The sequence below is a fragment of the Coffea arabica genome, chromosome 6e (assembly GCF_036785885.1).
Source record: "Coffea arabica cultivar ET-39 chromosome 6e, Coffea Arabica ET-39 HiFi, whole genome shotgun sequence".
In the NCBI taxonomy this organism is placed as follows: Eukaryota; Viridiplantae; Streptophyta; class Magnoliopsida; order Gentianales; family Rubiaceae; genus Coffea; species Coffea arabica.
Genome location: NC_092321.1, coordinates 54494347 through 54566435, shown reverse-complemented (window position 1 = coordinate 54566435; position 72089 = coordinate 54494347). Strand labels below are relative to the sequence as shown.

The 72089-nt window shown below is 35.0% G+C and overlaps 4 protein-coding genes and 2 pseudogenes across 5 annotated transcripts in view; 4 read left to right on the top strand and 2 right to left on the bottom strand.

Moving 5' to 3' along the window:
- Positions 1-13489: 13489 nt before the first annotated feature.
- LOC113694752 (S-adenosyl-L-methionine:benzoic acid/salicylic acid carboxyl methyltransferase 3-like) lies at positions 13490-20296 on the bottom strand (annotated as a pseudogene).
- Positions 20297-21786: 1490 nt separating this feature from the next.
- On the top strand, positions 21787-22296 carry LOC140009940 (uncharacterized). Its single transcript, XM_072056286.1, has 2 exons — positions 21787-21958; positions 22121-22296. Exons 1-2 carry the CDS (start codon positions 21787-21789, stop codon positions 22294-22296), a joined length of 348 nt encoding a protein of 115 aa, XP_071912387.1.
- Positions 22297-39118: 16822 nt separating this feature from the next.
- LOC140009939 (protein NRT1/ PTR FAMILY 7.3-like) lies at positions 39119-44669 on the top strand (annotated as a pseudogene).
- A 3710-nt stretch (positions 44670-48379) lies between these two features.
- Positions 48380-51953, top strand: LOC113694886 (protein BUD31 homolog 2). 2 transcript variants are annotated; one of them, XM_027213789.2, is made up of 5 exons: positions 48380-48549; positions 50559-50657; positions 50772-50959; positions 51197-51228; positions 51546-51693. In XM_027213789.2, exons 2-5 carry the CDS (start codon positions 50564-50566, stop codon positions 51655-51657), a joined length of 426 nt encoding a protein of 141 aa, XP_027069590.1. In that variant the 5' UTR covers positions 48380-48549; positions 50559-50563; the 3' UTR covers positions 51658-51693. The 2 variants fall into 2 exon arrangements, with proteins under 2 accessions (XP_027069590.1, XP_027069589.1); XM_027213788.2 differs by lacking the exon at positions 51197-51228 and having other exon boundaries at positions 48387-48549; positions 51546-51953.
- Positions 51954-62631: 10678 nt separating this feature from the next.
- LOC113697219 (pathogenesis-related homeodomain protein) lies at positions 62632-69924 on the top strand. The gene is made up of 11 exons (XM_027216736.2): positions 62632-62768; positions 63329-63856; positions 65409-65574; positions 65915-66038; positions 66189-66301; positions 66385-66738; positions 67118-67333; positions 67415-67504; positions 68006-68056; positions 68443-68670; positions 69437-69924. The coding sequence occupies exons 2-11, from the start codon at positions 63357-63359 to the stop codon at positions 69701-69703; spliced, it is 2109 nt and encodes a 702-aa protein (XP_027072537.1). The 5' UTR covers positions 62632-62768; positions 63329-63356; the 3' UTR covers positions 69704-69924.
- Positions 69925-71582: 1658 nt separating this feature from the next.
- Positions 71583-72089, bottom strand: part of LOC113697405 (dehydrin HIRD11) — a 625-nt gene continuing 118 nt past the window's right edge. The window contains exon 1 of the mRNA XM_027217008.1: positions 71583-72089. This exon is cut by the window's right edge and continues 118 nt beyond it. Coding sequence (XP_027072809.1) covers positions 71780-72073 — 294 coding nt within the window. The 5' untranslated portion in view covers positions 72074-72089 and the 3' untranslated portion in view covers positions 71583-71779.

Genomic DNA, 72089 nt, shown 5'->3' with positions numbered 1-72089 from the left:
AATAGACCCTTTGAGTGTCTTAAGCCCAGAATGTTTTTTAGACCTTATTCTTTATTAGAATCTTTCCCTTTATCAATCATAGAAATTATCAGCCAAAAAGTGCAAGCCCAGCACTTAGCAAAATTAGAAACAGTACAAAAATACTTCAAAGAAATAGCAACCAAACCCAATACCAACTACAGCCTTAACATCAGTCCATCTTATTGGATCAACCCACATAAAAAATACCCAAATAATCAAGAACCTTGTGACCATCAAAAATACAGAAACCATTGTGTACATACACTTAATTTTCTCATTCTCAGAGCATCTATCAAACTACATAGGTATACTCCAGTGACTCTTATGGTTAACCAAGACGTATAGTTCTTACACCACAGTTCTTAATGGATTGTGGATTCTTAAAAGAATTTTGGATTTCTGATCCTGATGACTCATATCAGCTAGGGACAAGCTTAGGATATTTTTGTAGAAGAATGTTAGATTATGGACAATGGGTTCAAGTAAAAATTAAATCAGCACCAGCAGAATGGATTGGACTCATTGATTTAGAATAAACAATTCATAGAATTAAGATTCAAGTTAGCAACATTTATCCAACTCCACCATCAGCAGCAAAAATAATATTAGCAGAATGTCCTCTAACACTAGAGGAACAACTCCGGAATTCAAAGGCTATGCATTTAGCCTAAGACATTTTAAATCCAGATGGTCATACTTCAGATTGGCAGCAGAAAACAAAATTCAGAAGATCTACACTCCCTACCGATATAATCTGGAAAAAGATTTCACAATCCAAACAACTTATCCAAAACTATTCCAGCAATACTTAAATGATTATATGAGAGAAAGAGGAGCTCAGCCTGAAGAAGTTGAAGAAGAATAAGAAGACAATGATCATTATTGGCAAAACATGGGACCAGAAGAACTCCACAACATCAAAAATATGATGAAAGATTAATGGGACCCAGACACATTATTTTGTCTTCCATTTCTGACTGTCAAATCAAACTTTCCGGACTTTAAAAACCCTCAAGTTTGAAAAGATAAAATTGTATGTACCTTACAGTTGTAAAGACAAGTACATGGATGAAAAGATGTCTGCCTTGTAGCTTTTATTTTTGAAAATTATGGCCATCTGTCGGCCTCATAGATTAGAAAAGACACCGGATTCCAACTAAGTTGAAGTCCGTAAAAATAATTAGGAAACACAAGTCCGGATTTCAAATCCGAACAATGAGCCTATAAAAGCATCAGTCTCAAACCATTGTGGAGTACGATGCTTTCATAACTTGTAAATTAAAAGGCATTCTATATAGTCAGTTTCAAACTTTTATTCTGCAAGCTCAATCTTTCAAGTCATCTTATCATTAAGAGGAAAGGGAAACATAGAGTAGAAATTAGTGCAACCGACCCTAAATTTAATTCAAATAACCGGAAACTTTGAGAGCAATACCGTATTTTGGAGTCTTAAAAGTCCAAAAGACGGTGTAGTACCCATCTTAGCCTATTCGGTCAAGAGTACTGCAAGGCGTAAGAGGAAGATCTGGTAAGGCAAACCTCCAAACACAGGATTCCAACTCTCATAGCATCAGAAGGAAACTTTGGAATAAAAGCAAGGAAGGTACAATTTCTGTAACCTCTATCAAATACCGAGTACTCATATAATTTTTGCATATTTGGGAATTGACATTTGCTTGCTACATATAAACTCTGAATGAACTGGTTTGATTTTAGAAGTACACCACAAGAATCATACAACCTAGCCTTAAGAGAACTAAAAACACCAGGTACATATTTTTATTTTGAACATATTCTAGAATCATTTAAAACAGTAGAACAGTGTGAAAATCTTTTAATAATCTTACAACATAGTCTTAACCAAGTTAGAAATAGTCATCCATTTTCTTATCTTAGAAATATTAGACAAGCCAAAATTGACTTAGTATATCATAGAATTCAGAATTTAAAGAAAGAACAAAAAATAAATCCTAACAATCCAGTAGGTTGTAAGTGATTCATCTAGACAGATATATAGGAAAAAGCAAGATCTTCGGGAAAGAAGTGTGTATCCTTCATTGCACCCCAGATCCTTTGCTCCACGTACCAGTCTCGGCAAAACAGTTTAATAGGTCTTTAACCGGGGCCTAATAGCCCGGCCATTCTGAGATCTCTCCTACTCTTTTCGGACTTAAGGGTTTTTAAAGTCCGGAAAGTTTGATTTGACAGTCAGAAATGGAAGACAAAATAATGTGTCTGAGTCCCATTAATCTTCCATCATATTTTCGATGTTATTGAGTTCTTCTGGTCCCATATTTTGGCAATAATGATCATTGTCTTCTTATTCTTCTTCAACTTCTTCAGGCTGAGCTCCTCTTTCTCTCATATAATCATTTAAGTATTGCTGGAATAGTTCTAGATAAGTTGTTTGGACTGTGAAGTCTTTTTCCAGATTATATTGGTAGGGAGTGTAGATCTTTTGAATTTTGTTTTCTGCTGCCAATCTGAAGTATGACCATCCGAATTTAAAATGTCTATAGGCTAAATGCATAGCCTTTGAATTCCAGAGTTGTTCCTCTAGTGTTAGAGGACATTCTGCTAATATTATTCTTGCTGCTGATGGTGGAGTTGGATAAATGTTGCTAACTTGAATCTTAATTCTATGAATTGTTTGTTCTAAATCAATGAGTCCAATCCATTCTGCTAGTGCTGATTTAATTTTTACTTGAACCCATTGTCCATAATCTAACATTCTTCTACAAAAATATCCTAAGCTTGTCCCTAGCTGAATTCTTGTTTGATAGGTATGGCTATTGGAGAATTTGCTTTCTCTATGGCACTATGTTTGTGCCAGCAGGATTTGCTCCAGTAGGAAAACATATGAGATCAGTGAATCAGTTCGTAAAGCTGTTAACTTTTACTTATCTACTCAAAATGAAGAGGGTGGTTGGGAGAATGCCTTGAATCTTGCCCTCACATGGCAACTATGGCCATCTTGTTATACTACCAATGTTTTTTTGGTGGACTTTTAAAGTTGTAGAATTAAATATCTTAATAATTCGAAAGAGGTTAATCGTGCTTTTTTTTTCTTCTTCCAAGTAGGGTATATACCTCATCCTATCCTATAAGTTAACTGATCAGTTAACTGTTGGAAAGGGTTAGGATATGGAATGCAATTTTGTTGAATTGGTACATGTGATTAGGGTCATAAAAAGAAAATTTGAGAATCCAAATATTTTCAAGTTTGAACATTCAGGTGGTGTTTGGTTCGCACCTTGGATCGGATTCGGATTTGGGATCATTCATCCTGGGTTTGGAATGGAGTCATCATTCCAATACATCTGTATGGTTTAGTAACAGGATTGTATATTATTACTATAATTGATGTTTGGTTCGTTGGCTCTTTATAAATGAGATATAAGAAATTTCACTAATTAAATGTATTAGTAAGTTTAACATAACTAATTAATAATTTTTATTAGTAAACATGTATAATTATTAGTATAATTGATAATATCAATTATATTATTTATACTAATATACATTATATAATACATAAAACTAATAATATCATTATTATAGTTCGTAACTAATTAAATTAAATATTATGTATAATTAAATATAATTATACTAATATTATAATATAAATATAAATATATATAATTATAATTATGTAATATATAAATATTAATTATACTAATATATTATAAAATTATAATGCATATTATATATTAAATATAATTATAAATATATGATAATTATAATTATAATATATTATTATATACACATATACTATAATTATAATAATAATTATAGTTTATTATACTTATAAATAAAATAAATATTATATTATATAATATTATATATTATAAATACATATAAATATAAACATATATGTTTATAATTATATAATATATTTATAAATATATATTATATAAATATATTATGATATATTTATAATATATTATTATATATTATAATTATATTTATAATTATGGACATCAGTTTTCATGTGGATAGCAAAGCTAGTATGGATAGCATGGGGTGTCAGTGCAAACTTGTATAGAAGCTCCTAGTAGCAGCAATAGTGGTAGAAGTTATTCTGATTCAGTAACATATGATAATACTCATAGCATTCAATTTTGTAGACATTGTAAGGTTATGGAAGAAGCAATTAGAAGCTTAAATCTTAAATCTAGAAATCTAGAGGAAGAAAATAAAAATTTAAAAGAAAAAGCTCATTCTCTGACAGGGCAGCTCAAAGAAATGTGTAAAATATCTGGATCACAAAGTGATTCAATAATTTCACAGAATTTCTGAAATAGGGGAGCTACAAGGAAGACTATCTCGTACAGTATCACAAATGGCCAGTTCTTCGTCCGGCCTAGTAAAAGAAATTTTTATAAATGAACAACCCTTCTCAAATAGACCCTTTGAGTTTCTTAAGTCCAGAATGTTTTTTAGACCTTATTCTTTGTTACAACCTTTCCCTTTATTAATCACAGAAATTATCAGCCAAAAAGTTCAAGCCCAGCACTTAGCAAAATTAGAAACAGTACAAAAATACTTCAAAGAAATAGCAACCAAACCCAATACCAACTACAGCCTTAACATCAGTCCATCTTACTGGATCAACCCACATAAAAAATGCCCAAATAATCCAGAACCTTGTGACCACCAAAAATACAGAAACCATTGTGTACATACACTTGATTTTCTCATTCTCAGAGCATCTATCAAACTACACAGGTATACTCCAGTGACCCTTATGGTTAACCAAGAACGTATAGTTCTTACACCACAGTTCTTAATGGATTGTGGATTCTTAAAAGAATTTTGGATTTCTAATCCTGATGACTCATATCAGCTAGGGACAAGCTTAGGATATTTTTGTAGAAGAATGTTAGATTATGGACAATGGGTTCAAGTAAAAATTAAATCAGCACCAGCAGAATGGATTGGACTCAATGATTTAGAACAAACAATTCAAAGAATTAAGATTCAAGTTAGCAACATTTATCCAACTCCACATTATCCTAAGCTTGTCCTAAGCTTGTCCCATGTTTTGCCAATAATGATCATTCAGGCCTTGTTTGGATCCAACAGTCACTGTTCATAATTTGTCTGTCAAATGAGGAACAAAATCTGTTAAACAAAATCAAATACGCTTTTGACCTGAGTTAATTCCTTTAATAGAAAATAGGGTAAATAAGTTGATTGAAACTGGATTCATACGAGAAGTGAAATACCCAATATGGATTTCGAGTATTGTCCTTGTGAAAAAGAAGAATGGACAAATTCGAGTGTGCATATATTTTCGAGACTTAAATGAAACTTGTCCGAAAGATGATTTTTTACTCCTCATCACAGAATTGACAGTAGATGCTACAATAGGACATGAAGCAATATCTTTTCTCTATGGATTCTCTGGTTACAATTAAATACGTATGGCGGCAAAAGATGAGGAGCTCACTGCCTTTCACACTCCCAAGAGAATTTATTGCTATAAAGTGATGCCGTTTGGATTGAAAAATACTGAAGCGACATATCAAAGGGTAATGTAAAGAATTTTTTATGATATGCTTCATAGAAATGTGGAATGCTACGTTGACGATCTTGTGGTGAAATCAAAGAAGCAAGAAGATCACATTCAAAACTTTCGAAAAGTTTTTCAACGCCTCCGAAGATATTAGTTGAAAATGTATCCTTTAAAGCGCACGTTTGGAGTCATTTCTGATAAGTTTATCGATTTTATCATTCATTAACGAGGAATATAGGTTAATCAATCTAAAATTGATACCATTGTAAATATGCCTGAACAGCAAAACATCCATAAGTTGAAAAGTCTTCAAAAAAAAATTGGCTTACATCCGAAGATTTATCTCTAATTTGATTGGACGGTGCCAACCCTTTAGTCAATAATGAAAAAAGAGGTACTCTTCGAATGGGATGAAGCGTGTAGAAATATTTTTCCAAATATTAAGACTTATCTCATGAATCCTCCAGAGTTAGCTACACCAGTTCCCGAAAAGTCATTGATCCTGTATATTTTCACTCAAGAATGGTCGTTTGGAGCCTTACTTGCTCAAGAAAATGGTGATGGCAAGGAGAATACGCTATATTACTTGACTTGGATGATGACATCAAACGAGTTGAATTATTCACCTATTGAGAAGTTATGTTTGATACTTATATTTGCCATTCAGAAGTTGAAGCTGTCTAACCGTCTTGCGAGATGGTATCTTCAATTTTAACAATTTGAAATTATCTATGTACCTGCAAAAGCTGTCAATGGACAAGTATTAACAGACTTTCTAGTTGATCATCTCATGCCTGCTGAATGGAAGTTGACTTGTGAATTTTTCAATGAAGAAGTGTTTATGTTCAAATCTCTATGGTGGATGTATTTCGATGGGGCCACTCACCGTGATGGAACTGGTGCGGGAGTCGTCTTTTATACTCCTTAGGCAGATATATTGTCGTAGTCTTTCACTTTAACGCGTCAATGCTCAAACAATGTGGTGGAATATCAAGCATTAATTTTTTATTTTGAAACGGCTGTAGAAATGAAACAATTACATCTTAGGATCTACGGTGATTCCAAATTGATGGTAAATCAATTTCTTGATATTTATAATGTTAAGAAACCTGAATTAATTTCATATTATAATTATGTAAAACACCACATGGGATATTTAGGTAATGTCACCATAGACCATATTTCTAAAAAATTCAACCAACAAGCTGACTCTTTGGCAAAGTTGGTGTCCATACTCACTCTACCTTCTTATCGAAATCAAATTTCAACATATCAAAATTGGGTTATACCTCCAATATTCAATGAAAAAGATAATAGTAGGGAAGAAAATGTTTATCATATTTTCGTCTATAAGATTGAAAAGGAGGATTAACATCATCTCATCATTGATTACCTTAAACATGAAAAGTTACCAAAAGATCCCAAAAAAGGGTTGACATACACCGTCGAGGCCCAGGTTTCATTTACTATAAAGGGATATTTTATTGAAGATCGTTTGATGAAATGTTTCTACGATATTTTGAAGAACATGAGGCCATGAAAGCAATGGAGGAATTTCACTCTAGGATATGTGGTGCTCATCAATCTGACCCTAAACTACACTTTCACATTAAAAGAATGGGATACTACTGACTAACGTGATGAAGGACTGCATTGATTTTGCTAGAAAATGTCAAACTTGTCAATTTCACGGTAATTTCATCCATCAACCTCCTGAACATTGCACCCAACTGTGGTTTCTTGGCTATTCGATGTTTGGGGATTGGATATAGTTGAACCACTTCCAAAATCTTTTGGTGGACACATTTTTATTTTGGCAGCGACATATTACTCTTCAAAGTGGGCCGAAATAGTTCCTCTAAGAGAGGTCAAAAAGAGAATGTAATAGATTTCATTCATTTGCACATCATTTACCAGTATGGAGTCCTACATTATATCATCACCGATAATGGTAAACTTTTGTGCAATACAGCAATGAATAGATTTTGCATAAAGTTTCACTTCAAATAATATAATTCTTCCATGTACTATGTTACTGCAAATGGATTCATTGAAACATTCAACAAAACCTTGTATAATCTGTTGACGAAAATTGTGGATAAATCAAAAAAAAATTGGCATCTTCGAATTGGAGAAACTCTTTTGACATATAGAACTATTTTTCAAACTCCCATGCACGTAACCCCATATGCGCTTGTTTACGATGTTGAAATTGTTCTTCCTTTTGAATGTCAAATACCTTCGCTAAAAATTGAGATTCAAGAAGAGTTCAGTGAAGAAGATAATGTTCGTTTTCGCCTTGAGGAGTTAGAAGCACTTGATAAAAAGAGATTGAAAACTCAACAACGGATTGAGTACTGTCAAACTCGCCTTTCAAAAACATTCAATAATCATGTCTGACTACGCTCTTTTCAAATTAGAGAGTTAGTACTTACCGTCTGGAGATCGATCATTTTCGCTCATGGTGGACAAAGAAAATTTCCCCTAAATGGTGGTTTATATGTTGTCCAAAAAATATATACAAATCCTCATACAAATTGGTTGTTGAAGATGGATTAAGAGTTGGCTCCATCAATGAAAAATATCTAAAAAGATACTATGCATAATTTGAAGGCTCCATGACATATGATTGAAACTGTTTGTCGCTCCTGACCCGCATGAGCTAAAATTGTAAATGGCGATCACTAATAGTGTAGTATGTGGTTAAACTGTTGAAACACTCTACCAAATCTAAGGTGATAAACAAACAAAAACTCCTGACCCGCATGAAATTAAAGTATGAACGGCAAGAATTACGTGTGATTTGATTCTCTTTTGGGATACATAGGCAGTTTAGAGGGTAACTTTTAAGTTCAGTTACACCTTTAAACCAAATCTTTTTTTTTCTGGCAAAAATCTTCTCTTTTTTTAAAATAAAATGCTAAATTTAAGTTTTTTTATCTTAGAAAAAAAAATGAGATAAGGAACGAAAAACATTTTATTATTCATAGAAAGTTTCATTGCATGAAAAAAAATGATAAAAAAATTTTTTTTTAAGGAAAAAGAAGAATATGATGGAAAGTCTAAATGTCAAACTTGTAATCCACTACAACTATTTTACATACTTTGAGTACGGATTTCATGTCTTTAAATTTTTTCGCTGCATCATCAATTAAAACGCTGGCATTTTCAATAGAGAAGAGCTCATCATGCGCTTGGATTATCTCAGTCTAGATCTCTTTGAAAGTTTTATACTTTTGATCGATAGTTGAACTGATTTTCATGCCTTACCTCTCTAAATCAATAAGTTTCTGTTGAAAAACTTTCTTCCTATTTTTGATAGATTACAACTTTTCTTCAAGATTCTATAGATGATAAGTTAATTCTTCTTCCTTTACCTTGACTCTCCCAAGCTGTGCAATCACTTTAAAAAGAAGTTCTGCATGTGTCTCTTTACTCATCTTTTCCTATGATAAAGATGTTAAAATATCATATGTCTCTGCCTTAATGAATAATTCTATCAATGAGTCTTTTAAAGGAAGACCATTGGTAGGAAATGTCCTTGTGATTTTGCAATAATTTTCTCTGCACACTCTTTTAAAAAAGAGATTTGCTCGATAGGAGTGTCAAGAATCTGTGCGCGAAAATCCATCCACAAACTTTGCAAGTATTTTCTTTGATGTGCTTGAATCAATTTTTGTCCATGAAATTCTGACATCAATGCTACCTTAGACCTCTTCGGATCTCGTGCGAACTAGTCGACTCCTTCTGATGCATTGATGAGATAAATTCACTGATGGTAAATTGTCTTGGAATGCTGATAACGACTTCATCACCTTTCTTGTTTGAAATTGTACCATCGGTTTAAAATTCAATCGGTGAATTGTTGTCAACATCTTTTTGGTAGAATTCAAGAAAAGATGGCTAAAAAAAGGTTATAAAAAAGTTGTAAAAAATAACGAAAGAAATTATAAGAGATGATATAAACTTAATTATCAAAAGTAGCGACACTCTAACCAACGATGATATAAAGGAAACCTCCTCCAAATCAGAAGACATTCTCTTCTTTGATCCATTCCAATGGCAGTCTTGGTTGCTACTGCCACTTACTAATGAATGGGTTCCTTTTGGATAGATCAGGTGCACTAGACTTGAGTTCCTTCCTTTTCAATAGTCTTGATAGAATCGTGATAATCTAACATTTTAATTTTGGTATCTTCTCCTATGAAAGTCATGGTTAAAGATTTTGAAATTGTTAATGGCATCTTCTTTATTGGATTCGCTAGTTTCGTCTTTTTGATAGCCTGTTGAGAATCTTTCAAAGATTTATTTTTCGTGACAATACTTTTCAAGGGAGTATTAGTAATTTTGCCTTTCTGCAAGATAGATGCAGTAGGATCTATTATAGTTTTTATAACTCTATTGTGATGCATTGATTCATTGACAGAGGTAATATTGCCCTTCTTTGATGATTGCTGAGGGATTTTAACTGTGAATTTAAAGGAAGTTGAAGAAATACTATTTGACTGTGTTGACCACCAGGCATCGTAGTCTTTTGTGGCCAATGGATGTTTCCTATGCATAGGTATAGTCATCTGATATCGCGTCTGCGTGCAAATTGAGAAATCTCATAATTAAATAGTCTCACCAAAAGTATAAGTGTGAATAATCTCTTTCAAGTTGTTTGGAATATTCTGACAGAAGCTGAATTGCCTACAAAATCTACAAGGATTATATCTTTCAATAATAAAGATATTATCTTTACATAGAGTTAAGTAGCAAAAGCGTTGACTGATAAAGTAGCTCGTAAGCCTTGATGATAAGGATCCATCATCGATCAATACCTTTTCTTCATTCTCAATCCAGCACAATTTGGAAAGCGTCAAGGGATTCACTTCTTTGAAGATTTCCTCAACTTCAAATTATCATAAAATATTGTCATTTTCTCATCACTAAATCTTGTCATACGCCCGTAGTGACTATTTACTTAGTTATTCTCATAATACACATCAAATTATTGACCAATCCAAGCATAGATGTAATGGATCGGAAAAGCAACCCCATATTCTCCAAGATTAGGGGCGTAAATGATTTTCCTCAACCCGTTGTATATGCTCGCAAGAACGGGAATTGCAAGGCAAAATTTCTTTCTTGTAGCCATCAAGCATGCAACCTTAAAGACACTTGGACAAATGCGAACAACTTTCTTACTTGGTAAAAGAAATTTGCAAATCCAACATGTTATGAATGCCGCAATGTAAGTTTCTTTTCTCAACGACTCTGGGATATTTAATGTGTCAAAAGAAACGTTAAAATTCTTTGTATCAGCAAGGTCTATGCTTCCAGAAGGGTTGTATGTCAATTTTGGTTTGGATGTGATCTTTCTTTTATTCGCTCTATCTGGAGGAGCCCTATATTTAGCCTCTCCTTTGAACCAAAAACGAATTCAGTCTTTCATCCACACTCGTTTGTCATTTGTCCAAATGTGGTAGTAAGTGGAAAAAAGATTCCTGCAACTCTCAGGGAGAAATGACTTTCTGTCCTTGTCAGAAGTAAGAAGTTCCTGAGCTGAAGGGATGACTTCATCGAAGAATGAGCCATCAATCGAAAGACCACCGAATCGATAAAGGTCCCAAAGTGTGATGGACAATTCTCCAATAGATATATGGAGTGTATTCGTTGAAGGGCACCAATATTTAAAGAAAACTTGTAAGATATTTTCACAATGGTTGTAGGAGAATCTTGATGTGTAAACAGCTTCGAATATGCTAGCACGTGTGAATGCTTCTTTATGCCTTCCAAGGATGTTCTCGACCCATTCCCAATAGTGAGAAATAAAGTACGCCTTACCAAATAAGGATCTCCATTATGAAACGACGAGTTTAATACGACCACTTCCTCTTTCCTTGATGTAGTAGAAAAAGTGGATGGCACTACAACTTCCTTAGTCCACTTACTGGTCCAATTTTCAAGATGAAAGCACCCTTTAAGGGGTATAAAAGACTCAACAAATGTGCCGATTGCTGATTTATTAACATATAACAACAAACTTTTCGACTGAGATCCTTCCCGTTCGTCCATCAATAAAATATGTGGCAACGGCGTGGCGTAGTCTTTAATTTGCATGGCTGCTAAAAAATACATATATAACTAAGTTCACGAAGAGAATATGTTTATGTGAAATTTTGGTAATCAAGTTACCTAGATGGCTGTCCTTTTTTTTTTCTTTTGACGAGCTTCGAAATTCACTTTTCAACCTCGTGGCTAGTTGCCTGCAAAGGAACAAGTCTACAATGTTGAAATCAAATTCTTGAATGTGCAATGTTTTAGTTGATGGGGAAACAACCAAGTAAATATGATGTTAAAGATTGGATTTGAAATAAATTGAATCTGTGCCACAAGATGATTAGAAGGCTATGTTATCCTGCAGGTTCAAAACGTAACATGCGTAACATGCAAATTTCAAGTATCAATCACATTCGAGACACCAAGGATGAATCAAAATAAACATGCAAAAGCCGTTGCCGAAGTTTCTTTCAACAATTAAGTACTGAAAGTAGAGTTTTGCGTACCTAAAAAATAGAAAACGGTGTCAGCTGAACGCAAATAATGGTTAGGTACCAATTTGGTAGTAGCAATAATGATTGATACTAAACAACAGTAGCAGCGTTTGACGAACGAACAAGCAGCAGTAGTAATAACAATAGCCACACCGGCGATAATTTGATGAAGCAAGGAATAAAACTCGTTCGAGTTCTCTGTTATTAAGGAATTTGTGGCCTGGACTTAGCTATTTATAATGAAAAATCAATCCTAAATCCTAGAAAAAAAAATGTGCGGGACCGTTGCTTTACTTCAGATAGGATTTGGTCTCTATATCAGTTGCAAGTCTTTTGATCGAAGAAAAAAAAAATTCCTTCCGAAGTCTTTTGGGAAGATGAGATCTGCGCTGATGGTAGTCTCCATTGCAATTGGGTTTCGGACTTCCAGATTGTTTGAAGTTTGAAACTAACAAGAAATGGAAGTTGTTAATTCAAGAGTCCAAGTCGTATTAGAGGAATTCTTGGTGATTTGTCACTTGAGTTCCCAAGGTCGATAAAGAGAAGTGGTTTCAAATTTTGGAGCGGTGGAGTTCTGTGTGTGATTGGTAAACAAGATGTATGGAAGATCAATTGGATTTCTATGTTATAGAGCATTTCATATTTGAAGTGGCATGCACGTGAATGGTCAGGCATGCAATATGCATTGTTTCATATATGAACACTAGGGGTGGCTTCCCACGCAAGGCGTGGGAACTTTAGACGTATTAGTAAGGTTACATTTGTTATTGTGATATTATATATATATATATATATATATATATATATATATATTTCAAAAAAGTAGGGATATATGATGCTGATTCAAAAGGATAAAGTTATTGGAGTATTGAACATGAATTAATACTACTGCCAAGCGATGGTGAGGTGCTTTTGGCTTTGAAATTTTCAATAGGCCCAACCAGCATTCTTCAGTGGGGTAAAGAATTCCTACCTAATGCATGCCACTGGTGAGGAGTCTCAGAATGCAAAAATGGAAGGGTCACAGAGCCGGTGCTGGAGAGGCTAAATTTAGCAGTTTTGACAGTTGCTGTTTTAGCCTCATCCTATACCAAAGTTTCAGAATGAAAGTTAAATTTAACCCCAAATATGGTTTTTACACAATTAAAAAGAGGTGGAGCATACCTGGCTGGTATCCTTTCCATGCCAAAAATGTATATCGTATAAATATGCTTCTACCTTGCCAAGTGATGTTTGAAAGTGTAAATGGACAATACAAGATTGATGTTAGTTTTTATCTGTTCACTGGATCGAAATTTAAAACAGGATAAAAAGTTTAAGCTATTCCTTGATTGAAAATTGAAGAGCCTGTTTGGGTTGAAGATTATTTGGAAAGGTTTTTCATGTTAGTATAGTAGCAATTTTCGCAATGTGATGCAACACGTGACTCGTTCCATATTTCATGAAATAAATGGAATAATAGATATTGAAACATCAGCATAATTATCCAATGCAGTCTTTCAATGAGGATACATTGTCTGACCAGCTCCTTGAAAAGTAGGTTCTAAAGTTTTCACAGAGCTATATACCTTGTCAAATGCTTCTTGCAGCCAACTCTTCCAAGAAAATAGAGAACAAGACTTTTAAAGATTAAAGGTCCAGTAGTCTTCAAACTCTGAACAGAGCCTACACAAAACAAACAGCAGCAGATAGGCTTAGCAAGAATAGAAAACAATATCAAGTCAAAGGTCAAGTTCTATATCATGATTTCAGTGAATGATGCAAAGTACATGAAAAAATACTTTAGACAGATAGCAAGCATTATAAAGAACATGAGAATGTTCTAAATTTGGTAACTTAAGAAACTTAACCCATTACAAAAATGGGAAAAGAAAACAAACTGGAACTTAATGTCAGAGTTGTTCTAATCTTCAACAAGAAGCTAGATGTTTTGTGAGTACCTTCAACAAGCAAATCATTCTTTGTAACGATATAATTCTAGATTACTGAGCCATTTTGTATAATAACAGGCTCACAAATCTGTAGTGCAACTTGCTATTTTCAAATGACCTTAGAAACTACATGGAACCAGTTATGCTCCTGCCCATATCGTATACTTCTAAATTGAAACTCGCTCGTTTTATGTCTTTCATTTAATAGCAGCAGATTCAAACTGGACACACAAGTGAGTGCCATCTCATTAATCCGCTCACAGCCAATGAAGAGCTGGGCTACAAATTCAGAAGACATGCAACTGAAATAGTCATGAATAGGTGTCTTTATTGTTCTTGATACTGTGCATTCTTTTTTGCAAGATGTGATAGATTAAATTCAAAAGGAAATACTGATATAGTTTCAGCATCAAATAAAATTATCTAATGCAGGCAAGGCAACAAACTCTAAAACCACAAATGTGGGAAAAAGTTGCTTTCCACTTTTCTCTCTGATGAGTAGAGCAAAACTGATTTCAGTTTTTAAATGCTAAACTCTCAATAAGAGATTAATGGATTGGCAAAGTACGTTATGTAAGTAGCTCGATATAATGGTCTAGAGGATAACAATAATGTAATTGATCATTGCTTTAAATTTTCATTGTTGTGAACCAAGATTTAAAGGCATAAAGTGCAAGTGCTGGTAATATAGAAGTCACTGCATAGGAACATATCTCACTATTCAGCTAAGTTCTCTGCAGTCCTTGATATAATTTACACAAGCTGCATAATTCTTCCTTAGCCACTCTTTTATGATTCTCGCCCATGCAATTTTTTCCACTTTAGACCTGTTCAATATTAAAGTGCAGTTTTTTACCTGCACTTATTCCTGTCAATTTTAAGATTTTGAAAAAATAGTTAAGTGCATGGATACTGTAGGATGGACATACAAATGGAAGAACATGCATCGGATGCATGAACAGTAATGCAAAGTTAAAAAGGACAGCAACATATGAAGAGGAATCATACAAGTGCAGTTATTTATTTGTTTGGAAAGAAATGCTGATGAAATAACTGAATAATAAAATATTAACTTGGTTATTTAATAAATAATTGTATTTTTACTTATAACTTGATAAGTGCCTTGCCAATGAAATTTTTGATGCTGTATTAACTAGGTTACTTAATAAAATAACTTTATGAAAAAAATCCCCTATAAAGAAGCAATAGAAAAAAGGGAAAGAAATAAAAGTTCAAGTTAGGGGAAGCTTGAGACTCCAATAAGCCAGACCAAATTGGAATTCACATCTTTTGAATGCTATGAATCATATCGAAAACAACTTCTCTTAGATGACATGCCATAGGATAGTTTCAAAATCTTTAGTGTTAATTAATAGGAAGCTTCAAAGTACACTTGCATATGTTGTGTCAGAAACAAAATTTTGAAGAAGACATAATCAAGAATTTAAGAGTACTATTGAACTCCTACTGGTTTTAGTTTATAACTTCAGAAGTCAAAAGCACACTGTTCTAGTTCTAGTTTTGACAACTCTGACGTCTAGCTCAGAGATTACAAGATGATAGACTTCTTTAGATAAAACTCAATTAACGCTAATTCCTATTTTGTTTAATAGCGTGAAGGTTTGAGAATATGTTATATGCTGAACTGTAGTGTACAATGGAAGCAAATTACACAATTTTCTAAGAATAAGATTATTCAAAATAGAAGGCAAATACCTCAGAAATGAGATCATTAAGGGCCAAAGCTAAAAGCTCCCACATGTAGCAGCCATCTTTGCTACAAGGATCTTTACTTTTTCTCCCCAAAATCGTCAAAACCATGCAGCCATGGGTTACCAATCCCTCTGCTCGGCAGCTCAGAAATGTCGAGAAATCCTTCTCAAATTGCTTGACATATGCCCTTATCATGCTTGAAGGGCTTGAACTTGCCATGTAAATGTTTCCTTTATTAATTTCTTCCAATTCAGGAACCTAAGAAGTAAAACCAACATTACTTAAGTTCGATTTAAAAGAAAAATTCAAAACTTGAAACCAACCAAAAGAAAAAAAAACGAAGGAGAAAACATGCTTGGGACAGCCATTGAAGACTATAAGATGAGTGAACAAAATGAAGATTTTTTGGTCGGGAAAAGCCTTTGGTAGAATCAACCAGGAACTCCTGCAAAAAAACATGGTCCAAACCCTGATTCCATCTGCATCTTCAATTTCTTGAAACCGTGGCACAGACTTGAAAATGGTGTTGAAATCATTGCTAGGAAGATCATTCAAGTATATTTGATATTCTGGAGATTTATGGCCTAAAATTTTGCGTTTCTTGTCGACAGTTTTGATGAGCTTAGAAAATGCCAGAAAAATGTCAGGTCCAGATGAACATCCCAAGTTCGCAATGCTGATGCTTTTGGGGATGAGGCTGCAGTAGAGATCAGTAATGGCCGCCTCTATTATTGGCCTGGTCATTAGTATCACCTTTTACTGCATGGTCCAAATTGAAGATAAATAAATACTAATCAAATTGTTGTCTTTTTCCTTATAAGCCACAAAAAAAAGGAAAAAAAATCTGCATGCAAAGATTGTATCAAGATTAAAGCTTGGTGCAAATTTTGAAGTTAGGAAGTAATCCCAAGAACAAAATATATTGTTCAATGATTATATTAAATATATAGAGAAGAAGAAAATTGAGTTAGATGTAAAAAGAGAGCAGAATTTATTTAGGATAAGTAGACAACCTGAAACAATGAGTTGTTTACATAACTTTTATCTCCATTCTCTCCATTCATGTGAAGAACTTCAATTACTTCCATCGCCCTTTCGCTAGCATCATCGACTTTCTTTTGATGAAACAAAGATAATTAAGCCGATTTTCCTTGCTTTGATTTGCTTCGATCTGTGAGTTTTGCTTAATGTGCTCATATCCTTCTTATCATGGTCATTTGGCACCCTGGATGGTGACAGAGATATTATTTTAATACTTAAAAAAAAGCGGCTAAAAATTATTTCAGACTTGCGAAGTTGAGATACACACAAGGAATGAACAGTTTTGAATTGCATTCGTTACATAAGCTACCTACGTTATTAAATGCATCGGCTGATGTCATAGAATTGGACAATATCAACAATTAATCTCAAATTGATAGAAAAAATGTTGTCAATTTCACATATACGAATGAACTTTAAGATTTTTACCTAAAGAGGGAGCTTCAACATTGTGTTTGCGTACTATACTCTTCAAATAAACATGCGGCACCTCTCTACAAGCAGACATCACATATTAGCTTGCATTTCAGAGTGAAACACAATGATGAAGATTTGTGTTTGCATAGCATGTAAACATGCATTAGAACATCTAATTACAGGTGCAAATGTATAAGACATTTGCCACAGAGTAATGAGTTAATGCTGCTATCTCAGAATAGAGTGCATAACTTCGTCAGGCACTAATGTTTCTCAACAATAGAAGAATTCAGAACAAAACTTTAGAAAGGGAAAAAGTCAAACATCATTTTTTGTCAACCATTTTTACTTAGAAACATAGCTATGAAGTCATTAAGGTGATCATATCAGAGATGCATGGTATTAGGGTAAAGCTTAGGAACATATGGAAACAATTGTAAGTCACAGGGAAATCAGACGCATACTTTTAGACAGAAACTAAGAAACAATAAGAAGCGCGAAGAAAAATAAATTGCAAGAATATAGTCCAATCTTAATTATTTTGCTAAGATATATGGGTGAAAAAACTAATCACATGTGGATTCTAGAACGATATCAATCTGTACGCTTCTAATATAAATCTCGTCAGTGACTGAGTAAACAATGTAGATGTCATACAAAAATATCCAAAATGAAATTTTTAAAAAGAAAATCAATATAAAACAACCATTCTCACAGGAAAACATGCACAAATAAGTGTTGTCAGTCAGATGCTATCAAGCACCCGCAGCTAATAGCTATAAGCTACTACTGAATTATGAGATTGATAAATTTATTCCTATCAAGCTATCAAAGTCTAAAAAGTAGGCTGCATCTTTGCAAGAATCAAAGAACTGTACACTTACAAAGTTTTTAGGAACAAGACAGAAATGACTTGCAGAAGCTGTTCATTTGGAATGCCAACTTGAGCAGTCAACAAGTTTTCAAAGACTTGCAAAGTTTCTTTTACAAATGATTAGGATTTTACTATATTTGATCTTATTTATTTTACTCTGGAACCTTTAACATGATCCTCAAATTTGATCAAATTGCTTTTCCCCAGTTGCAGGTAACAGATAAACAAGGATTTTTCCTTCATCAAAATCTCATTATTAGTATCAATTGAGGAATATATTAAATCTAAATAGGCTATAAAAAGATGGCTTGCTTGTTTGGGCTCTAGAAAGGAGGAATTTTTTCAAGCTTCCATGAGTTAGACAACATGCACCTTCAAAAGCTACAAAATGCAGAATAAGACTTGTTTTTTGTGTAGGAAACTCTTCAGAAGGCTAATGCTCATCGAATTTATTCAAAAAAAATTACTCTATCATATGTAATTTAGAAACATCTTATTCTATGATTGCCAATTCCATGTGGTTTTGGAGTTAATTCATGAGATCATGGATACAGATATCAATTACAATGGAAACAGTGATAGATTGTAGGAGAAGAAACACAATAGAGTAATGCAATTGACAAGTTCAACACATAAATCAGAAATATCAGAAACATATCATTTAACTTCTATTCAGCAGCTAGACTTCAGCCAAAGAGAACCAAAGACACATTTTTTATTGAGAACATAGAAGGAAAAAAAAAGTTGTCATGCATATGCATGTAAAAGGTAATAAAGAAAAGTACGTGTCTTTAATACAACAAATCACACCTTCCTTTGCTCTGCATCTTGTGGTGGAGGCCAAAACAATGAGGAGAACTAAAGTCCATCTATCCACCTCTCGCATGAAGCAGCCATATAAGTATCTAGACAGTATCTTCTACACTTAGAAGATGTCATGAAGAAGAACAGCCATAAGCCCCATTACAAGAACTACCAATCAAGTATCAAAAGACAGTAATTCAGCATTCTCTGCAGACGAAACAAGGGATACTCCAGACCTTTTGTTCAGTTAACTTATAGCACTCACTCAGCTTAAGCACCAAGACATCCAAAGCAAGATATTATTTTGTGATAAATTTCTCCAGATGAAATTAAAGATTGCCAGCTACAACCCTTATCTCTGCACCAATAATTTCCATAGTTAAGCACCATCAAACAGAGTCTTTTACAAGATTAATCAAAATGTCAACAATTAAGAACGAATAAAATCACAAGACAACAGTAGAAGTCCTCTACATATAGAAGAAGCAAGAGAAGTTCTGAAGTAAAAAAATATGATAAAAATAAAAATAAATAGAAAAGTAGCAGCAGCATCTAGGCCAAGCTAGGAAAGATTTTAAATTAAAACTTATCATAAAAAAACAGCAATAAAACTTGAGTTATCTTGCTCCAGCTAAACAAGGATATGATAACAACATTCAGTTTGCAAGTTAAATCATGAAACTGAGCACTCCTGAAATTCCAGAAACAAATAGCAATCCATGAGTATCATAATCCTTACCTTGCATATAAAATAAATCCACCAAAAAAAAAGGTAATCTCAAAGAAAAACCAATCCAGGTATCCAATCCATCAAATACATAAACACACAGCCAACTTATTATCCAAATTACAACTTTTATTTCATAGTTTCCATGAAGAACAGAATAACAAAAGCATATAAAACAAAAAAATATGATTTTCTCAATAGAAAAACTATGAGATTTATGGGGGAAAAAACTTAAACAGGGGTTCATTACAGCAAAAACACCCTGTAAAGTACATAATACTCATCGATGCAAACCAAAGATCAAAACTTTAACATCCCTTTCACTTTTCTAACTTTTAACTAAAATCCCATTTCAATTTAGCCCATAAATTCACCAGCCACCAATCATTCAAATGAAAAAATTCAATCTTTAACATTACATAAACACAAAAAACAAAAGAGTAAAAATATCCAACAGCAAAACTACACATCAAGTACCTCTTCACGGCTTCTTGGAGTGAAGAATATTCAGCTGGAATTTCACAACAATTATGTAAATTGAAGGTGAGAGAAGAAGCAATTCTAAATAATCTTGTGAAGCTAGAGTAAAACAATAAGATTTATTGCCTAAGCAGATCAGAGAGAGCTCCTTTATTGTTAGGGCCTCTAGAGAAGATGAAAGAAGATGAAGGGTCGGCAAATATGGACCAGGGGCCTAGACGGTTTATCAATAAAGTTTTGCATATTTTCGATTCTTCTTGAGAGAGAGATTCGACCCCTTTACTTGCTTTGGCAAGGGTTTTGAGCAGTCTTGCGTCCTGTCCTAGATTGTTCTACCGACCTATTCCCCTGGAGTATTCACCTTCATCGGAGTGTCGTCTACCGTCTTGAATCAAATCGTGTCGTCCGTTTGGTTCTAGATTCCGCAATTCCAAGCGTTGGACGTCCTCGCTAGATCCTTGGGCAAACGTGCTACGTGTCTCGAAACGTGTTGATCGAGGAACGTATCAGTTGGTATCATGGCAAAGATTAGATATCAACGGCCAAAAATATGGGGAACAAAATGGAGATGAGTGTAGAGGATTGTAGCTTTAATAGAAACTTGACTTTTAACTCCGTTTGGTCTGGCCGTTAAGGGTATGAAAAATTCAAAATCAAAATTTGAAATCAACTTTTGGTACGATCGGCGAGCTTTAAAACTCTTTCAACTTAAAAGAGGTGGGAAGAAAATGACAGTAGTGGATTTTCTCTGAACACAATACATTGACGCTGCAGCTCCTTCTGTTCTTCTCCTCTCAACAAACTATTTCGCATAACATAAACATAAATCTTTGTTTTCTTCTCTTCCAACTCTTAAATAAACCCTATCAAAACGGACATCTTGTCTAAGGTGTGCACAAGATAATTGTGAAGATCCGTTGCAGCAATAATACACGCCGATTTAACTTGTGGATGCCTGATATAGATATTCATCGAGTAACAAATGCATAGCCGAGACTTGTGAGCGGCCCATCTGAAATCCACTGCATGATGAACTCTGTCCAAGGTAAATGCTAATATTATATGTAATTTGATTGTAATAAATGTGTTATCTAGTGAAGCATGATTTGAAAATTATAAGAAGTATGTCATTATCCTTTTACAGAGAATGGTTAACTTGTACAATAAAGATCCCGTATAGAGTTTCAAAAAATGAATGAGGATGTGTACAAATAAAATAACATAAGCGTAAAAACAATTTAACAATGTAGCCAACTTAAATAACTACACAAACGGTACAAAAGACAATGTATAGATTTTGAGAACTCTGTCGAACCTTACGCTACGTAAAAGTGTATTTTACATACATGCATTTGTTATGTTACAAGTTAATATAAAGGGTGTACACATTGTTACAAAGTGTGTACATATAATTGTAAAGTACGTAAATACTAATATTATACACAAATTGGTTATAATATTTGTTTGAAATGTATATATTATATAGTGAAATATGCTTTGCAAATTATTAGAGTTATGTAATTACCTATTACAGAGAATATACATATCCATAAAAATTATTTTACAAAATGTTGTAAAGTGTGTACACCTTGTTATAAAGTATGTACATATGTGAATACAAATAATTAAGTGCTTATGATGTGAATAAGGAAATAAAAAATAAATATAATAGTTTGTCCTGAAAAATAATAGCAAAAAATACTTTTGTCGAATACAGCACCATGGAGGAAGCATTGTGTCCTAAGATCAGCATGGAGTTTCAGTCAGAAGATGAGGTATACAACTTCTATAATAGGTACGGATTAGTTCTTGAATTCAGTGTTCGGAGAGACTACTTGAACAAGGATAAAGATGGTGTAGTTACATCGAGAAGGTACGCATATTGCAAAGAAGGTTTCAAACGACGGTAAGAAGGAGATGTAAAACCAAAGAGAACTCGGGCTGAAACAAAAACCGGATGTGAAGCTAAAATGGGGATAATTTTGAACAAAGAAACAATGAAGTATCAGGTTCGAGATCTGGTAATCGAGCATAATCACACATTACACATTTCAGAATGTGCTCATATGATGCGTTCGCAAAGAAAGGTAAGTATTTCTCACGGAGCCCAAGCTGAGATTGCAAATGATGCAGGAATATCCTTGAAACAAACCCATGAACTCATGGGAAAAGAGACAGGTAGATTAGACAATATTGGCTACACTCGTGATGACTTAAAACGCTATCTATGAACAAAAAGAGAGAGGGGATTAAAGTATGGTGAAACTGGTGCAATGCTACGATACTTTGAAAAATAAAAAATGAAAAATCCGTCATTCTTCCACGCAGAGCAGCTTGATTGTGAAGAACAAATTACAAATATATTTTGGGCTGATGCATCAATGCTGATGGATTATATCTATTTTGGGGATGTGGTTACATTTGACACCACATATAAAACTAACAAGCAGTACAGACCATTGGGCGTATTTGTGGAATTCAATCAATTTAGACAATTGGTTATTTTTGGAGCAACTCTATTGTATGATGAGACCATTGAATCATTCAAGTGGGTGTTCGGTACATTTGTAGAGGCAGTTTGTGGAAAGTACCCAAAAATCATCTTCATAGATCAGGATGCAACCATGACCGCTGCAATTTCAGCTGTTATGCCTTCAACATTCCATGGTCTGTGCACTTTTCATATTGTAGTCAATTTCTTGAAACACATTAGGAACTATTACAAGGATGGTAGTAATCTCCCATATAGATTTGCTGAATGTATGTATGAGATAGAAGATGAAAATGAGTTTATCATGGCCTGGGATGTAATGTTAAAAGAACACAAGCTCGAAACAAATGAATGGTTGCGTGGCATTTATGCATATCGAAAGAAATGGGCAAAATGCTTCATGAAAGGCGCTTGGACTGCAGGTATGCGTAACACCCAACTAAGTGAGAGTCTAAATGCTTCCATAAAAAAAATCTGAAACTTAATCATGATTTGGTTCAATTCTTCAAACATTTTAACCAAGTTGTTGATGAAAAAAGATATAGTGAACTAAGAGCTGAGTATCACAGTCGACAGAAGCTGCCAATGTTGGGATAGCAACAGACTCCCGTACTGATCCAGGCAGCTTCTATATACTCTCCATGCATGTTTGTTGCATTCCAAAATGAATATGATGAATCCACTACAATGGTGATCTTGGATCAAAAGCATATTACAATGCATGTGGAATATAGTGTCAATAAGTATGATGGAGGAAGGGAGAGAAGAGTGACATTGAATCCAATAACTAAAGACATTACTTGTAGTTGTAATCTTTTTGAGCAGGAAGGAATCCTATGCTCACATGTGATAAGAGTATATTTTACGTATTTTTAGTGTACTTTATTGGTTAGTTTTGGTGTGTTTTATTTAATTTTATAAATAATTAACTAAGATTCTAGTGAAAATATGCATTTTGTGGTTTAAAGTGTGAAAATTGCATTTTTATGGATTTTTATGATAAAAATTTTATATTTTATTGGTTTATTGATTCAATCATCAAATGGAGTGTATTGAGAATATAATTTGATGATTGATGATGGATTAAAGTGATAAAAATAGAATATGAAGTGTGAAAGAAGAAATGCAATTAAAGTCAAAAGGAAGCAAGATGTTCAGTTTTGACACGTTTTTGTTTTTTGGCTATATCTTGAGTTACATACATTGGATTGAGATGATTCTTGAACCATTTTTGAAGCTAAGAAACAGATCTACATTTGGTATGAAGACATAAAAGTCCAATTCGACTGTTTTCCTGGTCAAAATGTTGAAATACAGAAGTAAAAGTCTGCTGCTGAGAGCTGAAAACGTGGAATTAACCAGTTAGTGGTATTTTTATCATATCTTGGTCCTCAGAACTCCAAATTGGATGATTCTTGAAGCATTGGACAGCTATTTCAATGGACTACAACTTCTATGTTTTGAACAAGAGCCAATTCAGCCGCCATCATAGCGAAAATAGTAGTTGAAGTAACCAGATTCTGGTCAGAAATAGCTGCTCTCCATTGGTACAACCTGTTTTCTCCTTCAATAATTCACAGCTATGGATGAACGTATGACAACCAATTAGCAGTTGTAAAAGGGATGTTTCAAGCCTCATTTCCTGACTGCATTCATCTATATATAGCCATGGACTTGCAAGATCCAAAATAACTTTGGAAGGCTAGAGAAACTCCACAAAAATGTAGTCTTCACTAGTTTTTCTTAGTTCATTAGCATAGAGTAGTTAGTGTAATTTATTCATCTTGTATTTGTAATTAGATTTGGATGAAGATTGAGGAGCAAAGATGAAGAGGTTGATCTCATGTGACAAGGGTGATATCTCTTCTACTACTTTCTCTCTTGTATTGGATTTCATGTTTAATTATAATACAAGTTGGCTTGTGTTTTTATTATGTTTAGTTAAAGTTTATACCTAGAGTTATGGTTGAACTTGCTATATTTTGTTTGTGATGTTTACTTGGCTACTTGGTGATACTATTTTGAGTAAATTATTTATCACTTTTGATTATCTAATCATGATTAACTGGCCATTAATTATGATAATCTTAAGGTGTTAAGTTTGTGAGGACTCGTAAAATTATTATTTTTAAACCCCTATTTTTGGCTTAATTATTTATTTATTTGGATATTTGTCACGAATATTATTTTCTATCCCTATTAGACCTAATTACATGAAATTATAGTTTCATTTTATTTTTAAAGTGACTTGTTTCAAAAATTAATTTTTTGGAGGCTCGTTTAGTGAAAAAGTGAAAACGCGTTTGGAAATTTTAACCGTTTGAGAGCACAATAAGTTTGAAAAATTGGAGACTTGTATAATGGTTCTAAAATAGGTAATTTTATGTTTAAGTACTCAAATGATAGTTATTAGTAATATCATTATAAGAAATTCTTGGAGGTTTCGCTTTATCGCGCTTGAATTGGAAATACGCGTTTTCACGCGCACGATTAATTGAGGGACTTTACACCATTATTTTGGAACAATTAAGAGTGAATAATATTCATATGAAAATAAGTGTATTGGAGGTTTAGTGCACTAGTGAAATAAACTCGAGAGAAATCGAGCTCAAAATGCGCCCGTACACGCGCGAGAGAGAGTTGACTTTCGGGTGAATTGTGGCCACACATTTAAGCTTACTTTAGAAGCTTTATTTCAGCACTACACTCTCTCTCTTTCCCTCTCACTTTGGCCGAACCATCAGCTGCAAAAACAACTGAAAGTTTCTCAAATTTTCATCTCCAAATCTTGCACAAACCTTCACCAAATTCAACCAAAATTGAACTACACTTATCTTAATACTTGGAGATCACATTAAACTACAAAGGAGAGCTGCAAACCATGGTTTTCTTGGCCAAGGGAAGGACCGAAATTTCTGCTTAGCTCATCAACAAACGTAAGTGACGATCAACCCTTGAAATCTTGGTTTATGGAAGTTGATTTACACTTATGAGCTTAAATATTCATGTAGGTGGCTTGTTATTGTTGAAAAATTTTGAATGTGGGTTCTATGAACTCCCACTCTTGGGTTGATGGCTGATATCATGTTTGATGATGGATTTAATGTTGATTTAGTGCTCAAATTGGTAGATTAATGGTGCATAGCTAGTATAAACTTCAAGGAGTGCATGGATGTAAAGTTTCCAATTCTGCCCCTGTTATGATCGTGCCTCTTTTTGCGGAATTTTGAGGTTTTAATGGCTTGTATATGATGTTTATATATTGTATAGATGATGTATAAAGTTTCATCGAAAAAATATTGAGGTTTGGTTGGTCAAATGGATTAACCTCACAAAGTTAGCAAACCTGGAAAAATTTTCCCGTAATGCTCAGACAGCCTTTTTGTTTCGTCCATAACTCTGTGCTCCAACGTTGAAAACAAGTACCGTTAGTGGCATTTGAAAATAGACATTCCCAGCTTTCCAACGGTATAAAATTCACCCCCTAATTCCACCCGAGTATCCCGTACCAATCGTTTAAAGATGACTGTCCTGTTTCTCTGTTTTCCTGGAACGAAGTTCAGAAGTTACAACTTGAGGCTCGAATTTGAGCTAGTTGTGTGCTGAGTTTCAAAATGATTTCTTCTGTGAAATTATAGTTTTATGCATTTATGTTCCAATGCCACCAACCATGCTCAATTCTGAGTTGAATTGAGTGATTTGTGATCAAAATACGAAACCTGCTCTGTTCTTGAAAACCCTAAATTTTGGGCAGAATTGATACTAGACTTGGTGTGGACTTGCCAATTGAGTTTCTTGGAGTTAAAACACTTACCAAATGTATCATGAATGTTCCTTAGGCTTTTCCTATACAAATGAACCATGTTTGAAGGATTTTCCTTGATCAAATGTTTGGAATGGAAAACAAAAAAAAAAAACTCAAGGCAGTTTTGCCTTAGGATTTTTTGAAACTTTGGTTGTTTGGTTGACTACCTTTCCGAAATTATTTCTCCATGAAATTTGGTAGAGGGACAACCCTTATATGGTAGTATTATATTGTTAATTATGGTGTTATTCCGAGGCCGTTTCATGGTTCAAATAAATTACCAAAGTTCATGACTCGAGTTTGGAAAACCCATGTTTCACAAGGAAATTTTGGTAACTTTGAGTTGCTATATCTTAGTACTCAAAACTCCGTTTCTCGTTCCACTTGTTTTATTGTAAACTTGGATTGCGACTCTAAAAAATTTCAAATTTCAAAAGCTAGTTCCAATCGAGTGAATTTTGTCGAATTTTCAAAGTTGGCCAAAAACCAACTTAAATCTGTCTTATGAACCAAAACAGCAACTTCAAGCTTATTTTTGAATGTTTTTCATTTGGAATCTTAGAAAAGTGTATTCTAGGAACTTTTAGTACCTTGAAAGAAGTTTCCAACGGTACCTAGTTTTCCAATTTTTGATATGTGGAATGTAAGATACGATTTTTCAAAATATCGTATCAAAACTGAAATTTTTCGAATTTCAAGGAAATGGAGTTTTTCAAGTACTCCTTATTCCTTCGATATTGCTTGAACGTTTTATACCTGATTTCCAAGATGAAAACTAAATTTCTCTTGCATTTTGAAACACCACTTGAGAGCCTTGATTTAGGATAATTTAGGCTCGTTTTACGAGACTTTCTAAGATTGTACTATAGTACGATCTTCTTTAATAGTAGGGGTTTGTGAATGATAGTTTATTATTATTTGCTCAGGCGCACACGAGAACCTTCAAGAGGATCCCACAGTGAACGTCTAAAGATCCGAGGGACATTTCTTTCTCATTATTTATATTGGTGAGTGTCAAGTGTATGAATACTTGATACAAATTTAATTGTTATGATTGTTTGGAGATTTTGAAAATAGAGGCGAGTGTGTACTTTACCGCACTCGTTCTTATTTGAAATAAATGACTCATGATTCAAATGTACTAAATGAATTATGAATGACTTAATTGAATGAAATGAAATGATTGAATGAAATAAAATGGTATGCTATGGCTGCATACGTCGATGGAGTGAATCTCCTCGACTCTCAAATGAAAATGGGGGACGCCCAAACTCATAGGCCGACCTTGGACTCGAGCCCGCATGAACTTGGTCGGGAACCTTGGCGAGCCATGAGATAATGAAGTTCGACCTAATGAGAGGTCTTGCTTAGCATACTCGTGGAGTATCGCCTTATAAATGTCTTGCGGGCCTGCGAGGTGTACGGTGGACGGAGGGAAGTAAGTGGTGATCTACGAAATGAAAATACCGACCTAGTTGACGGAGTGTCATCGCGGAAAGGTATACGAATGACATTGGCAAAGCAAGTGAAAATTAGCTCCTGAGAACTCCGATATCCTTGAATTGTTTCTACTTACTTTTTCGCTCGAATTGTTATTTATTGCCATATTGATGCTTTACTTGTTAAATTGGGGTTGTTATTTGAACAATGTGCTTGCATGTGTGTTCTTGGCCTCACGAGCATTTTGCTCACCCTGTAGATTTGTTTTCCTTAACAGGATTTGTGCTTGGAGTGAGATTCGGAGGAATTTCTCTTTTGTGTACTCTTGTAATAGGGTTCCAACTCTTTAGTCTAGACTTTTGGGATAGTGTATATTTTGGATTGTATTATGGAAAATCGATGTAAGGATTGGATGATTGTTATATTTCGTTAAATTTGAACGCTTCCGCATTAATAGCATTTATATTATTTGGTTGTTGGCTTCTAGCATCGTTATAAGCTTGAATGATGATTGCTTGAGTTCTGGCGAGAGTTGGGCAGGCGTCTCGCGGATACCCTTTGGTTCGCCTTAGGGAGAAGTGGGGGTGTCACAGTTGGAATCAGAGCACTAGGTTAGAGATCTATATGGGAGACATATTAGATACTCTACTCTTAAGACCTGAAACCGGATAGTTAAGTTATACCTTAAGGGGTATTTGGGGCATACTAATGATTGGAGTAGGCATGCATAAACGACATCCGAACTGGATAGTGATTTAATTTCTAACCCGAAAAGTTCTATTAATTTTGCAGGGATGGAAAACGGAAATGGAGCTCCGGCAGCTAATGGGAATGGCCATGCGAATGGTCATGTAGTGCCTCCTAGGCCAATCTACTACCGAGCGCTAGATGGGGGAGCTCGAGTACGCTATTCCCCATCTGACAGATATCTCCGATGTTCGTGTAGGGTGACCTTTGCCTACCCGAACCACCTCGTGCTTGCTTTGGACGACGAACATCGTCAGTTAGTGGATCTTAATCGGGATTTACAAGCTGAGGTGGATAAGTTTAGACAGATGGTTAGCGATCAAGGTGAGAGAATTGCTGAGATAGAGGAGGTACTCGAAGGCGAGGTGGCCACATCTGCAATGGTTCATGAGGAGCTCCAGAGTACTAGGGCTCGACTTACTAGGTTGAGAGAGGAGGTCCGTAGTCGGGCTTCCGACATCTTGACTGATGCTACTAGGCTAGTGGATGAGGCGATGGAGGTAGTCCAGAGCCCTGAGGAGGAGGAGGATCCTGAGGAAGAGATTCCTCCTGATAGTCCTACTGTGGACTAGGTCTAAATTGATTGACCTTTCTTTTGACCCTTTTGACTAGTACAGCTAGAATTAGTAGGGGTGATGCTAAGTGCTGAGACCATTGTATTTTGCATGACTGTGTGGCTTACTTTTGAAGCACTTGCTTTTACTTTAGTTTTCTGTGACTAAAAGTACTCTTGTGGCACCTGTGTGCTATATTTTTGTAACTACCCCATGACTTGCTAATTGTATGAACTTGATATGCTAATGAATGTAAATTATTGTTATTTTCAATGTTTTCTTGATTGACTCCTGCTTTCTACTCTGCATCGCATAATTAATTTATTTCTTGCACTAGGCACGCCTAAGTTAGAGAAGGACTAAGAGGTGGTCGAAACCGTGGTCGAGGTTGTGGGCGAGGAACTAGACAGGCCCAACTTCAAAGGGATGACCAGGGATCGGCAACTGGACCGACCCAAGGCCAGAGAAATATTGAGGGTAATCAAGTGGCTACTGCCATTAATAGAATGACTGATATCCTAGAACGCTTAGTTGATAGACAAGGTTCTGGACCGCTTAACCAACCTGGGGGTCAGAAAAGAGGAGAGAATAGAGCCTTAGAGAGGTTCTTAAAATTCAACCCACCTAAGTTTCTTAGAGAACCTGATCCTGAAATAGTGAAAAATTGGTTAGAGAGGATGACCAACATATTCGCCGCCCTAGACTACACTGAAGATAGGCGAGTGAATTTCGTTGTTTTCCAATTTGATGGAGTAACTCGTGCTTGGTGGGATATGATAAAAGGAAAATGGGAGAGAGCTCAAACCCCTTGGACTTGGAAGAACTTCACGAGGGAATTTAATGAAAAGTTTCTTCCGCCCTTAATCCAAGAAAAGAGAGAGAATGAATTCATCAAGCTGAAACAGGGGACCCTTAGTGTAGCGGAGTATGAAGAGAAATTTACTAAACTTTCTAAATACGCTCCTGAGTTAGTAGTCAATGAACGGAAAAGAATTAGACGGTTTGTACAGGGGATTAATGTGAAAATTCAGAAGGGCTTGGCCGCAACCCAAATTTCTACTTTTACTGAGACTTTAGAGAAGACACAAAGGGTTGAAAGTGCAAGACTGCAAGTGAGGGACTTTCACAATAGAAAGAGGAATTTTTCTAGCTCTGCGTCTGGACAGGCTAGTAAAAGTGCACAACCTTCCAAGATGGGAAGAGCAGTGGGAGGAATAAGGACCACTGGAGCTTTTATGGGAGCTTTATCCAGAGGAGGTCGCAGTGGACCGGCTCAGGCTAGAGGAGCGCCTTCTACTGGTTCGGCTGTGACTCCTCAAGTTACTTGTGGATACTGTGGTAAATCAAACCACTCTGAAAATGACTGCTGGAGGAAATTGGAAAAATGTTTATTTTGTGATAATGCTAAACATCAAGTCGCCAACTGTCCGAAATTACCAAAAACAGGAGGTAATCCTCAGAGACCAGAAAAGTCAAATTCTAAGCAGACCAGTGCCGGAGGAAGTCGACCGAAAGTACCGACTAGGGTTTATGCACTGAATTATCAACAAATCCCTGAAGCGACTGAAGTAGTTGAAGGTACAATTCCGATCTTTCATCGTTTAGTTAGAGTTTTAATTGATCCGGCGCAACACATTTTTTTGTAAACCCTAATTTCATGAGTGGTATAGATTTGAAGCCAATTAAGTTACCGTATGACTTGGAGGTTAAAACACCTACTGGGGATCAAAGTTTAATTGCTAACCTGGTATATAGAGAATGTGAAGTCTGTGTTGGGGAGCGGAAACTATGGGCCGACCTGATAAGTTTAGCAATTAAGGGATATGATGTGATTTTAGGAATGGATTGGCTAGCCCGTCATAATGCCCAGTTAAACTGTCGAACAAAGATTGTAGAATTGTGCATTCCAGGGGAGGCAACCCTGAAGTTGGATGTAAAGGGTAAATTGGCTTCGTCTGCACTTATCTCAGGGATTCGGGTTAGAAAATTGTTAAGCAAAGGAGTTCAAGGGTATTTGACTTTTCTTATTAACACCCCTAGTGATAAGGTGAGTTTGAAAAAACGTTTAACCAAAACCCCAGTGTTAGCTCTACCCAATGGGAAGGATAGTTTTGTGGTATACACAGATGTATCTAGGGAAGGACTGGGATGTGTTTTAATGTAAAATGACAAAATGATAGCATATGCCTTTAGAAAATTGAAACCGCATGAAGGAAATTACCCGACTCATGACATGGAGTTAGCGGTTGTGGTCTTTGCTTTGAATAAATGAAGACATTATCTGTACGGAGTGACATTTGAGGTTTTTACAGACCACAAAAGCCTTAAGTACTTATTTTCTCAAAAAGAACTGAATTTGAGGCAACGTAGATGGATGGAATTTCTAGAAGACTATGACTGCACGATCAAGTACCATCCAGGAAAAGCCAATGTAGTGCCCGATACTTTGAGTCGTCAAGTGCAAATGGCTGGATTGATGATCAAGAAATTGCAATTGTTGGAAAAAGTTAGTTATTGGAATTCTCGACTGGAACCAAGAAAAGTAATTTTGGGAAATATAGTAGTGAATTCCACTTTATTGGAACACATCAAGGAATCTCAAGGGAAGGACACTGAAGTGCAAAAATGGTCGAACAAAGTTGAAAAAGGAGAAAAGTCGGATTTTAACTTGGGATCGAATGGTATTTTGAAGTTTCGGAATCAGATAGTGGTGTCAAACGATGAGAAACTTAAGAAGGAGATTTTAGAAGAAGGAGTATCCCGTACCAACCGTTTAAAGATGACTGTCCTGTTTCTCTGTTTTCCTGGAACGAAGTTCAGAAGCTACAACATGAGACTCGAATTTGAGCTAGTTGTGTGCTGAGTTTCAAAATGATTTCTTCTGTGAAATTATAGTTTTATGAATGTACATTCCAACGCCATCAACCATGCTCAATTCTGAGTTGAATTGAGTGATTTGTGATCAAAATACGAAACCTACCCTGTTCTTGAAACCCTAAATTTTGGGCAGAATTGATGCTAGATTTGGTGTGGACTTGCCAATTGAGTTTCTTGGAGTTAAAACACTTACCAAATGTACCATGAATGTTCCTTAGGCTTTTCCTACACAAATGAACCATATTTCAAGGATTTTCCTTGACCAAATGTTTGGAATGGAAAAAAAAAAAAACTCAAGGCAGTTTTACCTTAGGATTTTTCGAAACTTTGGTTGTTTGGTTGACTACATTTCCGAAGTTATTTCTCCATGAAATTTGGTAGAGGCACAACCTTTATATGGTAGTATTATATTGCTAATTATGGTGTTATTTCGAGGCCGTTTCATGGCTCAAATAAATTACCAAAGTTCATGACTCGAATTTGGAAAACCCATGTTTCACAAGGGAATTTTGGTAACTTTGAGTTGCTATATCTTAGTACTCAAAACTCCGTTTCTCGTTCCGCTTGTTTCGTTGTAAACTTGGATTGCGACTCTAATAGAGTTCCAAATTTCAAAAGCTAGTTCCAATCGAGTGAATTTTGCCAAATTTTCAAAATTGGCTAAAAACCAACTTAAATCTGCCTTATGAACCAAAACAGCGGCTTCGAGCTTATTTTTTTAATATTTTTCATTTGGAATCTTAGAAAAGTGTATTCTAGGCACTTTTAGTACCTTGGAAGAAGTTTCCAACGGTACCAAATTTTCCAATTTTTGACATGTGAAATATGAGATACGATTTTTCAAAATATCATATCAAAACTAAAATTTTCCGAATTTCAAGAAAATGGAGTTTTTCAAGTACTCCTTATTCATTCGATATTGTTTGAACGTTTTATACCTGATTTTCAAGATGAAAACTAAATTTCTCTTATATTTTGAAACACCATTTGAGAGTCTCGATTTAGGATAATTTAGACTCGTTTCACGAGACTTTTTAAGATTGTACTATAGTACGATCTTCTTTAATAGTAGGGGTTTGTGAATGATAGTTTATTATTATTTGCTCAGGCGCACACGAGAACCTTCAAGAGGATCCCACAGTGAACGTCTAAAGATCCGAGGGACATTTCTTTCTCATTATTTATATTGGTGAGTGTCAAGTGTATGAATACTTGATACAAATTTAATTGTTATGATTGTTTGGAGATTTTGAAAATAGAGGCGAGTGTGTACTTTACCGCACTCGTTCTTATTTGAAATAAATGACTCATGATTCAAATGTACTAAATGAATTATGAATGACTTAATTGAATGAAATGAAATGATTGAATGAAATAAAATGGTATGCTATAGCTGCATACGTCGATGGAGTGAATCTCCTCGACTCTCAAATGAAAATGGGGGACGCCCAAACTCATAGGCCGACCTTGGACTCGAGCCGACATGGGTTTGGTCAGGAACCTTGGCGAGCCATGAGATAATGAAGTTCGACCTAATGAAAGGTCTTGTTTGGCATACTCGTGGAGTATCGCCTTATAAATGTCTTGCGGGCCTGGGAGGTGCACGGTGGACGGAGGGAAATAAGTGGTGATCTACGGAATGGAAATACCGACTCGGTTGACGAAGTGTCATCGCGGGAAGGTATACGAATGACATTGGCAAAGCAAGTGGAAATTAGCTCCTGAGAGCTCCAATATCCTTGAATTGTTTCTGCTTACTTTTCCGTTCGAATTGTTATTTATTGCCATATTGATGCTTTACTTGTTAAATTGGGGTTGTTACTTGAACAATGTGTTTGCATGTTTGTTCTTGGCCTCACGAGCGTTTTGCTCATTTTGTAGATTTGTTTTCCTTAATAGGATTTGTACTTGGAGTGAGATTCGGAGGAATTTCTCTTTTGTGTACTCTTGTAATAGGGTTCCAACTCTTTTGTCTAGACTTTTGGGATATTGTATATTTTGGGCTGTATTATTGACAGGTGCCGAACCTGTGCAATAATAATAAATAAATCCTAACTACCACTTGAAACAGTTAGTAATCAATTCGAGTACTGGAGCAGGGACTCTAGGTGTGCAATGGGTTACTTGATTCACCCTGTTCCCGAAGAGTTTGCTTAATCCGATATACCTGAATTAATTGTTTAACTGAACTCCCTAACTAGTAGACAGTGGTAAGCAGGGTCGTCTCCTCAGGGACTGGAGAGATATTTGTTTCTTTTCAAATCAAGATTAATGGGGGGGGTTCTGATATCAAAAGCCAACTGAACAAATTAAATGCAGAAAGTAATTAATTAAAAGAAATAACTGAGAGAAAACTCTAGCCAAGGGTATACTTCAGAAATGGTTCATGCACTGATCATTGATGCAAAAATAACTCCAACACTTATTAATAGATTGGTTATAGTTGTCTCGCACGCGCTAAACAACCAACCCTTCCTTAATTTATCGATAGCTAAGGTACGACCGTTAGCTATTTCTCTAACCCAAAAACAACCCTAGGTACGACCGTAGGATTTAATTTCTAGATTGCATTAGCAATTAGAAAGGCCCAATCCTGACTAACAAACACGCTACGAGGGTTCATTCAAGCCATATCAAATATTCCCCTGACACAAATCCAATTGTGCCAGTTGCTACTGGAATAGAAGTAACGAACAATTACGGATTCAATCACCCCTATATAGCAAAATAGCCTATATGAACAATTAATTATTGCGCACTAATCAATCACACATAAGGCTATAACACTTAGAAACAGGAAATATATAAATATTAATAAATGGAGGAAATAGTTAAAATAAATTCGATCTCACAGTAATTTCTGAACCAAATCGTCAGTGATCCCCTTGACTAGAATTGGAGAATTAGCTCCTCATAATTAGAGTACAGGCCATGCGGCAAAGCTGGAGGAAGCCGTCAATTCTTTAATCTAGGCAAACGGAAGACTTGACCTTCGTTCACTTCGGTCAACCGAAGAGAGAAAAGAACGACAATGGATTACGATTGCTTCAATTTCCTTCGGTCAAAGCCAGAATGAAAAGCAATGACCAAAGTCCACGATTGCGGCTCTCTTTAACTTCTCTCTTCTCTCACGCAAGAAAACACACGAGAGATTGGAAGATTGTAATTGTTTTTCACTTCTCAATTTGGTCAAAGAACAATGAATAGTTCATAGAATCCCCAAAGTCAACAAAAGGTGCTAATGTCTCCTGCTCCCTCTACAAAGCTGCGGCTGTCTAGTCTCCTTCCAGAGCCCAGGAAAAAACCAAAACAAAGAGAAAAAGAACTCTCCCTCTAACCTAAGCCGCGCGAGAGATAAATAGTATCCCCAATAGCCGGGAATTGTTACTTGTCCAAAATTGCAGCCAGACTCCCTAGAAATATATTAAAATAAAATCTATTACAATTAGGTTTCTTCAGCTTCTCAAGCGGACCCCACAGCGACAAATCTTCTAAGTTTTTATTTTAAGTACTTTTCAGCGTCCTTTCCTGCAATTAGCATCAAAACAAAATATCAGTAGAATCCACCCAATTAATGAAAGTATTTAGTCAATTAGTTGTGCAATAATGCCCAAAATACCCACTAAAATGCACCCTATCAATTATGAAAAATCGATGTAAGGATTGGATGATTGTTATATTTCGTTAAGTTTGAACGCTTCCGCACTAATAGCATTTATATTATTTGGTTGTTGGCTTCTAGCATCGCTATAAGCTTGAATGGTGATTGTTTGAATTCTGGTGAAAGTTGGGCAGGCGTCCCGCGGATACCCTTTGGTTCGCCTTAGGGAGAAGTGGGGGCGTCACAAAGTTTGCAATGAAAATTGGAATTTAACACTAGTTCAAAGAAGTGATAAGTCTAGGGAGTACACTCACGAAAGTAGAGGTGCACCTATGTGGCTTAAGTGACTTGTTTCATGTAATTTCATAGAAGAAATGAACTTGTAGTTAATTTCATAACCACGAGAGTAGGTATGGTTTAATTACAAGTATAGTTGATTCACTACGAGAGTAGGTTTCACATATATTAGGAAATTACGCCATAACTAGTCAAGATAATAGCATTCACTTAATCGGTAATCTCATTTGCAAGAGTAGTGAGGAATTCCATATCTCTAGAAGCTTTCTAGTGTTAATTTTATTACTTTTACTTTATGCTTATAGTCTAGATAATAAAAGAGTTCGAAAATCACCGGTAATTGCAATCTTCTCTGTGGGATTGACTCTTAATACCCTATACTCGCTCACGATTCATATACTTGCGATAAATCGCGTATGGGGTATTTAGAAATTTATAAATGTAAAACTTAATTGTGAATGAGTTAATTGTATATATATACCCCGCGCACGTCAAGTTTTTGGCGCCGTTGCCGGGGAACGATTTGTCAATGTCGTGCTAAAAGCAACTTTATTAATTTAGACATTTTTACTTGTTTTTCTTGTGTTTGTTGTGTCTATTGTCTCAATTTTTGTTTTTAGTGTCTTTGTGAGTTTTTGTATTTTTGTATTGTTTTATGTTAGAGTTATCTATTCTTCTTGACTAAACTTATTTTTCAGTTATTTTAAAGACATGTTTAGGGGATCAAGGAGAGTAAAAAATATGAGGAGACAATGCATGAGAAATGGAAGATCAGCAATGGATGGTTACCAAGTGTAAAACTCCTTCAATAGAGGTAAACAAGAAATTACCGAAGGTATGTCTTTCGAAAATGGTTTAAAGTGTTTAAAGGTTAAATTTGATGTTATAATGTTAAAAGTGCAAATGGAAACCATGATGCATGAGATTGAGGAAAAGAGGAGTGTTAGTGCTTTTAATTCTAATCAAATGATTTGTGACTTGTTTGGAGGTTATCATGCTATTCTTACATGTAGACAAGCACAAAATATGGATTATTATGATGAATTTGGGCATTGCAATCCTTATCTTGATCAATATGGTCCTAATTGGGATAATTCTTGTGCTTATGGTTGGGATAATCAATGTGCTAATAGTGTTTCTTTTTGTTTATATGATTACCAATCCGAATGTGTCCACTATGAATCAAAACCATCTTGGGAATTGGCAATAGAGAAGTTAGCTAATGCACCTCTACCTTGGGAATTAGAAAGTGAACCATTAGTTAATGATTCTAATGCATCTTGGGAGCTAGCTGTAGAAAATTCTTCTAATCAATTTGATTTAGCCATAGAAAAGCTAGCTAATGTGACTTCCGATCGTCTTGATAGGATTGAGGAAAGATTAGATGAATTAACCTCTCACTTTTGTAGAATACAAGAACAATTACATGTATTGTGTGAAGTTATTTCTTTTAATAATATGCAAAATGACCCTATTATGAATGGTGGGAATGTTATAAGTGAAAATGGATTATAGTTTGATCAAAATGATGAATCCAATTTGTGTTTCAATGAGGAAATGTCCATTTCACAAGATAGTACCTTTGGAGCTAACATTGAACCTCAAGAGGTAAACCTTAACGACTCATTTTTCACCCCTCTTGAGGAATGTGTTGATTGTATAGGTTCTAAAGGTATTATAGCCCAAGAAAGCTATGTAGATGTTTCTTTGGTGCGTACTGAAGTGGTGCATGTTCAAGATAATATCTATGATTCACTTGAGATAGGTAAGTTTCTTCCACCTCTCATATCATTTGAACATGTGGCTTTTGTTATTAAGCCACCTTTTAATGATCTACCACGACCAAAATTGGTGGATTATTCATTAACAAAACCTCCTTGAGAAATGAGGTGCAAAAGTCGAGCCAACGACTATAAACAAAAGTGCTTATTGGGAGACAACCCAATGTTTTGACTATTTTATTTTGTGTGATGTCATGTTTAAATTATGTGTTGAGTTATTTTGTTGTTTTTCATTTGTTTCTCATTTTCTATCTTTAGGTTAATATTACTAATGGTTATCAAATGGAATGCATGAAGCATTGGAGATAAGTAACAATGGTTCGTGAACTTCATGCTTTGACATTTCGATCGCAACAATAGGGGAGTATTACTTTTCTTTATCTTGATTTTCCTTTTTACACATTGAGGACAATGTACATGTTAAGTGTGGGGGGAAGAATTGAAATTATATACATTGTATGTGATTGACTTGTTGGTTGCAAATATTGGACTTGTGTTTAAATTCAAAATTTTTTCAAAATCTTGTCCAAATTTGAGAATTTGCTCCAAAAAGTTCCAATTTTTTTTAATTTTATCCAAAGGGGTAACAAGTTTCATACCATTAGTAGTTCAAATTTCTTCTACATTTGAGATAAATATATGTGATTTGGAAACTTCTTTTCTCATTTAATTTGGAAATGACTATTATGTGATTATAATTTGTGTACTTATAGGAAAATATATCTTGTAAAGTGGAGAAAATTATGCCTATTTTTTTGCATATTTATTGAAATTTATTCTCTTTATTGGATTTTATAAGTTAAGTGATAAATATGGTTAATAAGTGCAATACTCTTCTCATGATTATTCTTTTGAGAAAATTATTATTATCTTTGCTGTTAAAAAAAAGAAGAAAAAATGAAAAAAAAGAGAAAAAATGAAAAAAAAGAAGAAAAAAGAAAATAAGATGTGTTCTACTCCAATGATTCTTGTACTTAGTAACCGGAAGTCTTCATCAACAAATGTCGATTTTCATATAAAACGATATTCGAATTAAGAGTATTTAAAGCAATTTGAATATGTGAAATATTGAGTAACCAGTGATTTTCATCTAAAAATGTCGATCCCCTCGTCAAAAGACACTTTCACAACTTAAGTAATATTTAGCTACACTATATGAATAAATCCCTCTTTAAATTGGAATAAAAAGATGATCATGAGTTTAGAAAGCATTTTATTGACCATATGAGTTACTTACTTGTAAGATTGGGTAAGGATGAAAAATTGATTTGAATTTGTTATAATGACGGTATAATTGGCTCTCCTTTACTTGATATTATGAGTACTTGAGTTTAATTGAATAATTGCATAATGGTTATTTACCTTATTTTTGAGAAAATGAAGTGAAATAGTACACATATATATGTTTTCAAAAATTGAATCATTGTTGGTTTGTATTTTTTATTGCTTGAGGACAAGCAATGGTTCAACATGCTTTAAAGGTGTATGATATGGTTGGAACAAAGTTTATTCTTGCTCAATATGTGACAAAGAGATGGACAAAGAAGGCAAGATCTAGAGGCAGCGTCGATTGCAAGGGTAGAGAAATATTATCAGATCCGTCTCTCTCTATTTTCCATCGATATAGGCTATTAGCACCCGAAATGGTAAGACTTGCTACCAGGGCTACCATGTTAGAAGCTGCTACAAAGTTAGTCAGTAGCGTAATGTTTGAATTGTCAAAGAGAGTCGAAATGCTATTTTGTGGAGAAATAGATGAAATAACACAGAATAGTGCATCAATGGATCTATGTAAGGAAATACAGGTGCAGAATGCAGCTGGCCACTTTGTGACTCCAACAGGTTTGAAGAAACGAAGTGGCAGAAAAACTAAAAAAGTATTGCGTAGTTGGGTGGACAGGTTTCATAGGCAAAAGAAGAACTCTAGATTGTCTAAGGCAAGTACTCCTGAGATGGTTAGTACTAAATCTTATTTTTGGACTTACATAACTATATCATTTTAATTGACTCTACTATCATAAGCTGACTCAGTTGTTATATATTCTTCTTTTGTCAGTCATCAGAATCCTATCAACCTATCCAAAGCCAAACATCAAGCAAATGTTTGTCATCGAATAATTCTGTGGTAGTAAGTAGTTATTTTTATACTTTACATAATGTGCATTATAGTTCACTGTTAGTTATTTAGTTGTTACAAATTAATGTTTTACTTGTTCACATTGGTTATTAAGGTATACATATTAGTGATAGGATGTTCATCACATATTATTTATTTTTGACATAGTAATATCACATTTTGTACATATTAGTTGGTACACATTACGGCGATCTCTTGATTTAATAGCATTTACATGTTGTTATTTTATGTGTACAAACTTCTATATATGTTGTACGCATTGATTGATACCATGTACCATTGGTTATTTTGTTTTGAAATATCGTTATTGCATTTGGACACATGATTACACCTTTGGATAAAATTTTTTACAGATTATTAATTTATTTGCTCACATTTATTTTTTAAATCGTACAAGTTACAATTATTTATCACCCGTTGTTTAGTTTTCACGGTGTATTTTAGTTGATACACATTACGACGATCTCTTGTTTTAATAGCATTTACATGTTGTTTTATGTGTACAAACTGATATTTATGTCGTACGCATTGATTGATACCATGTACCACTGGTTACTTTGTTTTGAAATATCGTTATTGCATTTGGACACATGATTACACCTTTGGATAAAATTTTTTACAGATTATTAATTTATTTGCTCACATTTATTTTTTAAATCGTACAAGTTACAATTATTTATCACCCGTTGTTTAGTTTTGACATCATGTTATTATTCTGGTACACGACGTATTTTATCTTGTACACACTACAAAAAGACCTTTACAAATCTGTTGCATAATTACTTCAATTTAATGCATTGGTTATGTGTATATTCATAGTAGTTCATAAGTTTGTAGTATAACTTTATTCATTTACGGTCACGTATGTACTGAATTTTGATTTTTGTTTAGACTAATTTCGATTGATTTTTGTTTACATATTGTTAATCCAGTTGAACACGTTGTTATACATTATGTACACATTTGCATCATAATTTTCGTATATCATAGCATCTTAAATTTTGGACGCAATATGTATTTAGTTTTTACTTGTAGTTATTTTGCTGTTATACACAGTGATAGTATGACTTTGCAACTAATGTAATGTGCTACTCGTGATAACAGTCATTCAGTGAATCAAATTTTGGATCATCCCCAGTTATTCACTCAGATATGCAGTCTTGTAGGATGGAAAGTGAGATATTGCACTTGTGTGGATAATCAAGATTTTGGACAAATTTACATTATCTTATTCAGTACAATACTGAAATCTAGTCCGGTGAACCCGGAATCACTCCTCAAATACTGGCTGCTCATAATATCTGCATTCAAGATCGTAACAATCTCCCACTTTTGATTCCTAACGATCCTGTGAGCAAGACAAAGTACAACTCATTCACTAAATTCTTAATGGTCAGTAATTCTTTAAAAAAATTTATTTAAAGTTATTATTTAGAATTATTCTAACCTTGCTACAAGACTATTGTAGGGCATGCTTTTATGAACACTGAATATTTGATTTAAATAATTTATTACTTGTTTCAATGATTGCCAGACCCCCATTGTGGCTTCTGTGGAAAGGTCAAAGAGCAGTACTCCCATACATATAAGCGACGAAGAAGTGCAACTACCTACGATATAAATGGATATAAGCTAATTGCCTTCCATGAATATGTATGCTAAGATGATGTATGTTGTGCCCCTTTTGGAACTGGATTGGAACAATGTAATACTAAAATGATTGTTTTCTTTTTATATTAGATAGTAGTTTGACAATTGCCATCAATGCAAAATAGTTTTAGACCATTTACATCTCTTTAATTTATTACAAGAAGTTATATATTAATCGTGATGTGCCAACCCTGTCTACCACAAACAAAAAATTTTACATGTATTAACAGTAATGAACTTTGCTCCCAACAAAAAATTCTACATGTCCCCCTAGTAGTAAAAACTTCATAACTAATGAACTTTGCTCCCAACAGTAATCCCAAAATGAGATAATTCTACACAACACAAGTACAAAATTCTACGCAACACAACTACAAATTACTAGATATTTGTCATCATTTATTACAACTGATTTTTTTGTTAGGGAGGGATATTTAACAACTCAAGGATGGATTCGGCCCATTTGTTATGCTCAGTTGCAACCATTATAGACACATATTGCACTCGATACTTCCACATGTTATCCTATCCAAGCATTGAAATAATCAGCACCATACATAAGTCATCATAAAAATACTTTCTACCAAAAAAATTCTATAAATCAAAATAATATATATATCTCCGTAATGCGTATGCTTAATCTTCTATTCTAGTGCTCCAGAAATTTCATTATGAACACACCACAATCATAGCTGAAACACGAGGTATACATTGTCGTGAGAACCAGATAATTGGACATACAAGTTTTACCTTACCATCCTAATAATATAACTTAGTATTTAGTTATATTCCAAGATAGAATATAAATAAACTCTTATTTACAGTACATATATCTATTGTGTAGAGACTGTTGAGGTACATCTGCGACTTGCAAGGTAAATTCCTTGAAATCCATCGACTTATCAAATTGTTTTGCCATTATTAATCCCAAGGTTCGCTTCTGCAACATACAAATATAATTTTACTGATTACACTTTCACACTAGTTATATATTTTAAAGCCATAGAACAGATGCATTAAAAATGCAAGTTATAAATAGTATTTAGATTTCACCAGCCGTCGTAAGATGTTAGTCTCTCGAACCCGTGACGAACCAACTCATGAGTCAAGGAGATGAACAATGCCTTGTGCAATATCAAATGAGTATACAAACCAGTGACTTTTGTTCACCACTGGAACCAGTGTCTGAAAATGTAATGTGTTAGACTTTACAAATGCAACGTATTTGATATAAAATAAAAGATATTTGTTTGAGCAGTTATAAGAGATTGCTCACGATATCGGCATTTGCTAGACTTGCATTATCTGCTCTTATTTTGAACCACTTGTTCAATTGCGAATATAGGTCATCATCAGACATTTTCTCAAATCGGTCTACACGTTGAATGGCAGCTTGCCCAACAAATTAATGAAATTTGATCGAAAGTCATAGGATAGTTAGAAATTGCACGAGTAATTCATACTATTTATTAAATATTGGAATCAAATTTTCTAACTAAACTAGCAATGAGTGAAACTGTATATGCATGGTGTTAGTTGGTGGAAAAAAAAAGTTGACCATTATACTTACAACAACACATGTCTCGACAATGTACCACTTAACCTTCATCAGCCTTTTACTCATATCCATATTCAATAACCTTGCATACATATCAATGACCTAAAAGAGGGGTGAGTATAAGTGCAAAATTTTTTAGCATTCCTAAAGGTGAAACTATCTCCACAACTACAGTAAGTAAATTAGTCAAATAAAAAAATTTTGATTTTTCTCATGGCTTACCCTATCTGATACCCAATGCTTCTCCCGTAAGGATTGCATATCTTTCCGGTTAAGGCATCCAAATCGTAGCTTACCATTGATTAGGTCAGAAAGGACATTAAACAAATAGGCATGCAGGTTTCAACATCATGCAGGTCTCAACATCATTTTGGGCTACTATGAGAATTCGGGAATGTGGGCAATAGGGTTTTGGGCATCTACTGCATCTGCCTTGGCAGCATTGGTACTCTTCCTCGTAGGCACCACAAGATACAGGCATTTCAGCCCCTATGGAAATCCTATTTCCAGGTTTACCCAAGTAATAGTAGCAGCAATAAGGAACTAGAGAGTGGAGGGGCCACAAAGTGATGATGAATTATTTGAAGTTGAAGGAAAGGAAAGTTCTGTAACTGGTTCGAGAAAGATGCTCCACACCCATGGTTTCAAGTAAGTTCTAAAAGCTTTTGATGCCCAATAGAAGCCAATCTAACTACAAGTCTGCTCCTAACTTTATAGAATTTGTTTGATCAAATCATAAGTCAGGATTGCCTAGTGTACCACAGGTTCTTGGATATAGCTGCATTCATTGCTTCAAGAGATTTCAACGAGAAACAAGGATATTATAACTAGTGGTGTCTATGCCCTATTTCTCAAGTTGAAGAAGTTAAGTGCATAATAAGACTACTGCCAATTTGGCTATGCACTATAATTTATTCAGTGGTATTTACTCATATGGCATCCATATTTGTTGAGCAAGGTGCAGCCATGAAGACAAAGATGTGGAACTTCGAGATCCCTCCTGCGAGCATGTCTAGCTTTGACATATTGAGCATGGCAGTTGTCATATTTTTCTACAGGAGAGTCCTGGATCCAATAGTAATCAAGATTAAGAAGAGTGGTGCTAAAGACCTCACTGAGACTAAAGATTCCAAAGGGCTCACAGAGCTTCAAAGAATAGGGATTGGATTCGTAATAGCAGTAATGGCAATGTTCTTTGGCAGAGACTGTGGAGAATTATAGGCGAAAATATGCTAGAATAGATTGCACAAACTGTGAAGGCTCAAGCTCATTGAGCATCATCTGGCAGGTCCCTCAATATGCTTTAATAGGTGCTTCAGAAGTTTTCATGTACATAGGCCAACTGGAGTTCTTTAACGATCGAGCTCCTGATAGACTTAAAAGCTTTGGCAGTGCACTTTGCATGACCTCGATTTCCCTGGGAAACTATGTTAGCAGTCTTTTCTATTGAGCATGGTCATGAGAATATCTGCCAGAGATGACATGCCTGGTTGGATCCCAATAAACGTTAACAATGGTCATTTGGACAGGTTTTACTTCCTCTTGGCTGGTCTAACCATAATAGATTTGGCAGTCTACATGGCCTGTGCTAAGTGGTACAAGAGTGTCAAGATTGAAGGGAAGTATGTGGAAGACACCGAGAAAGAGGACTGTGGAGTTTGATACTAGTGACAAATATAATGCCTTACAGGCATTCAATGGTAAAATTAACTAAATAAGACTGGGAAATTGTGGTTGCAACAGAAGTTTTGTACAGATTTAAAATAAAACTACCTGAATTTTATTCCTCTACTAGATTATGAGTTAAGAACTTTTAACAATCACACACTTTTCATGACTCATGTACTAGCCTTAAGTTATGCAAGACCGCATGGTCCAATTGATTTTTTCATGATGCAAATTGAGAATAAAAACAAACTCTACATAGGCAAGGAGAGATGAGAAGTAGATGAACTGCAACTAACTCCAATTTGATGGCAAATACTATTCAGTCAAGACAAATGAAGATGAGATACAAACTTTGCTCTTGCAAAGATTGTAGAAGCACTTCACCAGAGTAAGAAATTCAACCTTAACAAAAAAATCACAAGCATAAGAGACCTACCTGTAAAACAGTCAGCGAGAAGCCAATGCTATAACCGCCAGTATCATGTGATGCCTCAGGATTAGGGTTCCAATTGGAATCTCCAACTATGGATTTGGGTGTATTCAAGTCAACCTGCTGGGCAGCTTTTGTCTCAAGAAGCTTTCCAACAATAACATGGTTTTCTGCAATCATAATGATTTGTTCAGAAAGTAGTGAAGTAATTACAGGTATTAAATTAAAGAAAAGAAAGGTACTCATATCTAACCGAAAATCCTAACAACAGTTTCCAGAATGGAATCAATAAGTTCTTTTGCAGAAGCCTGTGCTATTCCACTAGGAGATATTACAGGAGACATTACAGAGAAATTACTAGTTCTTTTCTCTTGAAACAACGAACCTCCTCAAAAGGGTTATTTGCTCACATTTATTTTTTAAATCGTACAAGTTACAATTATTTATCACCTGTTGTTTAGTTTTGACATCATTTATTATTCTGGTACACGGTGTATTTTAGTTGGTATACATTACGGCGATCTCTTGATTTAATAACATTTACATGTTATTGTTTTATGTGTACAAACTGATATATATGTTGTACGTAAACTAACTAAGCTTGCAACCTAAAGAAGAAAAATAAAAAAGATAACTTTTTTACAAGCATAATTTCAACACTTTTACCTGCTCAGCTGAGCTACCCAGCTCGAAATAAACAAAGCTCCAAAATTTCTTAAATCCATCCCACGAAAACTAATGTGAAACTTCAAGACTCGCTAAAATAAGAAATTAACTCGAAAATCCCATAAAATTAAAAAAATGTAAAGAAATAAAGAGTATAAATGTTATGGATAAACATTACAAGGGCAACAGAGGAGACAAGGGCATAAGCAGCGCAGAGAGTGTAAAAGATCCCATCTTGCCATTCAACGGATTCGTTGATCTTGTGCCACTAGTTGGCCTCGATTAAATCTGAAATCTCCAACTATTGCAACACCCAGGGCCTTGGATTATGCAGTTTCTCCTCCTCCAAAAAACACCCTGGGTCTTCTTTGGGAGGAATTCAGGCAGTTGTTTTAGAAGACAACGGGGAGTGAAATGGGAGTGATTTTGTAGAGTGAAATGACAGTTCTTTTGTGGAGTGATTTTTTGCATTTGCAGACAACGGGGAAAGGGTTTGGGAAATGGGGAAAGTGAAATGGGGATTTCTGATAAAAATGAACTTTTCATTAATAATTTGGAAGGGATAAATTTGTTGTATGCAAACGCCGTTTGACGATGATGCTCCATCCATTTCCAAAATTTTTTTTTTAAAAATTGCCACTCAATAAAACGGCGCCGTCTTCTTCAGCTGATATAACTTTGCGACGTGGCTTCGTTTTGGTTGTTGATGATGGGCCATCACATCGTGGCCATGAAAAGTTTCTGGACGGTTGTCAGACAACCGTCCAGGCCCCTGGTCCGGCAAATATCTGGTAATAGATAGAAATGGCTGATAGAATTCGGAGGGAAAACGGTCCCCAAGAATGGGTAAAAAGTTAAAAAAGCTAAATTACATAAAAAGGCAAAATTAGATGGAAACACATCCATATATTCAGAATCTGGAGGGCTAGAAAAGTAATAAGGAGCTGTTCTGTCAAACTCTCCCGTCACATCTTTCAAATGTTCAAAACACTCCCCAACCAAATATTACGACCTTCTGCACATTCTACTAACCTCCGGGTAAGGCTTGTAATAAGGGCAGAAAAGACATATTTTCTAAACAAATGCAGCAACCAATTGTACCAGCTGCAAGAAAAAGAATAAAAAAGAGGTTGAAACAACAAAAGTGCCCCCAGAAGAGCAGATGAAATGCAATGAACAGTGACCCTCAAAACGCCTTCTTATATATTATAAAGATATTGAGTTTCTTAGAGACAAATGTTTATAATTAAAATTGATGGCCATCATTTTTAAATGGCAGTAGAAAGGAGCATAGAGTTCGGTTTCCTTATCGTCTCAATACTATGATCTCCGGAATATCAACGTGTTTTGCTTAAACAAATTGGGAGATTATAAAGTCGAAACTTGTCTGTTCAAGTTAAGTTTTACTCTTCGTAAACAAGTTTTGAGGGGGCATTTATAGATAGTGACAGTTTAATTAATTCTTAAAATTAGCATTGGTCCATAAATTATTTCTAGGACTTATTTTTAGCCAATTGGATATTGTAATATGTCGTGCACGCTTAGAAGTTGTGCTATTTGGCAGCCAATCATGTTTCTCCACATGTCAAGATGAGATATTGCAGCCAATTAAAATTGTCGGGATATCTCTGCCAATCAAATTGTGCCATGTCACATATCTCTATGATTTGGCAAAATTATGAATAAATATAGTAATTATTTCTTTATTGAAGAAATAATATTTAGATTTATTTAATCCATGTAGATATCTTATATACTGCAATAGCTTGTCCAATCAGATAACATCACGTCATGTGTTCCTACAAGTTTACCCAATCAAGAAACTATTCATTGATATTATCTCTTTATTAATAAATACAAAATGAAGAGATAATATTTAAATTAGCACAGTCCTAATATGATTGCATGTCTTGCAAGACAAGTAGAGTGGCATACATGTTTTCAACCCTAACTCATACTACGGCTATAAATAGGGGGTCTTTCTACCAAGTCACGACAGACAAAAAGGTACACCCCATACGCTGAAGTCTTTTAAAGCTCCAAGCTACAAAGCCTTGCATTTCCAAGTTCTTCAGGTCTTCTATATATTAAGACTTGAATTTTCAAATATTTTCGAAATTTTTCAAATCTTCCATATCAAGATTTGAAAGAATTAGTAGTGGATCTAAGAACAAGTTGCGAAACCCTTGGATTAGCATTTGAAGAGAAGAATCGAAGGAAACTCTCTACAAGTTTGAGAAAATCCCAGAGATTGTATTCATCTATTTTCTTAAATTTATATATTGCATATTTGTCATATATTTTTCTTGTCATTTTGTAGACTTGAAATTTTATTGTTTACAATGGACATAAAAAATTTGGTACTTTTTTTTTATAATTTTACTATATAATCTTATGATTATATAGAAAAATAAATTAAAACTCATTACATAAGGGCATATTTGAGTATTTATTTAAAAATTTGACCAAGTCAATATTATTTTAAAGTTTTGTTACTATAATTATCAAATCAAAAGAGGTAGGTGTAATTTTCTAAACCTCAGGGAACTCAGTGAAATTGTGAGAAACCTCCCTGAGTTTTCTGAAATTATCCCTTATTTCAAATAATCTCCCGTACAAACACACCCGCTTTCCAAGTCCAATTCCACATTACAACAAGGGTCAAATTCCTACCCTTGCAAAACCCTCCCCTTTCCCTCCTGAGGTAAAGCTTTTAAAATTCCTCCATTAGCTTGAATCCCAACTGATTCTGAAGGCTCTACTCGATTACCCTTCTTATCCTGTAAGTCTTTTTCCCTTTTTTTTTTTACCTTAATGCTTTTCTATATATTTTCTTAGTATTTATATCGAATATTTATCTTGGAGATCCAGATATGATTTGATTCCTTTCTGAGTCTGATGATTTCTAGAGTTTCTCAATTTATTGTGATTTAATTTTCTGCAATTTGTAAAGTGGAATATGGTTTTGGAATGAGGGAGGAGGGTATGAGTTATGACTTGGGTTTAGTGGGAGAAGTTAATTAGTAGTATTCGCTGTTAAAGTGAGATAATTGCGCCCTTAATTTGTCTATTCCGGTTATAATTCTTAATCAAAATTGATTTCTTGACAGAAAGCTTAAGATTGAATTTTCTATGCTCCTTTATATCCTGCTTTTTGGGAATGAAAAGACTAATATTAGGTCCAAACTGTGCAAACAACAGTCTGGGTTAAAATTGATCAACGTGTCTTCTTGATATAATGTAGGCTTAGGGTAATCATTTTTTGTTTTCCGTGATTTATTTTGATTATTTGGGTTTAGTTTTTCACTCCATTTGGGGGAAGGTAAGTTTTTAGTCACTTGCACAGTTACTAAATTCAGCTTGTGGGAATTTTATTTTTTTTTTTAATTTATGGTAGTCACACCTCAGATAATTTGATTTGGGTCTTGCTGGCTATAAGGCTCCATAAGAGAGCTGTGGATTGGTATATGGTTTGCCTGAATCTGACCAGAGTTGATTGAGAAATTGACTTTTTCTTTTCAGAAATATTTCGGGCACTGACCAGTTTGTGTTGAAAGAACTCATTGTTGTTTGTAATTTTTGATAAAAATTGGATTTTTTAGGAAGTAGAGGTTCTTAGCTCTCTCACAGTAGGTCATTCACCCCAATTGGATCCAGAATGAGGGAATATAAACCTTTTTAAGTTGACCTTTCACATTGTCGCAAGCATGAAGTAGTGCAAAGTAGGGACTTTAACTCTTTGTGTTGGAGTGGGAAATATGCTCAAGCTTCGATAGACAGGGGGCGAGTCAATGCTTAATGAAAAATTTGGAGAATTGGTTCTGTATTTCAAAGAGTAATGGAGATATGACCTAAGCTAATCCACTCTGGATACTAGTAGCTTAGGTCCTAGGGGAAACCATGCTTGTATTTTTGTTTTTTTTTTCCTTCATTTGGTTTCAGGCATAGGTTTTAGCATTTTCCAGTATGTTTTTATATCATACACGTAGTTTATCCAACATTGCCGTGTTGTTCTTATTGAAACCTAGGATAGATTATGATACATATAAATTTGTTATGAGTTTCATTGAACTACAGTTTCAACTTTCACAAGTTTTGATTGGTTGAAGGAGCTGCATTTCAATAATCTCAGCTAGCTAAAACTTTGAAGTTGGTATAGAAAAGTTAACTATAATATGATTTAAACTTTTAAGTTGTTACGTTGAAGTTAGCTACAGTATCAGTGTAAGAAAGCTATGAAGTTTCCAATGCCATAATTTATGGACTAGAACATTGAAATTGGTAGACATATATTCTGTACTTTGTTCAAGTTCATTGCTGTTTTAATGTGGCTTGCATTCTCTTTTCTTTTATTGTGGATCTTCAGACTTTGATTAACCAATGTAATAAACAATCCCTAGTTTCCTCTTTTCTGTGCTGTTTGTGCACTCTTTGCTTGGTGGTGAAGTAGATCCTTTGAACTTGGTGCTGATTAAGGTTTTTATGCCTATCGAATGTGAGATTTTCCTCGCTGACATTTTTATTTATTTGTGCCTACTTTCTGCTCGTCTTTATGGTTCAAAATGTTGGATAGATCTATAATGAAATTCTGAAGATACCTCACTCTAATCAATGAGAGATTGTCAACGAAGAATTGAGACAGACCTGAGCCTCTAGAATCAGTCTTCTTTTCATGTTGTTTGGGTTTAAGGGGGAAAAATAAATGCTTCCAATGAGATTCAAAGCACTGAGATTGTGGAATTATTTGTCCGGAAAGCTCTTATTATGTCATAAATTGTGCTCTGGTTGCAGTTCAAATGCCAAAGGTGAAGACTAACCGTGTTCAGTACCCTGAAGGTTGGGAGTTGATTGAGCCTACTCTTAATGAATTACAAGCCAAGATGAGAGAAGGTTTTGACTACTCAATGTCTTATGAAAGCTCCATTTCTTTTTCTGTTGTTGAAGTTGAGAGATCAATCTTTGACTAACTTTCTTGTTTGTTTTCCTATTTTCTTTATTAAACAGCTGAGAATGATCCAAATGATAATAAAAGAAAATGTGAGGCACTGTGGCCCATCTTCAAAATAGCCCATCAGAAGAGTCGCTACGTTTTTGACGTATATTACCGAAGGAAGGAAATCTCCAAGGAATTGTTTGATTTTTGCTTGGACCAGGGGTATGCAGATCGGAATTTAATTGCTAAGTGGAAAAAGGTCCGTTCTTTTAGTTTTTTTTTCTTCCCATCTTTTAGTGTTGGGAAATTAGTTTTTCTGGGTATTTATCTACCTTTATTTTGGATGGGTATTAATCTTTGTGTGGGTGGGTTTTTATGGGCATTTAACTTTTTCTCCATCTTGAGTGTGAATCATCTACCTGAGAAATTTATAATCACAAGTCATGGCTATGGCGAGTCTGAAGTTTATGGTTAACTTGAAATGTATCTATTGCAGCTGGATGGGCAGGATGATAGACCTAACTCCAAGTATGTTCTCGTGATATCAAAGTAAATGTGTGACCAGAATATAGCATGAAATTGGAGTTTGGAAACTAACACAATATACAAGTTACTTTGCATCTTGTTCAAAATTTTCGAGATAGTTTTCTGAAACTGTTTGCAATTTTGTCAGCAGGTTTTTGTACAATTTCTTACTAATATCACTAGCTAGTTCTTCTTTTCTTGGTTGGGCATGGGATAAGTAGTGCTTCTGTCTCCTTTGCTGCAGCCCTTTCTCATGCTTTTTTGCAATCATGGTTCTCCTTTTTGCAACCAGTTCTCATGTTTTTTGGCAATCATGACAGCCTGGGTATGAACGTCTTTGCTGTCTACGATGTATGCAACCTCGAGATCACAACTTTCAAACAACATGTGTGTGCCGAGTACCTAAGCATTTGCGAGAAGAGAAGGTTATAGAGTGTGTCCATTGTGGCTGTAAGGGTTGTGCCAGCGGAGATTGAGTGGTTCTTTTGACTTAATCTTGGCCTACATGTCAAGAATGGCTGTGGTTAGTTCTCTTAAATTGGCACCTGCAGTAGATGCTATTATTGTACTGTTTCATTACTTGTTGTTCGGGCTTTTGGCAAGCCTGTAAACTAAGGAAGTTTAGAGACTGCAATTCTGAGGCTTGGCTTCTCTGTTTGTAAACTGTTATTGCCTTAGCTGTTTGGCAGCTGCAGATAGTTGATAAATCAATCATGTACTTGTGCACAGTTCCAACATCTCTGACTGCTAACTGGCTAAATACACTTCTTGCACAAGAGATACTTGCTCTATATTGCTGATTTTTTCAGCTACTATTAGAAATGGTTGTTCATGGTGATGTTTGAAAACAGGATCCAAAATTATTTGTACTTTCTTTCTTGTTTCTGTGTAAATAGCTAAGATCCAAATACCATTCCTCAATAGTGATGGATTTTTGCAGTCTTCAATATCTTGATTAATAGATAGGTCAATTGAACAAGACTATTCATGATATGAGCCAGCCTTTGTGCCAAAGGCTATTTTACAGGCCAGCCGAGTCCAATGCATCATATACCTATCAACCTAGTGTGCCTTCATGTTCGATGTCTTGAACCCTCATGGTTTTCCCACCAAAAGGATCCAAGTTGTTTATGATTAGAATGAACTTTCAGAAGTCGAACTACGCGAGCTACTGGAAGCCTTCATTTGTCTCCCTAGGTACTCAGGGTTGTTATTGTTCTGTGGCTGGGATGGGGAAAGAGTTGTGAAGGAAAGGCAGGTGTCTAACTTAACTGATCTCTGAAATCAATCCACTTTGCTGTATATTAATTTGGGCAGATTTCTTTTGTATGAAGGATTGGGAAGTGTCTTAAGTTTGGGTAGATTTGCTCGTGAGGGTCAATAGTTTGGGTGGATTTGCTTGTGAAGGGACTTTTTTTCCTTTTTGTGGCTCCAATGGATTTGCTAGAGGTTATAGGATTTGTAGGGTTGATTTATGAGGTTGCCTGATGAACATCGAAGAAGAACAATACTGTGTCTATGGGGTAAAATAGTGCAGGAAAGAACGACGCTACTATTCTTTGTGGACGAATGGCATTTTGGGGCTCTGGCATTTCTTTTTGGCTGATTTCATCTTCATTCTTAACTATTGAGAATGGTAGGGAGGTATGTGATAAACTTCTGGAGATTCAAGGAGGTTGATCTTGCCAAACCACAATAATGTTTGTTTGGTAATAAGGTCAAGCCTCGGGGGAGGTTAATGTAATTAGCCCTTTTTCTTAAGCTTTCTATTGTACTGTTAGATCTTGGACCCAGAATGAACAGCTTGGAAGTTTTTGCTTTTTGTGAATAATCAAATCCTAATAATATATTGTAAAGATTAGCTTTTTCAAAAGCAAGTTTCACGTAAGATATCTCCCTGCAGACAAGCCAACAAGCGGAAAGTACATGGCTAAAGGTGAAATACCAACAACTGTTTCAATCTTTCGGCTGTCTCGTCTGAGTTTGTGTGCGTTGTTATGCTAGCCTTCTGCAAAACCAAGAAATGCTCAAAAGTCAAGATTTATTGCCTATCAGCATTTTCAAACAGAACGGTAGAATTCTAAAAGAGCGCACAAAAGTGAAGCAACACTACTCTCTTCCTCTCATCTTTTACCTCATGCAATTGATGCAAAGCAGAGTTCGAGGGTCCCTGTGATTGACTAAAGAAAGAAAAAGGTTCAATGTAGTGGGAAAATGGTGGGAATCTTTCATCTTTCACTATTCAGGTGATCCCACCAAGGCTTTTTAACTCTCTCAAATCACATAGTATAATACATGGTTGGAGCCCGGAAAGGGCTTTTGCTTCAATTTTCTAGCTTTTGTTGTTTCTCCTGTTCTCTATACACCTCGGTATGTTACTCTATTCCTATCAAATTGTCCCTTTCAATTATTAATTTGTCAACTTTTTTTTAGAAAAAAAAAATTGGTTTTATTGAATTGTTAAACATATGATGTGTCTAATTTCATCATAATTTCAATGACCAGTGTACACTTAAGAATTATTTTGATCCAACTAAATAGTTCAATTTTACGAATTTGATACAAAAAATGAATAATTAAAGAAACGAATTTAGTTCGACATAGTCAAGAGACTAAATAAATCCACATCTCTCTATCCTATATCCAAATTTGTACAAGCTTTAAGACTAATATGTATCAAATGAAAATGTACTATAGTTTTCTTCCTCCGTTTTCTTTTTTTTTTTTTTTTGGTGAGCATTTTTATGCCTATATTTGTTATACCTATCAACATAGCCGAGCACCTTTTTTATGATCCCGATGTGGATGTACATCATATATGTTTTAAGCAAGTTTTCTTTCTTCATTTCTTGCCTTGTTAGGCTTCTGTTCTCATTAGCCCGTGCTACTGCTGGAATATTGGGATGTGGAAGTTTTAACCATATCAAGTTACCAGAGAAATCAACTCAACAAGAGAAACATACCATGGATTTTCAGCAAAATGAAGTGCATACCAATCTTGATCAGTTCTGGCCTGTCACTCATCCAATAGAGCCCTTAGAGGAAGATCAACCTGTGAAATGTCCAATGCCACACACTTGTGTAGTAAAAGTGAGTTTATTTCCTTTTTGCAATACATAAGATGTTCATTTTGTTAATTACAGAGATGACTATGTGCTCCTCCTTTTTTTTCTAATTTTTTTGTGAACCAAATTGTACATATCATTCAAATAGAAATATATTGAGAAGTGATGAACTTTTACAAGGCAAAAATTTGAAGAAACTTCACCATGCTACCCGATTCCTCTATTTCAAATTTTGGCTTGTTTGAGTGATAATGAATACCAATAAAATTCTGGCTTATTTAAGGGCCAATTTGTCAAATGGATTTCCGACACAAGTATGGTCATGTGGTCATGAACCAACCCTGGATTTTATTTTTGGATTAAGTTTAGATACTGTTATAGATGCTACTAAAATTATGTCACGTATCATTTTAAATTTTATTTTGGGTAATACTTTAAAATTTTATCTAATACTTATACTCATTATCCATTTCATCCTTAGTTTCATGGTATTCAGTATCTTGAATACCAAGGCTCATTGGAAAGCTTTCCTCACTATATTGGACATTTTCCGGCCGAACTTTTTTTTTTAAAATAAAAACATTATTATTCATTAAATCTGCATTAATCGTAGAAATTACATCAACTACACACAAATACAAATAAATCTGAAGAACAAAACCAGATACTACAGATTTACAAATCAAGAGAATATTACACTATGTTGATAATAAAATGTTTTCCATTTGTAGGATAATGAAGAAAAGGAAGAGCAGTTTTTTTCAGAGACTTTGAGGAGAAAGGCAAAACTTTTAGAAGTTACAGAACACAAGGAGATGGTGGTGGGAAGAGATCATCCTCCCCGTGCAGTGCGCAGAAGGCATCACATAAGGAGTAACAGGAAAAATACTGCAGAAAGTTCCAATGCACCTCTCTATCCTTTCCCTTCCTCCAAGGACATGATCTTCACTAAGTTGGGACATCTTTACTAAGTGGAAATTATTTGCATTATCTAGCATTTTCAACTATATAAAGCTGTATATTAATGTATTAGCATCATATACATATATGTTCAACTCCGTTGCCATATTTGAGCACTTGGTATTTTTGTTCTGTGGTTTATTATTCACATGAATGTATCAAGTAGTTGAAATTTGCAGAATTTTATGAGTAATTTATCAGAGACAAAAAGTATAATTTGAAGGGTTGATGAATGTGTGAAATTTTATGAATAATTGACCAGAAACAAGCATCCATAATCAAGGGTTGATTAATTCATGAGCCTCATAGATTTTTGGCTAAAATCAACGAACAGGATATTTTGATTTGCAAAACGTGGGGACTCGAATCACAGGCTCGACCAATACTGCCCGTGACTACCCATTAATGTTCATGGGAACTTGGCATACCCAAGCTACATCTCTGGCCAGATTGTGGCTAACATAACGTTGCACCGTTTCATGTAACAGCTGTTAGAAGCTACTTACACAGGAGCCAACCTAAGGCTCCTCCTATAGTGATTAATACTCCGCGATTTCCCGCAATCCGTGCCAGTTCCTTAGGTTATAAATAGTAAGGGTACATTTGATAAAATTGAAATTTGAAAATATTAAATTATTAAATTATTAAGTATTAAATCAAATATATTTGAATGTATGTTACATTTACTTATCACTTATTTTTTGGAGCAAGTTTTGTTTGGAAAATTCAGTGCCACTTAATTAATTTAGATGTTCAATTTTTTATTATCAAACGGATTGAACATAGTAAGATTTGAATCCATTAAATTTTAAATACTGAACTAAGTTATCAAATAGGATCATAGGGATTAGAGCTACCTGGGGACAAGTCCCAATCCTGTGTCTTTTTGTGTCATTGTGTTTGTAGGTAAGAAGCTCAAAACGAACAGCTCGGTTCTATTAGCTCCTTGCCCGCACACAAAATGTTATGAATTATTTACAAGAAACATAATAAATAACGAAGGACCGATGAGTTTGTGAAGTTTTATGAATGATTGATCAGAAAGACCATGTAGGTTCGTTAAATTGTTTCCTAGAATCTATAAATTGGAAAATTTTCTTTCCTTCTATTTTGGCTAAAGCACTTGGATCGCACCAATGACGTCTCCCCGATGTTTTCCTCATTCCTTGCCCCAGCTCCATTAAGCGATTTGTGGTTGTTTTTGGGCTTGATAGTGGGCATTATGATTGGGCCTCCACAATGGGTTTAAGGGTCCTAAGTGATTGGCAGTTAGGAACCTTTGAAGAAAAAATCTTTTGAAGCAGAAAAAAGGAAGAAAAAAAATTTGGTAGGAAACTCATAAGTAATAACGATAATAGGACATTTAATAAAGTAATTAAAATGATTCAAGTACAAATGAAGAATTAGAGCTTACTTTAATGATATTTGTATTAAAAAAATAACAAATAACATCAAACCAAATAAAAGTAACATAGCAAGATAAAGAAAAGGGATAATTTCAGAAATCTCAGGAGGTTTCTAATAGTCTCAATCACCTCCCCTAAATTTTGCATAATATCAAATACCTCCCCTGTCAGGTTATTGGGCCCTATTTGTGATATCATCGATGATGAATTGATAGATATACCCTCATAACTTATGATATATTTCGAAACTATTTTGAAAGAATTAGTTAAATGAGTAATGCAAATGATTAACCAACTTAACTACAATTTGGATGCAAAACTAATAGCTAATATCAGTTAGGGGAAATGGTGCCAAAAAAGGGTGCTCTTTTGGTGATTGAAGTGACAGCAGGAGGTACAGTGATTCTTTAGCCATATTGAGGAAAGCAGAGAGAGGGGGAGAGTTGAAGTGGGAATTGCTCTCCTGGAAGATGTGGAAAAGCTGAGTAAAGAAGAACATCTCAAGCAAAGCAAGGTTAGACTCTACAAATATTTGTTGTAAACCATTTGAATGTTTTATACTTTAGTTATGGATGTTGAGGTTGTTGTCATTGATCATGTTTTTATAGTTATGAAACATGTGTTAAGGCAGTTGTCATTGATCATGTTTCTATACTGTGTTCTGTGTGAACATGGCTACGTTTATTGGCTTTACCATTACTAGTTTGTCGAATTTGCTGTTGATGTTACGACTATTGTGGTTTCAATGTAATGGAATAAACATGTTTTTGCGAATGAAATTTGAGATAGGGACTGTTAGTTGTGGATGACCAATAGAATAGAAAAAGTGTTAAATTATGATATTTTCCTAATTTTTGGGAATGATAGCTATTAATTGTAATGTGTATTTGTGCACCCGTGATGATCATTTTTGTATCATTCAAAAAAAAGTTGTGTATTTGAAACTAGAAGAGTTGGATGGAGCTGGTATTATATGTCTTGTTTAAGATTTGTATAGTATCCTATATTGTCAAACTTGAGACTGAAACATAAAAGACTACAATTTCTACAATTGTAGGATGGTGATTGGTGGTATTCATGGTATTGTAGTCCATTGTACGGGGAGAAAAGTACGAATTCCTAATGTAGATCCTCAAAATTACTTATATATTAATCTGTTGAATGATGTTACTGAGAAAGGTTTGCATGAAATGCCTGGGAATGTTAATTTTCTGCTGCCCATGAGGTGTGCAATACCTAGAATAGAGGGTTATATAGACGTGAATGATAATGAGGCAATACATGAAATGTTCAAGGTGCATCAAGGACAACTAGTGATCAACATAGAAGTGTTCAGCATGGACATTATCCCTGCTGAACAGGGTGATATATTGTTAAACAGAAATGTTGCAGGTGATCATGAGAATTTAGAAATGCAAAAAATCCATGTAGCCAGCAAAAATATTGAAGTTCATGACATCAACTCTGAGGATGAGTATGGCTTTGAATCTAGTTCTGATGAATCATGGGAACAAGGCTTCGACGGTAACAATGAAGATGATATAAGTGAATAGCATGTGACAATGTCCCATAGTGACACTAGTGATGATGATTTTTCTAAATTTGATGATAATGAAACCAGTGAAATTGTCCCAGATTCGGAATCAACGCAAGAAATTGACCCTTTAAGAGAACTGTTGAGATCTAAGATGTGGACTTACAACCGAAGGGAAGACATAGAGTTCAAGAAGTGGCAACTATTCACTAATATTGATGCATTTCAAGCAGATTTAAAGCATTATGTGATCCAAAAAGGATTCCCCATAAAAAAGTTAAAGAATGAGAAAACTAGGTGCACTGCCATTTGTGCTATTGATGGATACAAGTGGAGGATTCATGCCTCACCTATTGCTGATTCAATAACATTCATGATTAAATCATATAGTTCTAAACATACTTGTGTGATGGATAACAAGAATTGTGAGGCCACCTCCGATTGGATGGCCAAGAAACTTGTTACTCTAATGAGAACCCATCCTCACATGTCCAGAAAGGGTATTGAAGCTGAGATGCTAAAGTTTGGTGTTCATCCTAGCAAATAGCAAGTGTATAGAGCCAAACAAAAAGCCGGAGAAGAAATCGAAGGGACACATGCTGAATCATATAGTAAGCTGCCAAAGTATATTGTGCTTTTAAGACAACATAATCTTGGAAGTATATGTAAGATTCATTGTGATAGACCAAATATACTAGTTGAGCCAAGATTTCTGAGACTTTTTGTAAGTTTTAAAGGACAAAAGGATGGATTTCTGACTGGATGTAGACCTTTTGTTGGTTTTGATGGTTGTCATTTGAAAGGCAGTTTTGGTGGAGTATTGCTAACTGTTGTGGCATTGGATGCCAATAATAGCATATTTCCCATTATATTCGCTGTTGCTGAGGTCGAAATCAAAGAGACACAGTGTTGGTTCTTTCACTTTTTTGAAGAATTCTTTGGACCATTTCATAACAATGTTCCCTTAACTTTCATGAGTGATAGACAAAAGGTATTACAGACTATTTATCTTTAGATTTCTGAACAGAAATGTTGTACATTTGTTATTTCACCTAATTGGTTTTGCTTTTAATATAGGGACTCAACCTTGCATATGAACAATTGTTGCCATATGCCACTAGAAGATACTGTTGTAAACACATTTGCAATAACTTCAAGGCTCAATTTCCTAGAATGTTATTAAACAGTTTCTTCTGGAAGGCTGCTAAGAGTTATGATACAGTAGGCCACACGAAGCAATGCAGAGCATTAAAGACATCAATGTAGAAGCTTGGAGATACTTATACAAGATTCCACTCTCTGCTTGGGCTAGGCATGCATTCTCTACAGAAATGAAATGTGATCATGTTACCAACAACTTTATTGAATCATTCAATGCATGGATTGGAGACTAAAGGGGCCAACCAGTATTGACCCTTACTGATGGTTTAAGGAAAAAATTTATGAAAAAGTTGCATAAAAGGTATCAAAAGGCTTGCACATGGACCTCTACTATCCCTCCAAATATCACTACAAAACTAAAGGGCATTGCTCAGACTTCCAGGAGATGTACACTACAGATGGTAAGTGAGGATGTATTTGAAGTTGGTGATGCTGATAGATCATTTATAGTGAATTTGAAGAACAGGACATGTGACTGTGGTGCTTTCCAGTTGTAAGGACTACCTTATAAGCATGCTGCACTTGGAATTATATACAGAAGACAAAAATTGGAGAACTTTTGTGATCCATGCTTCTTAACAGAAATGTATGTAAAGGCATATATTGGAACGATCCATCTAGTTCCTCACGAGAAGAAATGGCCTCCATTACCTGATGTTACACCAAAAATTGTCCTTCCACCACCATTGACAAGAGCTCCATGTCGTCCAAGAGTGAATAGGAGAAGAGGACCTGATGAACCAGCTCCATCTCAAACAAAAAGGTCAACCACTTTGAGATGTGGAAACTGCAAAGCTTTTGGTCATAATAGCAGAACATGCCAAAGAGCACCTGTGAGGGGAAAGAGTACAAGCAGCAATGGAACTCAAAAGGTTCAATCTATATAGTCAGTTAACAGAAATGCTTTTACTACTGCAGATTCTTATTTGCAATCAATTTTCATGGCAGGTTACTCAAAGAAGAGCAAAGCCGGGAAGGGGAATTGCAAATACAAGCCTTGAAGGATTTGTTTTATGGGTTAATGTCTTTTATTGTGAGAAAGCACATGAACTGATTTTGATAGATCACAGTGGTACTAACACATGAGTTATTTTTGTAGGTTCATGTTGGTGGCAGTGAGCCTGTTGTAGTTTCCAGTCAAGGTAGTAATCCAAGCCCGCCAACTCAATCTACTAGAGAAAGGTATTTGTTCTTATTGCCTGTTTACATTATGAGTTTAAGAATCTGTATAACCTCAAATAAATCTACACCATCTGTTACATCTAACCTCAGTAGGAAAACTTCAAAATTAACTCCTGAATCAACTGCAGTTGGCTACACTAACAGCTCCCGAGTAGAGACATCTCTCAACATCAATGGTTCAACTACTCATGACACACACAATGGTAGCAGTAGCTTTAGCTTGAGGTTTTAAGTTGGTACAAATCTTTTGTTATTTAGATGGTGCAGAAACAATTGTATTTGATTTTTTGACATTTACTAACACCTGAGTGGTGCCATTTGACGGAAAAGACACAAATTTGTTAACCACTCGTATCTTTTGTATTGCTAGAACTAAGATTTTGACAAATGTTCTGGACAGCTTATAGGACGTATGTATCTGCTGATGCCTTGGATATGGTTGTACTTTTGAAACCAAAAACTCTATATTTCCAGTGTTACTTCTAAGCTTTGTTTTTGTGTAATCAGTGCTTGTAGGATTCAATAACAACTGTGGTTGCTTATATGGACAATTTGGTTCTGCACAACTGTAAACCAGTTCTCATTTAACTTCTTTTACAATCAACATAAAAACATAAAAAGCTAAAAATACAAGGTTGATTATGGGCAACCATTTCACTATGGAATTTGACTGATCAACTTTGCCCATCTGAACTAGTTCTTCTCTTTGCACGATTGATTGTCTTTATCCTCTTTGACTGCTAGCTCACCCTCTTCAGGCCCTTCATACCACTGAAAGAATCTGCAATTTGAATAGCAGAAATAAAGCTTATTTGGATTCCTCTGACTCTTAGAAATTTTTATTATTGCTTTTCTATGACAACGACAATATCTATTTCTGATTGCAAATGAAGTTGGTGAATTCCATGATACATCTACATTGCTTGAAGAAGCCATCTATATTTGTCTCCACCTGGTTCAGCTTATTACTTCTTTTTTTGCTTTCGCTTTATCTCAACAACTACCCAACAAAATGCATTGTCATCTATGCAGCTTCATTTTGCTGTTATATAGACAAGCAGACAAGGCTACTGTTGCTCTTTACAGTTGGTTTAGCTGTGCACAAAGAGCCGTAGGCTTCTACCTTCCAAATTGCAATAGGCACCTTGCCTTTTCCATCAATTTCAGATACACCTCTTAAAATTTCATTGTTGTTAGATGGTTTGTACTATTCAACAAAAATTAAGTCACTAATGATAATCCTGAGGACAGATGTGGGATGGAGTATTTTTGTCTCTCCCGATACACACTTAAAATTGTTTGTGCATTTGAATCTGGTGAACTTTGATACACTCTACTTAGTTTTAGGGGAGATAGCTGATATTTTACAAAGTTTAGGGGAGGTGAGTGAGACTGTCAGAAGCCTCTCTGAAATTATCCCTAAAGAAAATTCAATAGATGTTAGTCTTATTACATGAATAATTACAGAGAAGTATTATCAGCCGATTAATCCATTTTAATTAAATTTATCAAGTTGATTAATTAACCATTTATTCAAACTATTTTGAGGCACGTTAAGCATACTTTCGATGAGTATTAACATGGCAAATATTACACTTGATTGACTTGCTAATTAATATAAAAATAACTCTAAGTTACCAAAAAACTAAAATTCAGGTTTCACGAATTTATTAGCGAGCTTCATACTTTTTAAATCCTCATTATATTCTTTAGATTCTTACATGCACTAACAATTAGTGTTTGTGTCACAAATTTAAAAGCACTCTTTTGTTGGTAATAATTTAAATATTCTCATTTTTTCCATAAAACAAAAATACTCCTTTAGTTTTAATTTTTTTGTTTGTGTCACAAATTTAAAAGCACTCTTTTGTTGGTAATAATTTGAATATTCTCATTTTTTCCATAAAACAAAAATACTCCTTTAGTTTTAATTTTTTTGTAATAATTTAAATATACTTATTTTTTGTACCAAACAAAAATACTCCATTTTTGCATTATCTTTTCTAGTTTATATAATGTTTTTGTGTAAAAGTAATTTTGTTCTACATATATGCTGCCAGAAAAGATAAAAAAATAAAAATAAAAATAAAATGGTGCCAAATAATCACAAGTTAAATTTGAAAAACTAAAAGAAAAAAAGAAAAAAAAATTCAAAATCTTCGTTTTCTTATATAACACTTGCATTAACTCCATTGCTGCAGCTCCAAATCCTCCATTCTTCCGCTTTCTCTTGGGGTAAGCCCAATTTTCCTCTTGCATAAACAAATGCCTATGTTTTCTGTTCAATTTTAGTCTCTAGTTTCCCTCGGTGTTTTGAATGATCAAATGGCAAGAAAAACTACAACAGAAATGCCCCACTGGGCTATAGGAGATTTTGTTTTTATTATAATTATTTTTAGTTTTGATTTATATCTGCAGAGAAAATTCACTCCGTTTAAAAAACATATGAATTAAATTTTTTGGGAGATTATTGTTGGTGGGTTTTCTCACAATTGCAAAATTAAGTTGGGTTTTTATAGCCGTTTTCCAGCTTAAGAAATTGAAAAATTCCAACTTTATGGTTTACATGTATATTGTACTTGTGCCCATTAATTCTGGTGCAGGATTTCAGAGTGTTGAGTGATTGGTTTGTACTAATGGTGAAGATTTTTTTTTTGGTGGATTTTACTCTATGAAGTTTGATTAATGGAAGACTTTATTTAATTTTTAATTTCTTGAATTGGAATTTTTTGCTCGCCGTGCCTATTTTCGTGTTTATTTTTGAAGTTATGATTCTGTTGTTTATGATTTATCAGGTTGTTCTTGAATTAGTTTTACATTGACATGGCTGGGGAAACGAAAAAGCGAAAAAGGAAGGGCGTTAGCGACTCATCCCAAAAAGAGAAAAGTCCTAAAAAACAATGCAGCAAGGGAGTGAAATTGAAACCGAAATTGCAAGTTAAGAGTGGTAATTCCGAATCGAAACATATGAAGAAATGTTTTGATCGTCTAGGTGAAGGGAAGGGTAATATCTCGAGAAGAAAAAGCATTGTTAAGAAAGCAATAATGCAAAAGACCAAGTCCTTGAAGAAGCAATCTGAATTAAAAACCTCTCGAAAGGATGAACCTGAGGTAAAAAACTCGAAGGATGGTGGAAAAAGGGATAGCAGTGATGTGGGCTTGCAGAAGGTTAAGAGAAGGAAAAGGCGAAAAAGGAGGAAGGAAAATCTGGAGCTTGATGAAGCATCACGGTTGCAAAGGAGGACAAGGTACCTGTTGATTAAAGTTAAGCTGGAGCAGAACCTTATTGATGCTTATTCTGCAGAAGGCTGGAAGGGGCACAGGTATTGTGCATTTATCCTCATTATTCTTCTTAAACGAATTTTCTGTCATCTAGTCTAGTCTTCTTTATTGATGGTTCCACTTTAAGTATCAAAGATGAAGGGAAAGAAAATGTGGAAGCATACTGAAATTTAAGGATTGTTCGATATTTATGCACCTGTGGAATGAAGCTCCATGATTGTATAATTCAAGTCAAGAAGTAAAATTTGGTCATTTGCTCTTCTTATTGACTTCAAGGGAATTAGGACATTTATCTGATAATTTGAGTCCACTACACCTTACAGCTGATTTATGAAATCCATACAAGAGTTTATGCAATTAGGAATGGACTCAATACTTGGCACAAGCAGGAAAAATAACATTGTAGACTTTTATGATAAAAATAAAAACAGAACTTACATGTTTTCTAAGGCGTTTCTGCTTCTGTTTCCGTAAAACTAAATCCCCATGTAAATGCTGAAGGTTGAATTTTCCTTTTTTTTCTGTGTCCTCCTTGTGAGTCATTTCTAAAGTGTTTTAGTATAAGTTTTTGATCAAGTTCGATCCTTTTCTTCTTTTTTTTCCCAATTTACCAATTCAAGACCCTTTACTGTTTGCTAGAAGCTAATAGCCCTTTGGAGTTGGACTCTGTGCATTAAGGCTGGAAGTCCAAGTTTATTTGCTAATTTGGTTTATGAGCATATTAGTCAACTGGTGCCCGTACTCTAAATCAGGAGTCCAAGTTGAGTTGCTAATCTGCTTCTTCTCTCTCTCTCTCTCTAAGCATTTTTGTCAACTGGCGCTTCTTTACTTACATCGATGATTAAGATCTGGAAATCTACATGAGAAGGCTTTTAATACAATTTATCTTCCCTGAATTCTTGTTGGGTGGTTATTTCGATCTCAGACTTAAAACAAGAAGTTCCACGCAATGCTTCCTATATATCATTGTCCCACTCCATAGAGCCACATTATAAGGCAATGGAAATTTGCAAGTTCTCCAAATACCACATTCTGTCCCAGATTTCTCATAAATCAGCTTCCTATATATAATTTCTTCATACTTGGAAAAGCTTCGTCCACATTATCCTTGAAGTGCTCTTGTTCAAATGGTAATCTGCCTTATCCAGTCTTAAGTATACATGAAGAACTCAGTGCTTGAAGTTTCATAGTGTACTGAGGATATCTTCCAGAGTTCTCTCTTTATTGGTTTAGATGCTCTATAACTTTGTCATTTTCCAACTCCAAATTGAACAAGAAGTTGATGTTAGTAAATTGGACAAGAAAACCACAGTTCTGTATTGTTAGTAGAATTGCAATTTGGTGAGAGATTCTATTATAGTAGCTCATTGTCTGGGAAAATTTGCCAAGCAAATTTCTAAGATCACAAATTGGGACCATGTTATTCCTTATTGCGCACATTCTGCTTTAAGCAGAGATGTTTCAAAGGTTGAAGTAACGCAAATCAAGTTGCCCTCTATCACGAAAGATAAAAAGTTGACTTTCATTGACGTAGACAAGCATGTCTATAAACACATACATTATGGTTATGTATATATATTTGTTCTCCCTTAGTCGAGAGAAGATTAAGCCAGAAAAAGAACTGGAAAGGGCCAAGAAGCAAATATTGAAATGCAAACTTGGAATACGTGAAGCCATTTGCCAGTTGGATGGGCTTAGCTCTGTTGGACATATCGAAGATTCAGCTGTTGCTCCAGATGGATCAGTTCATCATGAACATGTATGGATTTACAAGCTTTTCCTATACCTCCAATTTTTTGGTTTTCTTGGTCTGCATTATATATGCATTTCAGCAATCACTGATGCTTATAGGAGACACTGAGTGACTACTGCACATACATGTTCTATTCTTTTATAAGCCTAATTGCATACTCCAGAAAGCACTTCTTATGCTCTAAGTGTTTGGAGTGACATAATAACCTACTTGATTGTTTCCTTTTCTTTTCTTTTTTCTTTTAAAGCACTTCTGGAGAGTGGACAGAAAACTTGCTGTTACTGATATGTTATGACACAACTATGAACAACTTTACCAAGAGAGTTGTGATTTTCTTGTCTTACAGATAATATGTGCAAAATGCAAGTTGCGTGAAGCTTTCCCTGATAATGATATCGTACTATGCGACGGGACATGCAATTGTGCTTTTCACCAAAAATGTCTCGATCCACCTCTGTCTACTGAAAACAGTTAGTTCAGCTAAACTATATGACTTTCATATGTTCTTGTCCTTTTGCCCAAGATGAACTTCTGGTGGTAGAATTAATTGTAAGATGAAATACCTTGTGGTTGCAATTTCATCTTAATTGTTTCTTCTAATGATAGAAAAATTTTCCCAGTTCCTCCAGGAGATGAAGGCTGGTTTTGTAGATATTGTAAGAGTAAGATGGAAATATTGGAAGTTACAAATGCTCATCTTGGGACCAACTTCCCCTTGGACAGCAATTGGCAGGTCAACTGTCATAAAACTTACTAATATTTCTGCTGAACAGTCCCTCCTCCATTTGTAAGGAAGATTCTATTGCTTCAAAGCAGGATATCTTCAAGGAAGAAGCTGCTTTATTAGATGGCAAGGAGTCCTTGCTGTGCCCGGAAGAGGAATGGCCATCTGATGACTCTGAAGATGTTGACTATGATCCAGAAGGAAGGGAGTTTCATAGTCCTAACAGCATGTCTGGCTCTGGATCTGATTCTAGTGTTGATGCTAGCAGTTCCAACAGTTTAAGTTCAATTGAAGATGACGTTCTCTTGCTTTCTGAAAGACTAGATAAGAGGCACATGGTCTCTGAAGGTAATATTGCTGGAGTAGAATCGGATGAAGCAACTGATTGTGAAGTTCTATCTGGTCCAAGACAGCGAAAAGCTGTGGATTATATAAAGTTACATGATGTGAGTTCAGTATGTCCATGGTATATGGTGTTTTGTTTGATAATTGCAAAATAAGATGTTTATCTGTTTTAGTGACATGAGAAAAGCAACGAGATAACTAAACTGCTTCTGAAGTTATTGAAATATGTTCTTTACAAAAAAGTCATGTAGTATGAGACTTTCCTTTTTTTGGGTTCAACAATTACAAAGAACCTAGAGTTTTGTAACTATATATGTATGAGTGTTTATAGACCTATAGTTACTTGTAGGTTTTCAGAAAAGCAAGTAGAATTCTAATGGTATTTACTTGTTATAGGCATATTCAAATCCATTTTACTTGCTAGAGGCATTTTCTATGGGAGAAGCTTGTAATCTATAACTTTTGTTTGTGTTACCTTAGGAAATGTTTGGAAAGAATGCTGTTGTGAGTGAACAAATTAGTGAAGATGAAGATTGGGGTCCTTCTAGAAGAAAACATAGAGGAAAAGAGTCTAATGTGGAAAGTATTGTTGTCACTACTGGGGATAACCCTGGCACCTCTGCAGAAGTGAAAAAGAAACTATCAAGTGGGAGAAGTAAAAGGCCAATTTTCAGATTTCCTCGACATGTGGTTGAGGTAATGTCAGACCCTATATGGTAAATGCATTTACTGGCTTAAGTTGTGTGCTCATCCTCTTTTCCTTATTTTTGGTGCCAGAAACTTCGTGTTGTGTTTGCAGAGAATGAACTTCCTTCTAGAACTATCAGGGATAATCTTTCAAGGCAGCTAGGTCTCGAATCTGAGAAGGTATGATCTATCTGTCTGATAAAAAATTAAAAAAAAGCCATATGCAAAATGCCTGAGAAGTGTTATTTCTTGTCCAAGTAAGTTGTGCATGATTCTTAAAAATTAAAAAAATGAAATGAGAACTGCTGCTAGAGTATATCTGGTTACAATATAGTTTATCTATAATGGCTAACAATCTCATTTAAGCTATTCGGAAAATCATTAAACTCTGAAACATTTCTATTTAGATGTTCTTTCTTTTTATGTATTTTCCGCTATCAGTTGTTTTTTAGTCATGGATATTAGTCATGCAATTGGTTTGATCCAAAGCAGGCATTTGAATCGGGATGTTTAGGCATTTCTTTTTCTAGAGAATGGGAAGGGGTACAGGTAAAGGAGAAGGCGGTATGGTAGAAGCAAAAAGTGCTCAATGGGATCTCCTATGATAAAATAAAAGTGGACAGCCTATCATCTTCATTGTTATCTGCCTGGTTATGAACAAGTTGGGGTTTTCTTTTGTAGGTAAACAAGTGGTTCAAGAATGCACGTTACCTTGCACTGAAAGCTAGAAAGGTAATGCACTAACATGAATGCTTACCACATTCTGTTGTTTTCTAGAGTTCTTTTGTTTTTGTCACACTATTTATGCTGGCAAAGGTTTTACCTTAAGTGATTTAAGCCTTATAAATGGGCAACAAGCATGATTCCTACTTATTCTGTACTTCTTTTCTCAGCTCATCTGTCCGGAAAAATTGTAGATAAGACTGCATGGCTTGCTCTTTTCCTTTTTCCAGGATTACTCTTTTTTTTTTTGGTAGCTCTCTGTTAGTTATAGAAGTTTATTGAACTTCATATGAATCACATAACCATGCTGCAAATACTCTGTTGAAGCTTCTTTCTTAAGGGAACTATTCCATTTTTCAGTCTAAACAATATAATTGATCCCTAACATCATGCAGAAAGCAAAAAGACTTAATGCTTCTGGTCCAACAGTGTCAAAAGAATCTGTGTCACGTAGTGGAGAGGACAAATCTGCTGATCCAGTGACATCAGAGAATGTTGCTATAGAGCATGAACTGGAATCTCCTGGTTTGAAGAGTTCCAGCAGGAGAAAGACTGCACACCTAATGGCCAGTGCTTTCACAAGAAAGAGGCATAAGACTGCACTACCCCCAACCAACAACAAGGTAGATTTCTTCTCCTACCTCTCCTCCTCTTCCACCTCTTTCTCATCTCTCTCTCGTTCATTAAGAGCAAATGTGCCCCACTGGAATCCGACAAGGTGTTGTTTGGCTTTAAGTCCACATTTTTTTGCAATAAATGTCTTTATAACCAAATGAGCCAAAAATTTTGGCGCTTATTTAATTTTTCTGTTTTTCTGGAGGAAAAAATTTGTAAACGTGGATGGAAAGTTAGTGCCATGCTTTTCCCTACCTGCAAAATGCTGTATGATTCAAATTACAAGATTTGTTGTCCTGAGTTAAAATGGAGCTAAGTCTCTGGATGTGCTGTTTTACTTCAACCCAAATTCTCTCTTCTTACCATGGGACTACATACTTACTCCACATTAACAGCCTATAAGAGCTATTTATTTACTACACAGAAAAGAACATTTTAGTTAGGATGTTGTAGAAAAAGGATGAGTTGATATCTTTCTGAATCCTGAAATGATAGATATGAAATGGCCGTTTAGACGCTTCATTCGTCAATCAATAGAAACCCTGTTAAGCGGACATGTCAGATTAGAATTGTCAAAGGAAGCTGATGAATTTTTATTATTAGGCATTCCACTTGGAGTTCATTTTCTTGCTAATCTTATGTTAATTGTCACAGTCCAGGTTCTGTTAATTATGCAAACTTGGTCCTTACATAACCAGGTCCTGAATGCAAATTTCCATGTGACCATAGTGGAAAGTCTAATCTTTTAATCACTTCTTACGCTCTCTGTTTCAGACCCCTGCAGATTTTGGCGATGATGTATGCTTGAAGCTTCTGAGAGAAAAAGTCAAGAAGAAAAAGAAAATGAATATCAAGAGAACTGTTATGCTGGAGGCAGAGGCGGAGATGGAGAGGCTATGTAAAATGAAGGACAAGATAGAAAAGCTCCAGCAAGTGCTGCTCGGGCTACCAAGTAGCAGATCTAGTAAAGCGGATGCAGCTGCTTTAAATGAATTAGCTATTATTTATGTGCCAGTTGCTGAGCTAAGGGAGAAAAGGTAGTTTATGCCCTTTTTTTACATAATTTGTGGCCCTTAAAAGGGGTTTTGTAACATGAAATCTGGCAATCTGCCATAGCAATTAGGGAAGTCTATATCTGTTTCCCCATGTGAGTTATTTTTACGGAGCAAGATTTCCACTTGTATGCAAGTTTACATGGGAATATTAATATGCATGGCATACTAGTTGGTTTTCTGAAATAAGAAAAGGTGTTTAAAACTGCATGATGACATAAATAGACTTTAGAATTTTGTAGCTAGAGTTGTCTGTTTCTTGAAGTTTATCTTGTAATCTTCTGCTGCCATTAGTTGCTCCTCTTAAGTAAGAGCTATCTGGAGAATATACATTACGACTCCTAGTGGAGTTCAAATCTTTGTTCCTACCTATTTATACGCCCTTCTTCAATTTCTATACAAATGGCAACATGTTTCATTCATTTTTCTGCTTCTTTTCATCGTTTCTTTCATCAATTTTGCTAGAAGTAGCATGCAATGTCGGTGATTCTTACATACAGTATATATACACCCCCCTGGAGTTTATAAAGACACATCTATTTCTATCAGAAACTTGATACTGTATCAGGTTAAGTCCATCATAAAGAGCTCAAGGCAAGACATGATGGTGGGCTTTTCGCCTATTCCGCTTATTTTTTGTGGTAGTTTATCAGCAGAATTGAAGTGTAATTCTGATGAAATGGAAACTTGATACTGTATCAGGTTAAGTCCATCATAAAGAGCTCAAGGCAAGACATGATGGTGGGCTTTTCGCCTATTTGGTTTATTTTTTGTGGTAGTTTATCAGCAGAATTTAACTGTAATTCTGATTTCATCGTTACAGTGTACTTATTCAACACACAGATATTTGATCCCTTCGCAAAGGATATCTTCTTGCCTCTTAATTTTTTTCTGCTTGTGTAGCAAACACAACTTAAAACCAAGTGCGCCAATGATACAAGTTTTTAAGATTTAAGCGTTATGAATAAGTGTCTTTCTTACAAGAAAATTGGTTGTTGATCAATAATTAGTCATAAACCATTTTCTTTTTCAAGATCAGTGTTGGATCAAGAAATGCATCTTGAGAGTCCAAAAATGTTAAGATCAGCGACAAGAAATAAGCTTGTTTGCAAAATGCAACCCATATGAGTTGCTGTCAGCATGTGTATGAGTTGATTGACAGAATTAACATACAAAAGGGGAAAAAGAAAAGGTACATTCAATGAAGATGCATCGACCCCTCGTCGGACTAAAAAATTGTTCATGATATCACTGTAAAAGATGATTCATTTGCATATAAATAATGGATAAATTTTATATATACTAAAAGTATATATATACTATCATCGGTGAATAATGATACATGTGAATATTTTTAAGATAGGAAAGATTAATTCATAAATAATAGGTACTTTTTTCTTTCAAGCAACGTCATGTACAGTATATATATATAATTTAACTATACAATCTTAGGCAATTGATCGAGTTGCAATCCCATTAATTTTTCATTATCTAGCTACCTACTCAGAACTTCAGAAATGCCACTCTTCTCAAGCCAGCACAGGAAACAGACATCTATTCACTGGATCCCTGTGCTGAAACACTCAACGGAACAAGCAAATTGTGGTTTTTACATCTTTTGGGTACATGGCCAATTCTTAAAGAAGGAAAAAAAATTGGAAATTCCAACTTTGTTTGAAAAAGTAATTTCTCACGCAGATCCGACGAAATCTCAGGGCAAATTCGAAACAGAATACATCCACACCTCTCTTTTCCAAATCTCACAACCAACAAAAGAACAAATCAAATAGAGATGAGATCTAACATGTTGCCAATTGTGCCAGGGACTGTAGATGCTAGATACCTTTAGGAGAAGAACAAAAAGATCATGGAGGAGAAAAAGCAGCTTCATAACAATACTAACATTGAAATTATTTCATCAAACCAGAAGTCACAAAGCACAGAGCCAACCATACTACCACATGATATCTTATTTTAAAAGACAATCTAAGATAGATTTTTTCAGATCATGTATGTGTATGTATACATATACATGATCATATATGTATGTATTCACACATACATCTCAATCACTATCGCTATCACTGCTGCTGCTATGACCATGTTCATGGCCATGCTCGTGCTTCTTCTTCTCCTTCTTCTTCTTCTTCTCATCCTTATGTTCGTGGTGTTCTCCTCCCTCACCATGGATCTTGTCCTTGATCTTGTCAATCACTCCTTCCTTGTGTTCACCACTATGGCCTTCCTTCTTGTGCTCCTCTCCGTAGTGGTGTTTCTCACCCTCCTTGTGCTTTTCATGATCATCCTTGTGGCCTCCCACGCCCAAGGTCTCCTCAATCTTGTGAATGATTCCTGCCATTTTTTCCCTGCAACTC

Coding starts and splice junctions, on each gene's coding strand:
- LOC140009940 (XM_072056286.1), top strand. CDS start 21,787: ATGGAGGAAGCATTGTGTCCTAAGATCAGCATGGAGTTTCAGTCAGAA. Junction 21,959..22,120: donor GTACGCATATTGCAAAGAAG/GTTTCAAACGAC, acceptor TACACATTTCAG/AATGTGCTCATATGATGCGT.
- LOC113694886 (XM_027213788.2), top strand. CDS start 50,564: ATGCCAAAGGTGAAGACTAACCGTGTTCAGTACCCTGAAGGTTGGGAG. Junction 50,658..50,771: donor ACAAGCCAAGATGAGAGAAG/GTTTTGACTACT, acceptor TTTATTAAACAG/CTGAGAATGATCCAAATGAT. Junction 50,960..51,545: donor TAATTGCTAAGTGGAAAAAG/GTCCGTTCTTTT, acceptor CAATCATGACAG/CCTGGGTATGAACGTCTTTG.
- LOC113697219 (XM_027216736.2), top strand. CDS start 63,357: ATGGCTGGGGAAACGAAAAAGCGAAAAAGGAAGGGCGTTAGCGACTCA. Junction 65,575..65,914: donor GATCAGTTCATCATGAACAT/GTATGGATTTAC, acceptor CTTGTCTTACAG/ATAATATGTGCAAAATGCAA. Junction 67,334..67,414: donor TTCCTCGACATGTGGTTGAG/GTAATGTCAGAC, acceptor TTTTGGTGCCAG/AAACTTCGTGTTGTGTTTGC.